Here is a 67,754-nt window from a genome sequence, read left to right on the forward strand (position 1 = left end):
AACGTCTGTTTCTCCACTCAGACTCCCACACTGACAGCTGTAACTGGTTCTCTTTTAAATGGTAAGCCCCTCCTCCTGGGCGTTGCTCTCCATCAGTCCCAAGAGAGAGGAAAAGAATTTACAAAGTTCAAAAACATAAATAAACATACAGAAATAAACAGTTTCATTCATAGAAACATTCTGTGTCATGTAAAGAGAAATAACAATAATCCTTACTAAAGAAATAAATACAAACAGTGACCGATGCGTCACATGACCCGGGGTGTCCATGACCACTTCCGTGTTACCGGGTTACTTCCGGGTAAACAAACCAACGCTAATGTTGGCGTCGTGTGTGCTTCGTGTGAATGTATGCATGAGGATGATGAGTCGGCAACCTAGTGTGCACCCAGGGCTACCTGCAGGGGGATAGGGACGTAACGAAAAGGGTAAGTTAATGTAAATGACGTGTTTTACGGGTCCGTGCGTGCGCGTCGGTGCGCATGTGTGTGCAAGCGTGTGTGCACGTGTGTGCGCCTGCAGCGGCAGCTGACGGTTCTACACCGTCACATCATCCCCCTCCTCTGAGAGATTGGCGATGTGCGGCAATCTGGATAGGAAATCCGCCACTATATTTTGTTTTCCAGGCCGGTGACGAACGGTGAATTTGTAAGGCTGAAGCGCCAAATACCAGCGTGTAAGCCGGTTGTGGTAGTCCTTCATGGTATTTATCCATGTAAGGGCTCTGTGGTCTGTCTCAAGGTCAAACTCTCGGCCAAGTAAGTAGTACTTCAAGCTGTCCAGCGCCCACTTAATGGCAAGTCCTTCCTTCTCCACAGTGGAGTACCTTGTCTCTCTCGGCTGCAGTTTCTGACTGAGGTACAGGACTGGTCGCTCTTCTCCTGGGTCTCCCCTCAGCGGCGCTGGATGGGCTTCCCATCTACACCTGGGGCTGGGATCGGCCCTTCCCTGGCTCTGGTGCGGGACGGTACAACCCTCTTGGGGCCCCCGGTCGCTCTGGGTGTCATCCGCTTCGGCTGCGGGGTCTGGGGGGGGGTGGGGTGCGGGGTCTTGTCGGCCCTGTCCTGTGGGGGGGCATTTTGGGGGAGGGGGGGGGGGCACTATTGGTACGGGGCAGGGGGGGTTGACGGGTCGGGGTCTCCGCTGAGGCTATCGGCGGTTTCCCCGGCCGGTTGGCTGCCTCGGTACCGTCAAGGCCTGACCAGAGCTCTTCTAGGGCCGGCGTTTGGGGGTGGGGGCCTGGGCTTGCTCCGGGGGGGGGCCCCGGCTTTCTGGCTCCTCCCTCTCTGTGTGGGGGGGGGTGGTGCTGGGCCTGGGGTGTCGGCGCCTCCGGGGGTGGGGCCCCTGGGCTGGGTGGGCCTGGCCCCCTTGCTGGGGGGGGGGGGGGGGGAGACAGCTGTTTGACCACCGGGGGACAGTCTATCAGCTGTCCCCAACTTACCCCCTTCCTCATATAACCTCATAATAGGGTGAGGGGGTGGGGGGCTTAGCCTGCGATGAGCCTTGGGGGGGGGGGTTTACTAGGCAGTGGCCCCCCTCCTATGGTTGCCGTATGGAGTGGGCCCCCCCTCTTTCGGTTTTATTTGCACCTTAGACATGTAGGGCCCTTGGTAGGGGGGGTGATTGGACATCACTGCCAGCAAGCAGCGGATGTCCTCCTAGCACCCTACCCGCCAATTTTAACCGCACCTTAGACATTTAGGGCCCCTTGGTGGGGAGGGTGAGGGGACGTCACTGTGAGTAATCAGGAGATGTCCCCTTAGTGCCCTACCCGCCAATTTTAACTGCATCCCCCTTAGTACACACACCCCTCCCCCCTCAATATATACATCCCAACATAAACACACACACATGCACACACACACCCTCTCAAACACACATACACGCACACACATTTTGCAAGGAAGGTGGGACCTGGGTCCATCTGTCCCCTGCCTCTTCCGTGGTGGGGGGTACGGGCCCCTTTGCAACGGCAGCCGTGTCCCCGGGGTGCCGGTTTCCTGGGCCCGGCGGTGCTCTCTCCGCGCGGTGGGGGGGTTCACATTACATCTGAGTCGGGGGTGTCTGGTCCCTGGGGGGTGGGTTCTAGTCCTTGCTCCTGAGTGCTGGGCCCCGCCAAATTTCCAACTGTGGCCGAGCCTGGTTGGGCCATATTTACAACACCCCTTGTGGGCCCTCTTTTTTCCCCCGGGGTTCCCCCCTCCTGGGCGGGGGCGGCGGGCCCCCTGCCTCGCTCCTCCCTGGACCAACCGTGGGCCGGGCGGATGGCTGCCTGGAGTGCGGAGCGGGTCTCCCTTGGGGGGTCCTGGCTCGTACCTGGGGTTGGGGCGGGGGGATGCCCGGAACTCCTGGGTGGTGGTGGGGTGCTCGTTTGGGGCTGTGGGCGTCCTTCTCCGGTGGGGCCCTGCGTTGGGTTCTCCCGGCGTGGCGGGGGGGCTGCAGTTTTAAAATTGCGGGGTCGCTTGGGTAGAATTGCGCCTGCGCTGTCATGATTTTCAAGGATTCGAGACAGAACCAGATGCTGGAACCCAGAAGGAAAATAGGAGAGCTTTTATGGTAAGAAGTTTGGTTTATTTTCTTGCAGGATGTTTTCTAAGGGTGAGGATCTTCAGCTTGAGGGAGCAGGTGAGTAGCTGGAAGACGTTGCGTGGCTGGAGGGCTTCTGTGAAGGCTGAGCGGGCATGAACAGCAGACGTGGCGAGCGTGGATAGTACGGACATGTCCGGAGGTAATCTCAGGTAACGCTTCGTGGAGAAATAATCCTGGAAGTGAGGCGTAAAATCACAATTACTTGATGAGAATAATTCATAGGCAAAAACATGAGTGACCAGACAAGCACCATGGAGGAGCAACGAACTGGCGACGAATACTGGCTGTGGATCTCCTTAAGAAGGCAGCACGGATGATGAGGTGAGTGGAACCAGCTGGGAGTCCTCCGGAGCAGAGCAGTAATAATAGGGGGGAAGCGGACGGTGGGCACAAGGGACTCTTTTGGACCGGCTTGATCTGAGAAATGTGAAAGGTAGTATGTACCTTGAGGGCCGTAGGTAGCTTGAGACGGACAAATGCTCCAGGGCAAAATGGGGTTGATTATCCCGTCAATGGTGTAGGGTCCGATAAATCGAGGAGCCAGTTTGCGGGAGGCTGCCTGAATGGGGATGTTCCTTGACGAGAGCCATACCATTTGACCAGGTTGGTAGGTGGGTCCCACACCCTTTGGCGATTGGCGATCAGGCAATTCCTCTCCTTGGTGCGGAGGAGAGCCACCCTGGTCTGGTGCCAAATCTGCTGGCACCGCTGGAGATTGAGTTGTACCGAGGGCACCGCCAGATCGAGTTCCTGCGACGGAAACAGAGTTGGTAAGTACCCAAGGGAGGCCTCAAAGGGAGACATCCCCGTGGCAGAGGAGGGATGGTTGTTGTGGGCATACTCCACCCAAATCAGGAACATGGACCAATCAGTGCTGTTCTGGGCAGTCAGGCAACGGAGTGCCGCCTCCAGTTCTTGATTGACCCTTTCCGCCTGACCGTTGGATTAAGTGTGGTAGCCGGAGGTTGGGCTGACTGTGGCACCTAGACAAACATGAGAAGTGAATTGGGGTCCACGATCTGAAACAATGTCTGCTGCAATTGGGAGAGGGGAATGAAATGGCCGGTTTAGAAAGACAATCAACAAAGGTGAATATGACTGTGACCATGAGATGGTAGTAACCCTGTAACAAAATCAACTGTCTATGTGAGACCTAGGTCGGCTAGGAGTGAGAAGTGGATGTATATGACCTGCGGGTGGTGAGTTGGACGATTTGAAACAGGCGCAGGTGGTGCAGGCAGCCACGTAATCCTGAACGTCCTTTTCCATGGCTAGCCAGGAAAAATGTCTTTTGGTTGAGGTTGAGGAGTGACCCCATGTGAGAACGTCTGCCCTGAGTGACGAGGGTACAAACAGAGTTCCAGGAGGACAAGGGGGGTGATTGGGTTCCTCACGTGGGAATGCAGGACTTTGGATTCAATGTCCCAGGTGAGGTTCCCTACAATACAGGTAGAAGGGACAATGGTGGATTGAGTGTCAAATTCCGAGTGATTGTATTTTCTGGATAGAGCATCGGGTTTTATGTTACGGCTGCCAGGATGGCAAGTGAAGTGAATTAAAGCGGTCAAAAAACAAACACCAGCGGGCTTGGCGAGAGTTGAGACGTTTGGCCGATCGTAAGTAAGGCAGACTCTTGTGGTCCGTCCACACAATAAAAGGATCTTCAGCCCCTCCAGCCAATGACGCCACTCTTCCATGGCAAGTTTTATAGCCAATAATTCACGATTGCCCACGTCGTAGTTCTCTTCAGCGGGTGTTAGTTTCCGGGAGAAGTAGGCGCATGGTTTAAGTTTCTCTGAGGAGGTTTTTCTTTGGGACAGGACAGCTCTGACAGATAAATCAGAAGCTTCCACTTCCACAATGAATTGTCTGTGGATGTCAGGTTGGATGAGTTTGGGAGTGGAAATGAAGAGTTCTTTAAGCTTCTTAAAGGTGGCATCGGCGTTGGAGTTCCAGGTATAAGGTTTGAGAACGGAAGTGTGTTGGGTGAGAGGAGCGGCAATGGAACTGTAGTTACGAATGAATCGTCTGTAAAAGTTTGCGAAACCTAAGAATTGTTGTAACCTTTTCCAAGAGTCCGGCACCGGAGTAAGCCCTGGCTGCAGCCTGCAGAACTGCTCAACTTAGTGGAATGCTGGAACGCTGAGGAATGTGAACACGCTGTGGAATGTTAACCCCGCCCACGTTGAGCCCGTGCATTTGATTCACTTTCGTCAGTGCAGTTGTGATTGCAGGAAAGTGAGAAGAATCAGTGGAGCACATTTTGTGTCATTGGTGTCATTGGTGTCAATGTGTCATACAATGACACATTGTCAGTGTCATTGTGAGGAAGAAAGAGAACAGAGGGGAGGAAAATTTGAATGGTGCAATGTTTTGTTTACTCAAAAAAATGATTCAAGCCCCTCTTTCATGTAACACAATAAAATTCTGTTTGTTTTATTTAAAAATATTTATTTTAAAAGAATGTATCTACATTTAATTGACCTAACACAAAATTGATTAATAGTTTCTCCTATAACTCCAGTAATCCAAAATAATTGAGTTCAAGTAAGGGGCATGCTGTTGAATGCTGTTTTCCTGTTTCTCTTTTTTTATTCTTTTTGCCGTCTTACAGCTACAATTTTTCACCTATTTTAACCATTCAACTATTAAAATGTTCAACTCCTTCGTCTAATGCCTGGTATGACTTTTGGTCCTTCAAATCCTTCGACTTTTCAGAAGTGAAGACTTGCGTTCATTTTTTCCACGTAAAAAACGAACTGTGGCATGAAATCGTTTCAACTCGGCTTCTCCCAATAAGACGATACACGACGAGCCTCATTTATGTAAATAATAAATCTATTTGTTTATACCGTTTGCCTCATGATGTCACTGGAGTGTTAGCTCAGTGGATTAGTCAGCGGGTTTAACACACAGAGGTTCTGAGTTCAAGACTGGCTTTAGACTATTGTTGTGTGATGTTTTTCCCTTGCCTTTCTTGATGAAATTGAGTTCGACTAACTCAATTATATTTTGTTACATGGAAGAGATTTCGTTGAGGTGGGGTTACTCATATTTATTGGATGGAAATCCTGCCCACAATTAAATTGAGTTCATCCAATGAGTTATTTTTTGAGTCCATGAGGCCAGACAAAATGTATTAACTCCCTAATACATGCACATGGAAACTTGTAAAAGGCATAAGACAGCAATCACTGTATAAATTCTCTAATTCAATTAAATTTTTTTTTTTATTCAGCGCAAATTCGAACTATAGACATTTTAATGGGCTTCATACCGATAATTGTAAGGTAAACATACAATGAAAAGGGATCATGAATACAAAGAATTCATTAGGATAATACTAAACTTTAACAAAGCAGACTAAACTAAACTGATTTGCCCTTAGACCCCCCCCCCCTTCACGGTAAAGAAAAACTCCTTAAAAAACGGTATGTGGCAATATTGCACATGGAAACATGTAAAACCAAAGAAGAAGACGGGCTCAGCATGGGCGGGGTTAACATTCCACAGCGTGTTCACATTCCTCAGCGTTTCAGCATTCCACTATGTTGAGCAGTTCTGCAGGCTGCAGCCAGGGGTAGTTGCGGCACCGCCCAATTGGTGACAGCTTCGATTTTGGCAGGATCGGGACATATACTGCCTGCTTCAATGATATAGCCCAAAAAAGGAATAGCGGGTACTTGGAACTTGCATTTTTCGGCTTTGACAAATAACTGATTTGCAAGGAGTCTTTCTAGAACGAGACGAACATGGTGTTGAGGAAAATCATGGGAATAAATGAGTTTATCATCTAAATAGACGAAAACAAAACTGTTGAGAAAAATCACGTAAGACATCGTTGACCAGCCTTTGAAATACTGCTGGGGCGTTGGTGAGTCCAAAGGGCATCACCAGATACTCGTAATGACCTAGCAGGGTGTTAAAAGCTGTTTTCCACTTGTCCCCCTCGCGGATATGGACTAAGTGGAAAGCATTTTGTAGGTCTAATTTAGAAAACACATGAGCTTCCTGGACGGAGTCACAAACAGAACTGATCAGGGGTAAAGAATACTTGTCCTTGACAGTATTTTCATTAAGTTATCGATAGTCTATGCAGGGTCGAAGGGACTTATCTTTTTTCTACACAAAGAAAAACACCGCACGACAGGAGACGAGGAGGGACGGATATGACCTAGAGAGAGAGCTTCATGAATATAATCTTCCATGGCCTTCTTTTTGGGACCAGAAAGACTAAACAGTTTGCCTTTAGGTAGCGTGATGTCATTTATCAGGTTGATAGCACAATCATAGGGTCTATGAGGAGGCAAAGCACTAGCTTTAGTTTTACTGAAAACCATTTTAAGATCATGATAACAAGAGTGTACCTTAGATAAATAAGCGGTTTCAATGATGTTAGCGGCTAAGGGTGACGTGGCAGGCATGGCGGAATGTAAACAGTTAGCTAAGCAATAAGTGCTCCAATGAGAAATGCGTAAATTTGTCCAGTCAATCTGTGGGTTGTGACGTTTCAACCAGGAAAAATCCAAAACTATGGGGGTTTGGGGGGTCTGAGTGACGAAAAAGGGTAGATACTCTCTATGATTACCTGACGTGATGAATAGGAGAGGTTTGGTACGATGTGTGATTCTGGATAGGTGTTGACCTCGTAGACCTGCAGCTTTGATGGGTGAAGCGAGAAGTTCAGTGGGAAAGGAAAACTGACGTACCAATTGCTAATCAATAAGGCTTTGTTCAGCACCAGAGTCTATGAGAGCCTTTAATTCATGAATTTTAGATTGATGACAGATCTTGACAGGGGTGAAGAAGTAATCTTCTCCATCAGATTTAGTCGAATCCCCCCCCCCCCCCCCCCCCCCCGTTAGATAGGAATCTGCATTGATTTACCAGATGACCAAAGTTACCGCAGTAAAAACAAAGACCTTCATCTCGTTCATTTTTTTCCTTTCCTCAGCAGAGAGCTTAGAGTGTCCCCCCATCAGAGGTTCCTCCGGGGGGTTGTTAGTGTCCTGATTGGGGAGAGAAGTTAGGCAAATGAAGTTGTTGAGAAAATGGTGATGAATGCTTATGATTCCAATGGTCCCGTTCAGCTTGGCGTTCTCGTAGTCGAATATCAAATCGAAGGGCAGCTCTAACAAGTTCTTCTAAACGATTAGCTTCTGGTTGAGTGCAAAGATGATCTTTAATGTGGTCGTTAAGAGGTTGGTAACAAATCCCTCAGGGGGCGGGTTCGGGCCAACCCGCCGCTACTGCCAAAATACAGAAGTCTATAACGTGATCCGAAACCGGTCAATTGTGTTGCTTGAGGCTAAGCAATCCCCTTACAGCTTCTTCCTGCTTTCGTGATTTGTCAAAAACTATATGGAATTCCCCTGTGAAACGGTCAAATGGTAGATGCGAGATGGGATGAGCGGCCAGGAATGCCTGAGCCTTCCAGTACGATGGCATAGAGGAGACACGTTAAGTCTGGAGCTCCCATATTCGGTTTAACAAAACTCCACAAATACAACTCGAACACAAAAAAAACAAATACAAGAGAAGATATGTAATAACGCAGCGGAAAAGCCGAAGAGCAAAAAAAGAAAAGTCCGAACTGACGAACCAGAAAACAGCGAGCACGAGACGGAGGAAGCGGTTAGCGAAGCTAACAAAGCTAACATGGCCAGCGAAACCCAACCCGGCGACAGCGACACGAGGCCAATGCTAGACGGGCTAGCAAAAATTAGCGGTCAGATCCTCTATCTAAACAACTGCGAGGCATAAAGGATGAATTGAAACAAGACAAAGATATGGATCGACAATTCAAGGAACACCACAATAGGTTGGAAAACCATGAAGCGGATTTGGCGGAGGCGCAGTCACGCATCGCCAGCCTGGAGTAATGCAACATGGAGGCTAATGGTGAGCTATCAACACTGAAGAAACAGATTCAACGCATGCAAGACAGAATCACAGATTCTGAAGCGAGGGCTGGAAAAAACAACATAAGAATCTTCCGGTTACCAGAAGAGGTTGAAGGGGGTTTGGTTGAAACATATCTGAACGAGATGTTTAGAAAAGAGCTGCTTATGCCTGCACACTTGGATCTGGAGCAGGCGAGCGCCCGAGGCATGTTGTGGTCAACTTTCTGAGTTTTGAAACGAAAGACGTGATTCTGAAGAAAGCCTGGCAAATGAAAACAAAAGTAAATGACGAGCTAATTCAGTTTGACCATGAATACCCAGCAAAAAAGGCGCTCATACTCATACTCAGATATTAAAAAAGTTTTGAAGGAGCGGGGAATCCGTTTTCAAACCCCATAAACCAGGCTGAGGATTCACTGGAAAGATGGCGTCCGAAGTTACAACAGTGCGATGGAAGCTGCACAGTACTTAAAAAAGAGAGGGATTGATGTCAGTCCACCAAGCAGCGACAGCACCAGGGGACCAGACCGGACCCAAGCAGCGGAGGGATGGCAGCGTGTCGGCGGGACAGTGCGGCGTGCACAAGACAGGCTTCAGGAATACCAAAGGAAATAAACACATGGAATCTGCAAATGGAGCCGATTTATTAAACCAAAATGCCGAGGCAGAGCTCACAGACTGAAGACCGAGGAACATTGGACAATTCTAGATTTATGTCTACGGGTAGACCCTCATCTGAAATGAGGTCACCCTGCCCACCCACCAACAGGGACAAGAGAGGAGAGACGGAGATCATCTTCATGTGGAAGTCACAGTTCTTTTTTAGGTTCAGGTTGTACAGTTTTTTTTTATTTGTTAATTAGTTTGTTTTTGAGTTGGTCAATAAATGTGTAGTTTGAGTATTGCCTCACTGAATGTAAATCGGCTAACCACGCCGAAAAAAAGGGGAATAATTCTACAAAAATTAAGAAAGGAAAATATACAATTAGCTCTATTGCAAGAGACCCATTTGAATGATAAAGAACATGAGAAACTTAAGAAACTAGGATTCAGACATACATATTACAGTTCATATATGAACTGTAATATGTATGTCTGAATATGTAATATGTATGTCTGTTTATATGAACTGTGTCTGTTCTCACCGCCAAATTGATGGTATAAAGCCATTCTTAAAACAGAATCTAAAGACACAATGTAAAGTATTTAACAATTTAGGACACTTAAGAACCTCGTTTGATAGTTCATCCACACCAGCAGCTTTATGAAGTTTAGTTTTCTCAATGACTTTTAGAACTTCCTCAATTGTAATATCCTGATTTATTTTGTCAAGGGAGTTCAGAGAAATCTTTATACTACTGTCTTCAAGCAGTTTTTGGGATTTGCACATATTCAGAAAAAAGTGGTCATCAAACAAGTGGGAACTACTATTACAGGTAAACAGTTCTTATTATCTGACTCTAACACTTGCTCTGTTAGAAAAACAGATTCTCCAGAGTCTGTTAGAATCTCATGCGGAACCGGTCTTCTACTTTTAGGTCCAAGTTTATTTATTCCCCTCCAAAATAGCTGTGACTTATTATTTTGCAAATGCAGTTGTAGCTGAAGAGCTTTACCCCTCCTGAAAATAATCTTAACTTCTTATCAAAATGACTGACAGTTTTTAAACACAGACAGAAGCTCTCTTGTCCGTGCCATTTCTTTGCATTTTAAATACTTTTTCTCTGATAAACACAATTTTTCCCATAGACTCAGCAATTCATTGTTCCAGTAAGGTTTTTTTCTTTTACATATTGCTTTATTGCTTTTATAGTTCTGTTTTGGTCTATTTTTATCAATTTCTTTATATAAACTTTACAAAACCAACCATAGCAATGGTTCAGATTTTCCTGTGTTTGTTTACCTTCCCTCAGCTGAAGACCAATTTCACGTAGAGACTCACAACAGACTTCTGACTCCAGAAAATTAACAGGCAGTTTTCCGATTGGCTTTTTATTTTGTAAACCAACTTGCATATTATTTGAAAAATTTGTTTCAATGGTTTTAAGACGCAAATAGAGCAATGAATGATCAGGGAGTTTCCTTCTGTCATCAATTAGGTTAATCAGATAAGACTCGTTGCTTTTTACCAGCTCCAAAGGGGGGAGGACTTTAAATTCAACACACTAATTTAAACCAATAAATTACAATATAGTCCACCACAGCTTTACCCTTAAAGAACATAGAGGTGAAGCGATGATTCTCTGGATTTACCCTCCCATTCAAAACACAACATTTAGAGTCTTTAAGAAATTCAACAAAAGTATGTCCAATATTGTTTAATTCTGTGTCTAACACAACTCTTGAGGGAATATCATCTTCATCCACAAAATCTTTTAAGAAAATAACACAGAGTTAAGCCAAAGCGTAAAGATGACAGAACATCCGAAATAAAGCTCACAAACAGATTTTTACCCCTAACACAATGTGATGTTAAAGAACAAAGTGAAATTGGACCACAGAATAGGAGTCATAATGTTGGCAACAAAGCACAAGCAGAAAGAAAATCTGTGCCAAACATCAAGGTCAGAGATACGCTGCTGCTTGGAGATGGCGCTATCAGTGGAGTCAGCCACAGAAGAATGCAAACTTTATGTTGCCCAAGTTCTACTGTTCCAGTGATTACAGGACTCTTATCTAAAGTCTTGTACCAAGGAGTTAAATGAATAATCATCCATGTAGATGCTGTCGATATCCAAAAAGAACAATCTGAACGTTTGAAAAAAGACTTCATGAAGTTATTTGAAGAGATTGACAAAGTAGAGGTTGAAGCATTCATCAGTGGACCTCTTCCTAACATCGATAGGGTGTCACTCAAGTTCAGCCGTCTGTTTCAGCTGAACAATTGGCTCTCCAGAGAGTGTGCTTCCAGAAGATTCCATTACATTGACAACTTCAATATATTCTGGAAGCGAAAGGACCTATTCATGGGAAGAGGCCCACAGCTGAACAGAGGTGGAGCAAGAGAGTTAGTGAAGAACCTCCTCCACGCACTGGGGCATAGAGGCCAAGGCCCTGAAAAGGCAGTAAGGAAGGACCGAGCCAGTGTCCCAGGAACCACAGCCCAACAGCAACAACAACTACCTCCACCACCCCCGGTCAATGACTTGGATCCAGCAGCACCAGCACCACAACCACCTCCATCTAAGGACTCAGCTGCACCAGAATCAAAACAACCACCGCCAGCTAAGGACCCAGCCGCAGAACCACAACAACAACCACCATATTTGGCCCTAGAAATATCACCATCTGACCAGCTGTGGGCGCCCCCTGCTACATCTACTCCCAGTGAAGACTCACTTTTCTTTTTCGTCCCCCCCACTTTCACTCATGGCCCTACCTAGCCATTTTGAGCCTTATTAAGTCAGGAATTAAGATGGCTCCCCTAACACCTGTGAGCCTCACACCACACAGGAGCTCTCCTACCCCTCCAGCGCCCCCTCCTTATCCTTCACCCAAAGTCCCTCCAACACGTCCTTCATCCAAACCCCCCGCCAACACGCCCCCTCCGTCGTTCACCCAAATCCCGTCCAGCTCCTGCTCCTCCTGGTCCATCACCCAAACTACCCTCAACTCGACCTCCCCTGCGCGCCTCTAGAGGTGCTATCCCCCAGAGCTAGGATGAAATGGGCCCCCAGTGTCCTAGAAAAGGTTATGTCAAACTGGGGCCCTGTGATGAACAGCTTCCTTCTGGTGCTATACCTGTAGTTGCACCAGGTAGAATGCAAAAAAGGGCAGTTAGACTGTCCAATCACAGAAATCTAGTTGATATCCCTTGCAAGAAGGTTTTGACCAGTCCTAAGGAAACTAATCTCAAACTTGCTGCACTCAATGTCAGATCTTTATGCAATAAATCATTTTTAATCAATAATCTTATCTCTTCTTTTAATCTTGATTTTATGTTATTAACTGAAACATGGCTTGACAAAAACACAGGAAACATAGTTCTAGTCGAATCAACTCCCCCCAACTACAAACATGAATCGGAAATACGAGAAAATAAAAAGGGTGGAGGCGTTTCTGCACTGTTTAGAGATAATATTGCAACCCGCAGACTATCATTTGGTGTGTTTTCATCATTTGAGTATGTGTCCTTTAAGATTGAGTTAAACAAACTCCTCCCTTACTCTGCATAGTCATGTACAAACCTCCTCAGCACAGCCAAAGTTTCATTGATGATTTCACTGAAATGCTCTCAGTTGTGTGCACAGACTTTGATGGTCCAGTCCAGGGGTCGGCAACCCATGGCTCCGGAGCCACATGTGGCTCTTTCATCCATCTGTTGTGGCTCCCTGTGACTTTGGAAAATAATGAGTATTTTATAATAATTAAATTTTATTTTAGTTTTTTCATTTTTCATGTTATTTCAAAGGCGCTGCTAGCTCCGCACGAAGCACGAGCCACGTAAAAAAACAGCTTAGTAATGAGCTCGTATTTATCGGGCGAGACCTGCAGAGCTGATAGCAGGAGGAGACACGCGGGGCGGCTTCAATAAACACTCCGATCTTCTGCCGGGAACTTGACGTACCGCGGGGCAGAGACCAACTCGCTGATGACAGACTGAGAGTTCGCGCCAGCGTTGCCAGATAGAGTCAAAGGTTTCTAGCCGAAAAGTCATCTGAAAACCGCCCAACACAGCTTTAGCTTTTTTTTTTTGTTTTTTTTGTTTTTTTTTTTCATACTGGACTGATAAAATAAAAGATTTTTCTAAATAAAAGATAGTTCAGACTAAAAATAAAATGTGTACAATATTGAATATTTCTTCAGCAGGCCGCCTTCTTCCATTCATTTGCTTAACCCGCTCTATCCCCGCTATAACCTGCGTCCGGCTCTTTGATCCTTGTGCTGCGCTGGAGCGCCCCGACTTCCGTATTTTGCGCTCTCTGTGTAGGACACACTGAGGAGCGCGGGGGAAACAAATCTCAGCTGCAGAGGATGTGAACAGGTGAACAGGTAGAGAGGAGAAGCAGGTGGAGAGGCGGGGGAGGGGGTTTGGCTTCAAACTCTGTCAGAGATGCAAACACGGGCGTCAGATTCAGACGCAGCTTTCCCTGCGGAAGTTGAAGCAGAGACTTTCCCTGGGATTATTTATGAACTCACACATGGAAACATGATTACCAAGTAGAACTCTTCAAAATAATAAACCTGATCTCTCCACATTCTCAGTGTCTACCATGCATTGATAAACACATGCAGCGATCAGACCAGAACCAGTAGCTCCTCCCAACGCGGCCGCGGTATCTTGATCCTTTAAAGAACATAATGTGCATTTGCAGCGATGTATGCTTCAGACGATGTCTGATTGGCCAATCTCCATGTCAATCAAGTCCCGTACTTCTCAGTGAGGATTTTGATTGGCTGGTGGATTTTAAAGAAGTACTTTTTTTTAAATCTTTTCTGGCCCGCGATCTACACTCATGTCATTGAAGATCGACCGGTAGATCGCGATCGACGTAATGAGTACCTTTGAATAATATATACATGCATAATATATGTAATGATGTCAAAACGGGTTGTGGCTCCGGGAGCTTTCTTTTTTATTAGGGTCGGTCCCAAATGGCTCTTTGAGTAAAAAAGGTTGCCGACCCCTGGTCTAGTCATTACAGGTGATTTTAATGTTCATGTTGATAATGTCAATGACGGAACAGAAATGCAAAAGAGCACAATGCTGTCCTTGAAACCTTTGATCTAATTCAGCATGTGAGTTGCCCCACCCACAGCAGAGGGTACACTCTGGACCTGATCATCACAAAGGGGGTTAAAATTTACAATGTCATTGTGGTTGATGTCGCCCTCTCTGATCATTTCTGTGTATTTTTTGACCTGTCTGTTGCTCCCAAACCACCGCCTGGCCCTGCAGTTGTCCAAAGGAGACAAATAAATGAGAGCACTAGGGCACAGTTTGTAGAAATGATAAACCCTGAAAACGCCTCTGGTGCCAATGTTGATGAAATGCTGAATTCTGTTACTTCTAGCATCTTGAATGTTCTGGATGCCATTGCCCCTATGAAGGTTAAATAAACATAGACAGAAAGCTCCCTGGAGGAACGATGATCTAGTCAGGGCACAGAAACAACAGTGCCGCAGAGCTGAGCGAAAGTGGCGCAAGTCAAAACTCCGGGTTCATTATGGAATGTATAAGGGGGAGTTGTACGCTTACAACCAGATCTTATGCAGAACAAGGGAAAGGTACTTCTCTGAAATCATTATGTCCTGTTCACAACAGTAAACAGATTAACTAACCCTCCAACCCAGCTACCAATAGAACTGGTTTGCACACCTAAATGTAATGAGTTTGCTGTATTTTTAATGACAAGGTTCAGGGCATTAAAAAAGCCATCAACTCCACAACACATATAACTATCCAATGGCCACCTACTCACACTTTGTCCCTGTCACTGACCAAACTGTCCAAGAGACCATCACCCATCTGAGCTCGTCTACATGCTTTGTGTTACCCACTAGATTTCTAAAGTCTGTCCTGAACAGTGTGTTGCCATCAATTACTCAAATAGTTAACAGGTTTCTTCAATCTGGAATATTTCCCGAGGCCTTAAAAACTGCAGTCATTAAACGTCTTCTGAAGAAGAGCAGTCTTGATCCCACTTTACTGAATAATTACAGACCTATCTCTAATGTGCCATTTTTAGGAAAAGTCCTTGAAAAAGTTGGTTACCAACAGTTCACTGACTTTCTCTTATTAAACAATTCATTTGATGTTTTCCAGTCAGGTTTTAGACCCCATCATAGCACAGAAACTGCTCTTATCAAGGTAACCAACGACATCCCCCTGAACACTGATGATGGCAAAGTCTCTGTCTTAATCCTGCTAGACCTGAGTGCTGCCTTTGATACTGTTGATCATGGGATCGTTTTGCACAGACTCCAAGACTGGGTTGGCATCTCTGGATCTGCCCTAAGTTGGCTCAAGTCTCATCTAGAAGACAGGAAATATTTTGTTGAAATTGAGAGTTGTGTCTCAGACTACATGGCCTTGACTTGTGGTGTGCCCCAGGGATCGATCCTGGGACCCCTTCTGTTCAACCTTTACATGCTACCACTAGGGCAGTTAATACGCAGTAATAACATATCTTATCACAACTGTGCAGATGATACTCAGATCTACGTGTCACTGACAACAGGTGAATATGGGCCGGTGGATTCACTCAGCCACTGCCTCCAACAGATCAGTGCGTGGATGCAGAACAACTTTCTTCAGCTAAACTCAGACAAGACTGAACAAATTATTTTTGGCCCACAGAAACAAAGAGAAAGTGTCAACAGCTACCTTCATTCTCTGTCTCTTAAACCCTCAAATCAAGTCAGAAATCTAGGGGTAATCATGGACTCTGACCTAAACTTTAACAGCCATATCAAGTCAGTAACATCAGCGGCATTTTACCATCTGAAAAACATTGCCAAAATCAAAAACATAATGTCAAAGCCAGAGCTGGAGATACTTATTCATGCATTTGTCTCCAGTAGGTTAGACTACTGTAACGGCCTGCTCACGGCCTCTCCAAACGAGCTGTAAAACAGCTTCAGTACATCCAGAATGCTGCTGCTCGAGTCCTGACCAGAACCAGGAAGTATGATCACATTAGTCCTGTGCTCAGGTCTCTGCACTGGCTCCCTGTACCTCAAAGAATAGACTTCAAAGCAGCTCTGCTTGTGTATAAGTCTCTCCATGGCCGAGCACCAAAGTACATCTCTGACATGTTAGTGCCATATGAACCATCTCGTAATCTGAGGACCTCAGGGGCCGGCCTCCTGTTGATTCCCAGAGTCAGAACTAAACAAGGGGAATCAGCGTTTCAATATTCTGCTGCTAAAATCTGGAACAGCCTCCCTGAAGTCGTAAGACAGGCCTCTTCTGTGTTCATGTTCAAATCTAGACTTAAAACATTTCTGTTTAGCCGTGTATATGACTGAAAGGTCCTATCTGCACTTTTCTTTCCTTTCCTTCCTTTATTTTTAAACCAATTTTCAATTTTTTTCTTTTCTTTTAAAGTAAATTTTACGTTGATTATTTCTATGATGTATTGTGATTTTAATGCATTTTTCTGTTTTATGAAGCACCTTGAATTACTTTGTGTACGAATTGTGCTATACAAATAAACTCGCCTTGCCTTGCCTTACCACCATACCACCACTGGATCACGGACATGGAGAGAGTTCGCCTGGAAGAACCTTATAAGATTTTTTATAACACCGAAACCGAAGAACAAACAGTTAAAAACAAATCAGAGCTGTTGGCGTGAATGTGGAGAAGTAAATGTAGACCATTCTTATGTACTTTTTTTTTAAGTGTTCGAATGTAACAGGCATGACTCAATGGCACACACATGGATCACTGAATGCTTGGAGCTGTACAACATCAACAGGACTCTAAGAGCCTTCATAGTAAACTCAATGAAGCTGTAGAAAACCACCCTTGAAGCCAATGGGAAGCCACTTGTACAAGTGTCCATCAAATGTGGGATATATCAAGGTGTTGCTCTGTCCCCACTGCTGTTCAGCATAGGTCTAAACCCCTTCAGCCAAATAATCAACAAGACTGGCTATGGATACCGACTCAGAAATGGGGCCAATATCAGTCACCTCGTCTACATGGCTGACATCAAGCTATATGCTAAGAGGGAGCGTGATATTGACTCCCTGATCCAGACCACCAGGATCTACAGTACTGACATTGGGATGTCATTCGGGCTCGAGAAATGCAACAGGATGGTTGACAAAGAGAGGCAAGGTAGTCCACACAGGAGGGGTCTCACTCCCAGAAGGAACAATAGCAGACATGGAGGACAGTTACAAGTACTTTGGAATTACGCAGGCAAATGGCAACCTGGAGCAGGCAACAAGGAAAGCTGCAACAGCTAAATACCTCCAACGAGTAAGGCAAGCCCTGAGAAGCCAGCTCAATGGCAAAAATAAGACCCGGGCAATAAACAGCTACGCACTGCTAGTTATCAGATACCCTGCAGGGATTATAAAATGGCCAAAGTAAGAGATACAGATGTTAAGACACAAAAGCTCCTCACCATGCATGGAGGGTTCCATCCCAAATCCAGCACCCTGAGACTGTATGCTAGCTGCAAGGAAGGAGGCAGAGGACTAGTGAGCGTAGAAGCCACTATCCAGGATGAAACATCCAAGATGCATGAATACATCAAGCTCAAGGCCCCAACTGACAGTGTGCTCAGTGAATGTCTCCGGCAATGGAGAGCAGAGGATACAGTGCTGGAGGACAGATCCTCATGGGAGGACAAACCCCTACATGGGATGTACCACCGGACCATAACTGAAGTGGCTGATATCAAGAAGTCCTACCAATGGCTAGAAAGGGCTGGCCTACAGGACAGCACTGAAGCACTCATCCTGGCAGCTCAGGAACAAGCCCTGAGCACCAGAGCAATAGAGGCTCAGATCTATCACACCAGACAACACCCAAGGTGTAGCTCTACCACACCAGAGAAGACCCAAGGTGTAGATCTACCACACCAGACAAGACCCAAGGTGAAGGCTGTGCAAAGAGGCGCCTGAAACAATCCAGCACTTAACTGCAGGGTGTAAGATGCTGGCAGGGAAAGCATACATGGAGCGCCACAACAAGTGGCTGGAATAATATACAGGAACATGTGTGCAGAATATGGACTGGAAACCCCAAGGTCAAAATGGGAAACACCTCCGAAGGTAGTGGAAAATGAGAGGGCAAAGATCCTGTGGGACTTCCAGATCCAGACTGATTGGATGGTAATGGCGAACCAACCAGACATTGTAGTGGTGGATAAAGAACAGAGGAAAGCCATTGTGGTGGATGTGGCAGTGCCAAGTGATGGGAACATCAGGAAGAAAGAACATGAGAAACTGGAGAAATACCAGGGACTCAGAGAAGAACTGGAGAAATCATGGAAAGTGAAGGTGACAGTGGTGCCTGTGGTAATTGGAGCACTCGGGACAGTAACCCACAAGCTGGAAGAGTGGCTACAACAGATACCTGGAAAGACCTCAGACCTCTCAGTCCAGAAGAGTGCAGTGCTAGGAACAGCTAAGATACTGCAGGACCCTCAAGCTCCCAGGCCTCTGGTAGAGGACCTGAGCTTGGAGGAGAAACCTCCAAGCTCATAAAACTTCGAGGGATCCTTCTGGATCAGGATCGTTCGTCCTTCCGATAGCCATTCGGGGTGAGTCCCATCTCTTAGCAGCTGGCTCATTTGTGCTGCCAGGCGCTCGTGGAGTGCGGTAAGCTTCTTTAGCCAGTAGGCATGTATCATGTCAGGGCCCGGTGCTTTCCAGATCTTCATACCTGAGACTCTTTCTTGGATGTCTGCCACTGTGATGGTTACTGGATTCTGTTCAGGGAGGTTGCTATGTTCTTTTCTCAGAGAGACCAGCCACCGGGCATTACTCTTATGGGCTGTCTCTTTCTCCCATATACTTTTCCCGTACTGTTCAGTTTCCAGCCTTGGTGGGTCTGCTCGGCTGTTTTGACCCTGCCACTGAGCGTACACTTTTGCAGGTTGAGTTGCGAACAGCCTTTTTATTCGTCTGGCTTCATTGTCTCTTGTGTACCTCTTTAGGCGGCTGCTCAAGGCTAGGAGCCTTTGTTTGGCAGTTTCCAGTGCTTCAGGTATGGGAATCTGGCTGTATCTCTTAGGTTCTTGCTTTCTCATTATACCTCTTTGAGCCTCTGTCAGCTTACTCACATCCTTCCGAGTTGCCTTGATTTTCCCTCTAACCGTTGCTTCCATGGTGGGTATTGTTTTCTTCCATGGTTGCTCTTGTAGCCAAGCATCTCAAGGATCACTGCTGCTGAAGTGTAAACCAGTTCATTGGTTTCTGTGATAGTTGTGGTAGGAATTGCCCTCAATGCTTCATTCACAGTTTCCAGTAGACTTTCAGGCAGTACATCACTTAACCGTTGCAGCTGGTGACGGGGTTCCCTAGTGATTCATTGTAGACATGATCTTGTCTTTCAGGTCAGTTGCTGCCTCGCTCAGCGTAATTGTGGTTGTTGGGGCTGTGTACCCAATCTCAGGGTGGGAGTGTGGTATAATCTCCTCTCTGACCTTTTGTTCTGGCTCTCCCGTGTAATTGTATTGTATCGCTTCAATCTCCTACCACACCAGACAAGTTGTGATAGGTTGTGATAGGAGTTGCCGTTTGTGGATGTTGGAGCACTGGGCTGCCAGGGTGTGGGTTTCGAAGCATCCATTAATTCCACATTGTCTGCATGTAACCCTTCTGGGTGGGATTACTTGAGTAGTAGCATTCTAACAGAACCTTGTTCTCACATTTAGTCCAATCCAGTAGCCCACCTCATCAGGGTGCTCTGACGCAGACCTTGTTTGGCCGGTTGACGTCTGAGCCGGCATGACATGTGGTTCATTGTCTCTCTGAGGTAGGCATTAGCGTTAAGGGACTTGATGGTATTTTCATTTTTTCCATTACCGTTAATTGTTGATTCCACTCTGGGATTCGAACCCGGGTTTCCTGCATGACAGTCCTGCACCTTACCAACCGAGCTACATATATATACATACATATACATTATAAATATATGTATATATATATACGTATGTATATATCCACGTATGTATATATATATATATATATATATATATATATATATATATATATATATATATATATATATATATATATATATATATATATATATATATACACGTATGTATGTATGTATGTAGGGCGGCCGTGGTGCAGCGGTAGGGCGGTCGACCCATGATTGTAAGACTGCAGCTTTGATTCCAGCCTTGCACGCCAATGAGTGGAAGTGTCCTTGGGCAAGACACTGGTGGGAGGTTGGTGCCAGTGTTCGGCAGCGGAGCCGCCATCAGTGTTTGAATGTGTGTGTGCATGGGTGAATGGGAGTCTGACTGTAAAGCACTTTGGGCGTTTGAAAGAAGGTAGAAAGCGCTAAACAGTGATCCCCCGCCCATTCGCGGTTTAATATTCACGCCCCGCCCATTCGCGGGTGGCCGCAGATGACGTGACGTCACAAGCGTGAGACGCAGAACAGCGCTCATTCCGCGAATTTTTAAAATGATTTACTCTGTACTTTACTGTAAAGTATTGCTTACCCGTTTAAGATGCCATCCAAACGCCCTGCATGATCTCCAGCTTCTGGAAATGAACCCAAACGTCAGAAAAAGGTTCTGACTCTGACTCTGTATTAAAAGATAGAACTGTTAGATAAATTAAAGGATGGGAACAATTACGCTGCGGTTGGGCGCCATTATGGACTGAATGAGAGCACTGTGCGTTACATTAAAAAAAATGAGAAGGAAATCAGATCCAGTGTAGCTTCGGCTTTTTGTGGAAGTGCTAAGATGGTGAATGTTGTAAGAGAAAAGACAATTGTCAGGATGGAGTCTGCCTTAGCGTTCTGGATCCAGGACTTACAGAAAAAAAAATCCCATAGGACACGAAGATGATTTGTACAAAGGCACGGAATTTATATTCTCAATTCAGTGGAGACAACAAAAAAGAACCACAACCAGGACCATCAACAGCAACAAATGCAGACGAATTTCGAGCCAGCAAGGGTTGGTTTGATCGTTTCGTGAGACGTTACCAAATACGAAGTGCAAATTTCTACGGAGAAGCTGCATCCGCGGACACAGACGCTGCAGCAAATTATCCAGAGACGTTTAAGCAACTCATCACGGAGAACGGATACAAGCCAGAGCAGGTGTTTAACATGGATGAAACAGCGTTGTTCTGGAAAAAATTGCCATCCAGAACCTTCCTCATGAAGGACGAAAAGAAAGCTCCAGGATTCAAAGCACAAAAGGACAGATTCACACTTATGTGCGGCAACGCTGTTGGTTGGATTATGAAACCTGGTCTCATTTATAAATCCGCAAATCCGAGGGCTCTCAAAAACAGAAATGAAAACACTTTACCTGTGTTCTGGATGCACAATTCAAAGGCCTGGATTACGAAGGTCCTGACATCCAACTGATTTCATCAGAGCTTTATCCCCCAAGTGCGAGAATACCTCCGTGAAAAAGGAATGGCTTTTCAGGAGTTGCTGCTCATGGATAACGCTGGCGGTCACGCTGTGGATTTGCGTCATGAGAGTGATCAAGTTTCTCCCTCCCAACACCACATCGCTAGTCCAGCCCATGGATCAAGGGGTGATTCGTGCCTTTTAAGCACTTTACACCGGCAACTGTCTACAACAGCTAGTTGATGCAATTGACAGGGACGAAAACTTCCAGTTGAAGGTCTACTGGCGCAACTTCACAATTGTGTCATCCCTGACGGTCATACACAAGGCACTTCAAGATATGAAAGAAGAAACGCTAGATGCATGTTGGAAAAAGCTCTGGCCAGAATGTGTGCGTGACTACAAAGGCTTCTCACCCGACGAAGTTCAACGTGACGCTGTCAAGTCAGTGAAACTGGCACAGCTGATTGGCGGTGACGGCTTCGATGACGTCACCCACGAAGAGATCAATGAACTGGTTGACGCCCACTCGCAGCCTCTGACTGATCAAGATTTGGCGGAGCTGACGCAGTCCGCCAGTGAAAACGGAATAGAGGACCAGGAAGACCCATCACAAGAGGATGTGGAGGATGAAGGTCTAACTCTTGAACGGTTGGCTGTGTTGAGAGATCTTTTATTTATGTACTCAAGTTGTGAATTTATTTTATGTACCTTTATGGAGCAGTATTTCATCCCCGCCGCTAGGAGGCGCATGTTTCTTTTTTGTTTGTTTTCTCTGAAAAGAAGGTGAGACAACTTGTTGTTGTACGGATATACAATTCCTGTGAGCAGTTTAAAATAAAAGCTCAAGTGAAAAGTTGAAGTGCCTCCGTAAACTTCTTCCCTTCGAGTTCAACGCAGTGGTGCTGCAATACTCCAACAGGTTATGGGCCCAGGAGCAACTCGAAGAAGTTTGATGTTTTATTGCCGATAGAAAGTCGCGACGGACAGCGTGCTATTACGGCAAACTAGCATCATGGATCAAAGAGGAGCAAGTAGGTTGCCTCGACTTATGTTTGACGGAGATGAAAGCAAGTATGAACTTTGGGAAACTAAAGTGCTCGGACATTTGCACCTATTAGGGTTGAAAGAGACTGTTTTGAATGAACCGAGGACTGAGGCCGCTGTTGCAGCCGACGCTAAGAAAAATGCAGACGCATATGCAGAAATGATTCAACTGTTGGACGATAAAAGTCTGTCATTAATTATGAGGGATGCGTCCGATAATGGAAGAGCTGCACTGAAAATTTTGAGAGGCTACTACGCTGGAAGAGGAAAACCCCGCATTATCAGCCTGTATACCACGCTGACTTCGCTTCAGAAACGGCGTGAGGAGACGGTTACTGATTACGTCATCAGAGCCGAGGCCGCCATTACGGCACTACGCAACGCGGGAGAGACATTAGCAGATGGCTTGCTGATTGCTATGGTTCTAAAAGGACTACCTGAAAGTTTTAAACCATTTGCAATACATGTGACTCATAATAAGAATGATATGACATTTCCTGAGTTCAAAACAGAGTTGCGCAGTTACGAAGACACGGAGAAGTTAACTGTAGCAGAGTCAAATGACAATGTGATGAAGACAATGGCAAGAACAGGTCAAAAGCACATCAAGTCGAACGCACAGAGCAGAGACTACAGCGATGTAGATATTAAATGTTTTAAGTGCGGACTGAAGGGCCACCGGGCAAAAGCATGCAGGAGGAAAACGTGGTGCAACCATTGCAGGACCAGCACACACAATGATACCACCTGTAGACACAAAGACAAACAGGATGGAGCAAGGAAAGTCGCAGATGAGAGCGGCAATGAATCTGGAGCTACAGCTGCGGATTACGCTTTCCGGATTACTAATACAGACGTCAAAGGCCAGCAGCAACCTGCACGTCACATTAAGGAGAAGGGCCTGATGGTCGACACCGGAGCTACGTCACACATCATTAATGATATTGCCAAGTTCAAAAGCTTTGATGAAACCTTCAAACCGGAGACGCATGTTGTGGAATTAGCAGATGTAACGATGTGCAAAGGAGTCGCTCAACGAAGAGGAAATGCGGAAGTGTTCCTGATAGACAGTACAGGTCAACAACACAAAGCAACCCTGAGAGGAGCATTGTATATTCCATCATATCCTCAAGACATTTTCTCAGTGAAGATGGCTACAGCATCAGGAGCGACAGTCACCTTTAAACAAGGGCAGGATGTGTTAACCCACAAAGACGGTACCAACTTTGATATTCATGTGCATGACAAGTTGTATTATTTGCAAACTGAAGTTGAAGACCATGATAAATGTAACACCTGTCACGATATGCAGACATGGCACGAGATCTTAGGCCACTGCAACTATGAGGATATTCTAAGGTTGCAAAATGTAGTGGATGGGATGACTATTAAGGGCAGAGCAGACAAGCCTGACCACGATTGTGAGGTGTGTATTCAGGGAAAATTTACCCAAACACGAAATAGGAATCCTGATGAAAGAGCAACAGCCCCCCTGCAGATGGTACACACAGACTTAGCAGGACCAATAGCAAATGAATCTATTGATGGGTACAAATATGCACAGTCATTCACTGATGACTACTCCGGCACAATATTTGTATATTTTTTAAAAGCAAAAAGTGATGCACTAAACGCAACAGAGAAATTTTTGGCCGACATTGCCCCGTTTGGAAAGGTAAAATGCATTCGATCTGATAACGGCACAGAGTTCACATGCAGAGACTTTCAAACTTTGTTGAGGAAGAATGGTATAAAACACGAGACATCAGCACCATATTCACCTCATCAGAACGGCACTGCCGAGAGAGGCTGGCGTACTCTTTTCGAGATGGGTAGATGTATGCTAATTAAAAGTCATTTACCTAAAAGTCATTTACCTAAAAGTCTATGGAACTATGCTGTTCAAACAGCAGCCGTAGTGCGAAACAGATGCTTTAATAAGCGAACAGGGAAGACCCCTTTCCAAATGCTAACAGGGAGGAAGCCAGGCCTGTCAAAAGTGCAAAAATTTGGATCTGTATGTTATACATACAAACAGGACAGAGGAAAGCTTGATTCAAAGTGTGAGAAAGGATTTTTCGTTGGTTATGACAAAAACAGCCCCGCCTATTTGGTCTATAATCCTGAGACAGAAAAAGTCCAGAAACATCGCCTTGTCAAGTTTTTGAGCAAGATGAGCGCAGAGAGACAAACACAGACAGGTGAAGTTGAAGTAAATGATTATGGTAGAGTAAATCTACCTATTCCTGACAGTAACACATACAACACCGACAGAGACATTAAGGAAGTTCAGGAGCAAGCGCTGAAAGACAAAGAATCACAAAGTGACACATCTGATGAGCATGAACAAAGAGAGCCAGAACAAGAAAACAGTGGGGGGTAAATGGGTCTACTGTGTAAAAAGTGACAATGATGGTAATGACAAGTACAAAGCCAGATTTGTGGCTAAGGGCTACAGCCAGGAGAAAGGAATAGATTACGGTGAAATTTTTTCACCAACAGCTAACTTGACAAGCATAAGGGTTTTGCTACAAAAAGCAGCTCAAGAGAACTTGTTACTTCATCAGATGGACGTAACAACAGCTTACTTACATGCTCCCATTGATTATGAGATCTACACTGACCAGCCAGAAGGTTATGAAGAGGGGAAAAATTTGGTTTGTAAGCTACAAAAATCTCTTTACGGCTTGAAACAGTCTGGTCGAAACTGGAACAGAATTCTGCATGACTATTTGACTGAAAAGGATTTTGCACAAAACCCAGCCGACTACTGTGTTTACACGAAAGAAACAGCGAGTGGTAAGACAATAATAATAATATGGGTTGATGATGTCATAATTGCAGCAAGCAATGAAAATCTCATGAAAAATGTGAAAGAGATGCTTTCAGCAAAGTTCAGGATGAAGGATTTGGGCAAACTTAAACATTTTCTCGGAATTGATTTTGTTCAGTCTGATGGATGTGTGAAAATGTCACAAGAGAAATATGTCAACAAGATACTGACACGGTTCAATATGCAAAACTGCAAAGCCAGGGAAACTCCCTGTGACCAGAAACTATGCTACACAGAAGATGCTGTTAAGATGAAGGATGTGAAAATGTACAGAGAGGCTGTGGGTAGCCTAATATATCTTACAACATGTACACGTCCACATCTATGTTTCGTGGTGAGCAAGTTATCTCAATATTTGCATGAACCAACAGAGGAACAATGGGTTACAGTGAAACATGTTTTCAGATATCTCAAGGGAACTACAAACAAGGAGCTATGTTTCAGGAGAAACCACACTGAAGGGTTGGGCATAGTAGCTTATAGTGATGCTGACTGGGCAGGTGACACTGCAGACAGGCGGAGCACTACAGGTTACTGTGTAAGTTTGAGTAAAAACAGTTCTTTAGTTTCATGGAAAACTAAGAAACAGCCTACAGTAGCGCTTTCTACTTGTGAGGCAGAATACATGGCTCTAGCGTCTACGATGCAGGAATGCAGATATCTAGAGCAGTTATTAAAAGGTATTGATGACTACAAATACACACAGACAGTAGTGTATGAAGACAACCAGGGAACAATCGCTTTAGCTAAAAACCCAATGAACCGGCAGCGATGCAAACATGTGGACATCAAGTATCATTTTGTGAGATCGATTGTAAATGAAGGGAAAATGTGTCTATTATACTGCACTACTGACGAGATGGCTGCTGATATTATGACCAAACCTGCTTCTAAGCTAAAACTGAGGAAGTTTACAAACAGTATGTTTGGTGTCTAAAGGAATGGGGAGATACATAACTGTACCTTAGTTTACGGTATTTGTATTTTTGTTTAAATGTATGCAACCTGAGTACAAGTGGGGGTGTTGAGAGATCTTTTATTTATGTACTCAAGTTGTGAATTTATTTTATGTACCTTTATGGAGCAGTATTTCATCCCCGCCGCTAGGAGGCGCATGTTTCTTTTTTTGTTAAGTTTTCTCTGAAAAGAAGGTGAGACAACTTGTTGTTGTACGGATATACAATTCCTGTGAGCAGTTTAAAATAAAAGCTCAAGTGAAAAGTTGAAGTGCCTCCGTAAACTTCTTCCCTTCGAGTTCAACGCAGTGGTGCTGCAATACTCCAACAGGCTTCTCTCATGCAAGCAGCAATACAACTGCAGGAGAACGTTAAATCGTGGGACCCTTACATGGTTTGTGCGCTACAGTTCTCAAATGCAATTGATTCTGCTATGTTAACGTACAAAAGCCTCTTCACCAGTATGAAAAAACAACGGGGCTAGCTGCCGATAAATATATGCATAACGAACATAAATAAAACGTCTAACATGCCTGGAGAAGATACGACACCATCTCCTGACTCCTGAAGTGCGAAGAGTGGAGGTATGGCCTCCATCATTTCCATATTACTATATTGCACAGAATTTTTCTTATTACTGTTAATAAACATTACTATGTAAAAAATGAAAATGTACTTTGTCATTACTATACATTACTGTATTAATGAGTAAGGCTCACATAAGGCTCTGGGAGTTTTAAAACAGCGTCAATTATTTGCGGATTTTCGTTATTCGCTGGGAGGTGAGGAACGTAACCCCCGCGAATACGGGGGGAATACTGTACAAGTATACGCCATTTACCACGTATGTATGTATGTTTTTGAATGAGAAGGTGTGTCCAAACCTTTGGTCTATACTGTATATGTGGAATATGTATGTGTGGAATTATATACACAACCAAAAAGTGTGAAACAACTGAAAATATGTCATATTGTAGGTTCTTCGTGGTAGCCACCTTTTTATCAAATGTACAAGTGTGTTGTTTTTGGAACTATAATACCTTCATACTTTTTGCCTTGATTACTGCTTTGCACTGTTACAGTCTGTCAGTTTCCTTTTGTTTTTGCGTATATAGATTGGCTGCGGCTCTTGGAGGACTCCTACTCCTCTCCTGTCATTCCTGAAGTGCGCACAGCTGCCTGCATTTAGTTAATTGCTTTCTTGTATTATTTTAGCTCACCTGTTTCAGCAGTCTGTGTCGCAGTGTAGTTTCTGTTTGTTCACTATGTTCCTGGTTTGCTTGGCTTGTTCCATTGGAGAGGATTCCTGAGTTATATTAAATAATTCTCCTCACTTCACTTGCTTCTTTGTTTCTGATTTTGGGTCCCTAGATTCCACGTTACATGCACATTCTTGGCATTCTCTTGATGAGCTTCAAGAGGTAGTCACCTGAAATGTTTTTCACTTCACAGGTGTGTCCTGTCAGGTTTAATAAGTGTGATTTCTTGCCTTATAAATGGGGTTGGGACCATCAGTTGTGTTGTGCAGAAGTCAGGTGGATACACAGCTGATAGTCCTACTGAATAGACTGTTAGAATTTGTATTATGGCAAGAAAAAAGCAGCTAAGTACAGAAAAGTGATTAGCAATCATTACTTTAAGAAATAAAGGTCAGTCAGTCCAAAAAATTGTGAAAACTTTGAAAGTGTCCCCAAGTACGGTCACCAAAACCATCAAGAAACTGGCTCACATGCAGACCGCCCCAGGAAAGGAAGACCAAGAGTCAAGTTCATCCGAGTCAGCAGCCTCAGAAATGGCAGGTTAACAGCAGCTCAGATTAGAGAGCAGGTCAATGGCACACAGAGTTCTAGCAGCAGACACATCTCTACAACAACTGTTCAAAGGAGACTGTGTGAATCAGGCCTTCATAGTAGAATATCTATCTATCTATCTATCTATCTATCTATCTATCTATCTATCTATCTATCTATCTATCTATCTATCTATCTATCTATCTATCTATCTATCTATCTATCTATCTATCTATCTATCTATCTATCTATCTATCTATCTATCTATCTATCTATCTATCTATCTATCTATCTATCTATCTATCTATCTATCTATCTATCTATCTATCTATCTATCTATCTATCTATCTATCTATCTATCTATCTATCTATCTATCTATCTATCCCGATGAAGGGTGAGTATTATGGGCATACTCAATCCACACCAGAAAATTGTACCAGACTTTGGCATAAACGGGGGATCAAATTATAGAATAAAACAAACAAACAAATAAACAAACAAGGTGACGATATAGTCACTGAGAAGAAAGTGACTGTAAATATACATATATATATATATATATATATATATATATATATATATATGTGTGTGTGTGTGTGTGTGTGTGTGTGTGTGTGTGTGTGTGCCCGTGTTTATAATAATATTTTTCTATGTCTCCATTCAACAGTGGTGAGCTGCGCGTGCGCAAACATCCCTTTCATGTTGACGCAGCCCCCCCTTCTCTCTCTCTCACACACACACACACACACACACACACACACACGGACACTCCATCTCTTGTCTGCACGACGGCATGATGGATGTCGTAAATCAGGTAAAGCCAGCATCCTTCATAAATTCGTGAATTCCTGTGTGTGTCTGCGAGACGGTTCTACCGACGCTTTGTGTACCGGCGAAGCTCGGGCCGCAACTCGAATAGGTTTGTCAGTTGGCTTCGTGCGCGCACAGGGATGGGAGTGTGCCCGTTCTCAAACAGACGTGCGTGCTGTGCGCAATCTTTTATGTTATTAATGATGTTCTGGATATTGACACATGACGAGATGAAACCACGTTTGTTTCCATGTTGGTAAAATGGCAGCCGGACTTGGCCGGATCCGATCTGTTGTTTTTATTTTATCTTTATTTTTCATGTGTACGGGGGGTTGGAGAGGGGGGGGGGGGGGGGGGGGGGGGGGCTCAATACCTCACAGCCGTTAACACGCAGATGCGTCTGGTTTCATGGCCATCATCAGTGGCGGTTCTACAATAACTTACTCCCCGGGCCTGTAACCCCCCCCCCCCCATTTGGACACATTCAATTTGATGACATCCTTTTGTGTTCCTTATTTTTATTTGCCCATTTTACACAAGTAACGCATTCATTTAATATACTTTTATTACAGGGGGTCAAACTCAGTTGCATGGGGGCCTAAATCTAAAACACGCTTTAGGTTGCGGGCCGAAGAAGATAATCATTTATTGAGCACACTAAAGCTAAACTTTAAAACCTTTTAAACCTTTAAAACTGAACCTTTTGAACATAAAAATAAATAAAAACAGGAACATAATCCAGAATAAGTAAATTAAACCTTAAATAACATAATATTTTGGCCTCCATAAAATATATATTCTCTCAAAATTATACAAATATAAACATGCTGCAGAACAAAACAAACAAAGCCTGGAAATATTAATAATAAGAAATAACAAATCATTCCGTTTTCTTTGCGGTTTTGTCAATTTTTTTTTAGAGTTTGACTCCTGGTATAATTTCTGCTTGGTATGTGACGTCCTGTGTGTGTATCTTTGTGAAACGTATCAGAGGGATTAGATTTTTAAAAAACCTGTTATTGTAAATATACTTTTTGGGTCTTATAAAACATTAATTACAAACTCATATAACTCATCACTGGGATTACTCCAAAATATTTTGCATTTTCCTATTTTTGTGTAACACCAATAGTAAAAATTCCTCCAAAAACTTCAATTCATTCATAAACAAATGATCTATTGTTTATTTATAATCTCATAAAGTGCAGATGTTTTACTGCCTGCATGACCTGCTGTCTTGATGTCAAATACTAACACCAACTAAACAACAGGCAGACATAAAAAATACATTTTAGATGGAAAATAAAGATGTCTGTAAACATTTTTAAATAATGACATTATTAGCATGAGCTGAGTTATCTAAAGGCACGCCATTATCTTGGTGTTGCACATTCGAGGCTACGATCCTCGCTGCATGCGCCCTCCACCCCTCCCCTTTTCTGTCACACACATTTGCAGCACCTTCACAAAGAAAGGATCGCGTGCAGCTGCGGGGGCGCAAACTCTGTGATATCACAGAAAGTACAAAAGCAATAGTGGCACAGATTTCATTTTTTTTACAAACACTGAGCCGCTGCCCCCTTTAAATTTGCGCCCCGGGCAATTGCCTATATGGCCTGTGCCTAAAACCACCAGTAATTGGACAATTGACTTTCAAGCTATTGCTATGAGTGAAGCAGATAAAATGCCTGGAGTTGATTAGAGGACTCGTGCTGCATTTTGAAGATTTTGCTGTGAACAGACAACATTCGGTCAAAGGAGCTCTCCATGCAGGTGAAAGGAGCCATCATTAAGCTGAGAAAACAGAAAAAAAACATGCCAGAAACTGCTACAGTATTAGGAGTGGCATAATCAACAGTGTGGTACATCCTGAGAAAGAAAGAAAGCACTGGTGAACTCAGCAACGCACAAAGACCTGGACGTCCACGGAAGACAACAGTGGTGGATGATGGCAGAATCATTTCCATGGTGAAGAGGAACCCGTTCACAACAGCCAACCAAGTGGACAACACTCTCCAGGAGGTAGGCGTATCAATATCCAAGTCTACCATCAAAAGAAGACTGCATGAAAGTAGATCCAGAGGGTACAATGCAAGATGCAAGCCACTCATAAGCCTCAAGAATAGGAAGGCTAGATTGGACTTTGCTAAAAAGAATCTAAAAAAGCCAGCACAGTTCTGGATGGACAACGACCCAAAACATACAGCCGAAGCAACTCAGGAGTTTATTAAAGCAAAGAGGTGGAATATTCTTAAATGGCCAAGTCAGTCACCTGATCTTAACGCAATTGAGCAGCATTTCACTTGTTGAAGACTAAACTTCAGACAGAAAGGCCACAAACAAAGTATTGTTTACTGCAGCGGCTTTCAGCACCTTGGTGGTCCCTGGCCTAGGTGGCGGATGTGATCGCCCCGGGGGGCGGTTGTTCTTTATCTGCTGCCCATGCGGGTGTTGGGGGGGTTCCGGCTGCCGCTGCTGCTGCGGCGGGGGTCTTGGTGTGGGGATGGCTGGGCACTCCCCCTCCTTCTTTTCACATTCCTTCATCCATTTTAGAAGAACATAAACACGCAACTGAGCACAGGTGTTAGCTCACCTTTGCACTAACAGTTTGCATGATTGAATGAAATATTTCACACAAGTTGGTTTGAAGGCATAAGTATGCGTGTGTGAACACTATCTGTATTGTGTACATGTTGACATATGAACATTTTTTGGAGCTAGCAGGTGTGTTATAACATCTGAGAGTGTGTGTGGACAGGCCCCGCCCTTATAGACTTAAATTACATCTGAACCTCACTGTAATGAGTATAACCATCCAGAAATTTGTTGTTTTATTCTGCTTCATGGTTTAACCCCCCCCCCCCTTTTCTCTAATAACCCTCCTATCCCCCCCTCTCTAATATCCTCTTCTTCCCTTCTTTCCTTTTCTGTCCGGTCCAACACAAAAGATTTTCAAATATGATTTAAATGAATAAAGTTTGGCCTCGATTACAAAAGGGGTTTATTCAGACATACCTCTGGTTTGTCTGAAGATTCATAACCCCTCTTGTTAAAGTAAAATCTGTCCAACACAAGAGGCCGTCATCTCTCATCTGTTTGCCCAGCTGTTGGACAGGACAAGTAAGAAAAAAATTCATTGGTTGCTGTTATTTTATAAAATGGTTGACCTCTGATTGGAAGATTGTAGGTTAGAATACTTTTTTTTTCTTTCTTTTTTTTTTTTAACTTGTTGGACATTTTTTACTGTTACAACATGGGGTTATGAATCTTCTGACACAAAACATGTGAATTTGAATAAACCCCTTCTGTAATTAAGACTAAACTTTATGTATATTAATTATATTTCTTAACAGTTTTTTGTTGGAACGGATGGAAAAGATGAGAAGGGTAGAAGAGAGAGGGATGTTGGGGGGGTAGGAGGGTGATTATAAAAGGGGTAAAGTCATAAAGCATCATAAAGCAAAAAGCTGCTAATATATTCATCACTGTCAGGTTTAGATGTATTATAAATCTAAAAGGGGTGGGGCCTGTCCACACACACACTCAGATGTTACAAACAAACCTGTTGGCTTCAAAGATGTTCATATACAAACATGTCAACATGTACAAAAGAGAACTACCATTCACGCACACATACTTATGGATTCAGACTAACACATGTGAAACACTTCATTCAGTCATGTGAACTATTTGTGCACCTGTGCTTGAGTGAGTGTTTATGTTCTACTGAGGTAGATGATGGAATGATAAAAGAAAGAGGGAGAGTGCCCAGTCATCCCCACTCCAGACTTCTTCATATAATACCACAGTTCCTCTCTGGGCACCCTGTCGTTTGTTTTCTCCTCATCTACAGAAGCACAGTGTAGCTCTCTGCACTCATCTGTCGACACACTCAGGGCAAAACTGCATCTTTTGTGCTCTTGTATTTCACAATTGTCAGTCATTTATTTAAAGTTCAGTTCTGACAACTGAATTGCACTGTAGAGACAAAAGCTGAGGCAAACATGAAAACCAGAATCAGAATCTTTTATTGTCATTATGCAGTGCACAATGAAATTTTTCCAGCAGCTCTTTTCCAACAATATTGAAAAATTCTATATAAAAAATATAATACATAAATACTGTACAGTATAATGGGATGAATATTGCACATATGAGTGGGTATTCCACATATAGAATGAATATTGCACACAAGACCTTAATATTGCAGACTTGATTTAAAGTGCAGCCAGAGCATTGTCAGATGTGTAGTGACAGGTATTAGTGGGCTATGTTAAGGCTGGGGGGAGGGGGAGTGTTGTTGACACAATTGTGTGTGTGTGCGTGTGTGTGTGTAGGGGGGGGTGGATGGACTTCACAGCTCTGGGGAAGAAGCTGTTTCTCTGTTTGATCGTGTAGGTTCTGATGCTCCTGTACAGAGAAGAGATACAAACAGTTGATGTCCTTCCTGGGTGGGTGGGGTCTGCAGCTATACGACCAGCCTTACGTTTGGCCCGGCTGTCGTACACTGAGTCGAGTTATGGGAGAGGTCCTCCCACAATCTCCTGTGCGGTTTTCACCACCCGGGCCAAGTCCTTCCTGTCTTGAGCGGTGCAGCTCCCGTAGCACACCGTAGCACTCAGACAGAGGATACTCTCTATGGTGGCTCTGTAGAAGTTCCCCAGAAGTTGTTTTGAGAGTCCAGTCCTTTTCAGTTTCCTGAGGAAGAAGAGTCTCTGTTGAGGTGTGCAGTGACCAGATGAGGTCAGATGAGGTCAGGCCAGGTGAGGCCACGGTGCTTTTTGATATTAACGAAGACGGCTGGGTAGCTCGGTTGGTAAGGTGGGAAGCTACCATGCAGGAAACCAGGGTTCGATTCCCGGAGGGGAATGAGCAATGGTACTGGGGGCAATTACCATATCAATGGCGAGCAGTTAACATCACCCAGTGAGGGTCCTTAGGCAAGACCCTTAACGCTACTGCCTCCCGAGCGCGGTTTCGGCTGCAGCTCACCGCTCCCCAAGGGGATGGGTCAAATGCGGAGAAAGAATTTCCCTTCGTGGGATAAAATACAGTGTATAAAAAAAAAAAAAAAAAAAGAGACAATACATCACTTGTTTTTACAAATGCATAATAGTACAGTAGGAGCATTTTTATTGTTGGTGTTGCACCAAATTTCATTAAAAAATTAGAAAAACCCTTTTTGGATTAATCTTGTTTAATAAGTTATTTATATTGTTATTAATGCTTATCAATATGTAGAAAAGGTTGTATTTACAAGAACAAGTTTTTAAAAATGAAACCACTCTTTATTACGTTTCACAAGGGAATTTAATTATGTTTTACCTCAATTAATATAAAATAAAAGTAAAAATGCAAGAACAATTTCCACTTCTTATCATGATAATAGATCATACTAGAACTCATAGTATTTAATAGTTTGTGCAACTTGAAAAGAGACGAAGGATGCAAATTGGTGGAGAAGAGCATTCGTTGGCGTTGATGAAAGCAAATTTTAAAGTCAAAAGAAAGGTAACCAGTTTTAAAGGAAGTGTTTAAATGGTAAAATAAAAGATATCTAAACTTTACAATGCATGTATTTTTCTCATGTGCTCAGTCTATTACATCAGAAAGTTCAAGCCTAACACTTGCAGAGCAGTGTGTATTTTTAGGCTTGACTTTGCTTTATACTTACTCTGCATCTTCAATACTTTTTCATGGTTAGATTCTTAAGACAAAGCCTGAGGAGGAAAGAGAATATGGATAAAATATCTTGTAATATTAACATCCTCAGATTAAATTAAGTACATAAAATAGCTAGGTGGTCATTTGTGATTTGTTTATTTATAGCATGGACAGGGACAGCAAGGACCAACATAGCAAAGACATTCTTTAGTATTTGGACTGTCGGACATTAAAGGGTCTTGTGGAAGCCCCATCTTCATAGTTGTTTCAAATAACTCCAAAAGAAAGCTCTTTCCATTTTTTTTTTAAATATATAAAAGTTGAGTACAAGGTTAGAAGTGACTGTTGGGTTGCCTACAGACAATTATCCTTTGATGGCTACGTTCACTACCAGGTGAATCATGACAGACATTTCGTCCATCCTGGGACTGGAGCACACACTCAGCATATTGAACAGGCATGGTGATGTTAGTTGGTTTTTTTAACCTGATTTTAATAATAATTATAACAAAGAAAACTATGCCACTTCTTCCAGTTAAAGCGAATTAGTAATTGTTCAAAATGTCTCCTTGTTAGTTTTGTTGATGGTGGAAAATGTTCTTTTTTTGTGTTTGGCTGCACTAAAGTCTTTTCCAACACCCCAGAAAGTAGCCAAGAGTCTAGCTTTTATGCTTGCTATTAATCATGTCGAGGTCTCTTGCAACGAAGAAATGTGATGTTTTTGCCCAAACTCACATATCAACCGCTCAAAGCTCGAAGAAATGCTCACAATCTGAACACGCAGAAGCAAGTAAGACGGCGGATGTAGCACAGTGCTTACAGAGTTAAAGTTGCTCCGTTCTGAGGTTGGATTGAAACTAGATGGTATCAATAATCGTCTCGGAGAAGTGACTAAGGCAATCACAGCGTTGGAGGGAAAAGTGGCTGAAATTAACAGGACGTGTCCGACCGTTACAAGGACTTTAAAGCAGCTGAGGAGCTGGTTTTCCGGAGCCGAGAAAGAATTTGAGAAAGTTCAAATTGACTGGCCTGAACTGATGTATTAAGTTGCTGTATGCAAACCCTACTGCTGAAATACAGACATATAATAATAATATTTCTGAACCATTTACTCTCCAGCAATCAACTAGACTGGGATGCCCATTCTCACCTCTACTTTTTGTATTGGCTGTTGAACCTTTGGCTATGGACATTAGAGCCACAGCCAAAGGTTATAACCGTGATAAAGGTATCAAGGGGATAACTTTTAGTGGCAAAGCGCATCATTTAAAGGTATGCAGATGACATTATTCTTTTTTTTTTGACAAACTTAAAAGATAACGTTCGGCTTTTGAATCTAATAGATGTATTTGGGGTTATACCATGGTGAGTACTCGATTCTGATTGGCTGCTGGGTGTGCATTAAAAAGTGATATACCAAAGGATAACCGCGCTGTGAAAAATGAAGTTCCGGTCACCTAGCTTAAATGTTTTGAATCACTGCTTCTTAAAACAACCTTTTGCTTCATCATTTGGACAAAAACAAGCGGTAAGAGGTGAACTTTCTCTCTGAACTGATGCTTTATTCAACCCATGTGAAAGATCAGCATAGATATATCGCCGAGTCTTGACTGCAGCGGTGATGTGGCGCGACGCAGACTATTTATTGCATTGTGAGATAAGCGATCCAAATTGGAAAAAAACAAGAATTAAGGACTAAAAACTGGTAAATATTTATTTCTTTTGTAAGTGGGCATGGTATAAAACGGGTTAATGGCCTTCGAAATATGCATTATCACTTTTTAACGCACTTCGCGTCGGACGGTTTAAGCTTCCAAGGCGTGCGTTAAAAAGTGATAATGGATACTTGGTCGGCTGTTAACCCTTACATATATTGGGATATAAAATAAATCATTCTAAATTAGCACTACTGTTTTTGAATGAGAGTGAGAGATTGCAGCCTGCTGTAAACACACCATTTGTAACTACAAATGGTGTGTTTACATATCTCCGTATTAGAATTAGCCCTGATGTGAAACAAATAGTCTCATTGAACTATGACCCCTTGATGCGTGAAATGCTAAATCGATGGATCCAAATGCCTTTATCCTCAACCCTTGTGTTATCTTAGATGACCCCCCCTTACATTGACGTGTTCTTCCTACCATGACAAAGGTGGATAAAGGTGGAAAGATTTCATGGAATCCATGGACACCAGTGAAGATCATAAATCATTGAAGAAAAAAGGTTCAGAGCACTGTCTAGTGGGTCTAGATGACCCAACTCCCAACGTTAAAGTGCCTAAAATAGAACAAGGGTTAATACTTAATAAAGGTCTTCTTTCTTCCACTTTCGGCTTCTCCCATCAGGGGTCGCCACAGCGAACAAGTCGCATGGTAAATTTGGCAATGTTTTACGCCGGATGCCCTTCCTGACGCAACCTTCTCTAACCGGGCTTGGAACCGGCAGAGGTAGAGAGGGGAACAGGGAGCAGCCTGGAGTCGAACCCGGGTTTCACGGACGGAAGGCGCCGCAAACCAGCACGAGCTAAACTGGCTCCCAGTTAATACTTAATAAGGGTGCAATACTTAATATAATATACTGTGCAATTTGAAACATACTTTCTGTGCAATACTCACCAGGAACCACACCGTAACATATTGATATCACATTGATATTATATTATTTATTTATGTCTGAATGTTAATGGCTGGCCCGGGACCAGAGAGCCTAATTTCGTTTTATCATGTGATAAAATGACAATAAAGATTTCCTGATTCCTGATTCCTGAATAGGTTCCATCAACACAATCAAAATGCTTGTTTTACCCAAATTCCTATATTTTTTCTAGTTGATTCCTTTTCCAATAACAGATGCATTTTTCCATAATATAAACATTCTCGTAAATCAATTCATTTGGAACAATAAAAAAGCCAGATTACAACTAGGGTTACTGTATTTACCATATGAAAGATTTTCAACTCCCCAATTTAAAATTGTAGTATTGGGCGGCCCAGCTGCAGTTAACCATGTATTATTTTTCAGTGTCTCTCCTTCCAGCAAGGGTAACAATCGAGCAGACAACATTAAAGCTTCCTTTCCAACTTTACCTATATTGAACAAGTCCTAAGAAGTCGATTAAGCAAAAAAAAAAAAACGCCTTCCTCCGAAATTCTATCTCAGTGTGGTTTTCTGCACATCAATATGTGCAAGACACACCAGAGTTATCACAGTTCTCCCCTACATGGGGCAATAACTGTTTTACATTAGGCAGAGCAGACGGCAGATACAAAATATTGTTTAACAAAGGTGTTGAGAAAATTCTGATTAGTGTACAGAAAATAATTGATGACATATTAACAGCTTTGTGGAAAATACAATATTTCAAAGAAACATTTCTTTAAATGCGTACCTGCAATTAAAAAATTTTATTTTATCGACATGGAAACGGCTGACATTACCTCCATTATCTAAAATTTAAGTTTTAACAATATCTCATATGAATGGCAAGAGGAAGGTGTCAATATTTTATAATCTATTGTTCGCATATTCAAAAGAGTCTTCCTTAAAGAAGTCAGAGGCATGAAAGATTGATGCGTATGTATCTTACTCCCAGCAGGTTGAATCACATACTCCCTAATGTCCCAGATATTGGTGTAAAATGCAGAGAGGAAAAAGGTACATTAATTCATTATGGGATTGTACTAAGTTACAACTGTTCTGGAAACATGTAATGGCATGGATAGGTCACATACTTGGTCTGAGAATTCCTCTGCAAACCAGCATATGGGAATATACCCGGAAAATTTTGATATGACTTAAAAGCAATTACTGATTATTGATTTTGGGCCTTATTATGGAAGAACATGGATGCGCCCTCTATACACGTGGACAAATGAACTGATGACCAGTTTAGCTCTGGAAAGACGGACATGCATTGTAAAAAAGAAAGAAAGGGAGTTTGAGCACCTGAGAACCCCTAATTTACTCTTGTGACCAACTTTAAGCTTCCAGAAAGTGTTAAAACTGTTGTAAATTTGTATTTTTTTATTTTTATTTTTAATTTATATTTTATTTAGTTATTAATTTATTTTGTTAGTATCATTACTACTATTTTTATTTATTCCTTGTATTTATCTATTTATTATAAGACTTTGCCAGATGGGGGGATTTTGTATTCAGTGTGTTTTACTGAATTGTTAAAAGTAAAAAACATGCTAAAAAACATGTTGACTGTTCATTGTGAAATTATTATTAGCTGGATCTGGCCTGTGGGCCTTGGGTTTGGCAATTGGAGCTGCAGGATTTTCAGAGTGTACAGGGTGTTTTGGGGACATTACAGGGTATTGTGCCTGCTTAGTAACACTCAGGCTGATTTATCACAAAACTCTTTTTCTGAATAAATGTTTTGTGTCTGTTTGCAGCTGGTGGCCCAGGGTCAGTTCAGAGTGCTGAAGGTCCCACTAGGCTTCATCAAGGTCTTACAATGGGTGAGTTGATCAGCATCACATCCATGTCACAACAGAATATCCACTACCCTTAATGATGACATTTCAAGGACAATTTCACTTCACACAACTCTCATTTGAAGTAAACAATAATAATAAAAGTAACAACAAATGAACAACCCTGGGAGGATTTCAGGCAGGCAGCTCAGCAGTGTGTTTACACCTCCCCTCGGGCGGTTCAGCCCAATTAACTCACCTGTTCAGCATCCTACTTAAGAACCAGGTGTGCGTTCTACGCCCTGTTCATCCATTTCCGCGAGCGCTGCGTTCGTCGCCCCATCCTCCTCCGTAGCTTCCACCTGTGAGCTCCGTTAGGGGTAGTTAATGCCCGAAGTTCACTTAAGTGTGAATTCAGACAGAATTTACAAGGACGAAGACATTAAATGACATAAGCATCCAGCAAATACCAAATGCTCAGAAAAAATGTAAGACTTAGTTTTATTAGTTCTATTGAAAACAATCTGCAAGTAGCACAAAGGAAAACTCTTCTGTTTTATTGATATGTTGTGTTATTATAGTCTGGAATAATGCACAATGAGTTAGTTGTCTTAAAAATCAAATTTAGGGCAACGACTTAACTGAATGAACTAGTTTCTAAAGGCCTCTTTCTTTTATTATCTTCCTTCGGTCTTCCTTTTGGGTGCCTTTGTTCCTTTTCGGTATCTAGCTGGGCTGGTCGGTAACATCCAAAGTCTATCAGCGAAATTTTTGCTCTTGGAGCATGTGGTTCTTTGAGTTGCATCCAAGTTGACATGTTTTTGCAAAACTGCAGTGGAAACATGTCATATAATAACCCTTGTGCACAAGGGTTACAATGACTGAGACTCACAATTACAACACGCCAAACTTTGTCAAAATTCTAGAAATGTCAAAAAATCCCAATTACAATGGTTTCATTCATTCACTCATCCTTCATCTTCTAAACTGAAGGATTTTGGGGAGCAAACAAGGTTTTCTTTAAATTATAATTATGCGAATAAGCACAAACAAACTCACTGCACTGCCACTAGTGTAGTCTCCATCTATCAAAGGAGATGTTGACGTCTTTATCAAACCATGGAGCGGAAAGCTCTTTACCGATTTGAGGAGCTACGGATGAAGCAGTTTTGGGAAATGGTGGATGTTGACTTTAAATGAGTCAGATAGTGATGGCAATGCCCTTCTTGGTAGATACTGGCTGCTTTGGGAACTGCACAGTGGGCACCACAAGAGTTCCCACAGTATCTAACAGCTCATCAAATGCAGAATTGTTGGATCCACAGCGACTCTTTAACCCTTGTTCTATCTTAGATGACCCCACCCTTACATTGAGGTGTTCTCCCTACCATGACAAAGGTGGATAAAGGTGGAAAGATTTCATGTAATCATGGACACCAGTGAAGATCACAAATCATTGAAGAAAAAAGGTTTAGAGCACTGTCTAGTGGGTCTAGATGACCCAACTCCCAATGTTAAAGTGCCCAGGATAGCACAAGGGTTAAAGTCACTATCGGTACGGGACCTTGGACCTTGGAGGTTTGGCGGGTTGGGGTCTCCGCTAGGGTTCTGCCGATGGACGATACCATCGTCCATCGTGATGGTTGACTGACATCCCGATGGAGAGACACCATCGTGATGCCACGCCCCCGCCACGCTGCGAGTCGACCCCATAAGCCGCGGTTACATATGCAAAATATCTTGATGGGATCAATGGTCGGATTAGAATCCCACCGTGTAGATGGGCCCAGAAAAACTTTTTCGGATAATAAAAAACATTCACATGGGTCACACTTTCGGTCGGAAGAAATCATTCCCACATGCGCAGTAGTGTTTTTAAAAACCGGAAGCGAAACTTGGTTCCGCCGAGTGGCTACATACATAGATACATCAGCTCGGTATTATACAAGATGATCTCCTAAACATTCTTTTATTAATGTTACGGTTATTATGAAGCGCCTGTTCGCGCATCATTTTAATTTTAATCCGTGTGGTCAGTGCTTTTTCTGTTGAAAAACGGAGCCGGAAGCCAGGATTAGCAGTATGCTAACACGGGCTAACAACATTAGCATGAACATAAATCCATGCGTGAAACGCTGCAATCTGCATCTTGGCTGCACGTAAATATGTGGGAATAACATCAGCCTTTATTTTGTCGGGACACGACTGGAAACACAAATCCACGTGATTGTTTGAACGATTTCTAAGGACTGAGCGGCCTTTCTGCTCGAAGTTTACACACTGCGTTAGCTAGCGCTCCGAGCTCTGCCCCGACACACACTTTTACCGGGAGACCCGGTTCTCCTAAATTCCGGTTGCTCGCTCACGTAGAGCTGCGGGACGCATCACAGTCCTAAGTCTCCCACACGTTACAAAGCATCCTTACTTCCCCGAAAACACAAAACTGTAAGTCCGTCTGCTCTGCTAGAGACACGGTCGCTCGCTCCACCGGTCTAATCAAACGCAGGAGCGGACCACTTCTTTTCTATTTTGTTTATTTTTTTAAAGTCACTTCCCTCAGTTTAGACTGGATCATCGCGGATGAGTCATTATTTGGGAAATAAAATAAATAAAGTAATAAAGTAAAATGACAAATAGCAATTTTTTTTTTTTTTTTTTTTTTTTTTTTTAACTTGTCCTGTCCAACAGCTAGGCAGGCAGATGAGAGCTGAGGGCCTCTTGTGTTGGACATATTTTACTTTAACAAGAGGGGTTATTAATCTTCAGACAAACCAAAGGTGTGACTGAACAAACCCCTTTTGTAATTGAGGCCAAACTTTATTCATTTCAACCATGATTGAAAATCTTTGGTGTTGGACCGGACGGAAAAGGAAAGAAGGGAAGAAGAGGGAGGGATGTCAGAGGGGGGGGGGGGTGATAGTGAGAGGGGGGGGGTAAGACCATGAAGCAGCATGGAGCAGACAGGTTTACTGGTTGTTTATCGTTACGGTACAGTTCAAATGTAGTACAAAAAGGGCGGGGCCTGTTCACACACACTCAAATATTATCAACACTCCTGCTAGCTGCAAGAAATGTTCACATGTCAACATGTACACAAAACAGATAGTGTTCACACACGCATACTTATGCCTTTAAACCAACTAGTGTGAAATCTTTCATTCATTCAATCATGCAAAATATAAGTGCAAAGGTGAGCTAACACCTGTGCTCAGGTGAGTGTTTATGTTCTTCTAAAATGGATGGTGGAATGTGAAAAGAAGGAGGAGGAGCGCCCAGCCACCCCCACACCCAGACCCCCGCCGCAGCAGCAGCGGCAGCCGGAATTCCCCCAACGCCACACGGGAACAGGCAGGGAACAACCGACCCCGGGCGACCAAGACCGCCACCCAGTCCAGGGCCAGCAGGACCGCCGCAAGGCCCCCAGAGCCAGATAGTAGGGAGGCGCGGAGGGAAAGAGAGCGCCGCCCCAGCCCAGCCAGGAAAGCAGCCCCCCCGCCGCGCCAGAAGAGCCCAACGCAGGGCCCCACCGGAGAAGGACGCCCACAGCCCCAGACGAGCACCCCACCACCACCCAGGAGTTCCGGGCATCCCCCCGCCCCAACCCCAGGTACGAGCCAGGACCCCCCAAGGGAGACCCGCTCCGCACTCCAGGCAGCCACCCACCCGGCCCACGGTTGGTCCAGGGAGGAGCAAGGCAGGGGCCCGCCGCCCCCGCCCAGGAGGGGGGAACCCCGGGGAAAAAAGGGTGGCCCACAAGGGGTGTTATAAATATGGCCCGACCAGGCTCGGCCATGTTGGAAGTTTGGCGGGGCCCAGGCTTTAATGGTGCAAGGACCAGGACCCACCCCCCAGGGACACTAACACCCCCGGCTCAGGTGTAATATGAACCCCCCAACCGTGCGGAGAGAGCACCGCCGGGCCCAGGGAGCCGGCACCCAAGGGACACGGCCGCCATCGCCAAGGGGCCCGCACCCCCCACCAGGGAAGGGGTAGGGGACAGATGGACCCAGGTCCCCCCCTTCCTTGCAAAATGTGTGTGCGTGTATGTGTGTTTGAGAGGGTGTGTGCATGTGTGTGTGTTTATGTTGGAATGTATATATTGAAGGGGGAAGGGTGTGTGTACTAAGGGGGGTGCAGTTAAAATTGGCGAGTAGGGCACTAAGGGGACATCTCCTGATTACTCACAGTGATGTCCCCCCACCCTCCCCACCAAGGGGCCCTAAATGTCTAAGGTGCGGTTAAAATTGGCGGGTAGGGTGCTAGGAGGACATCTGCTGCTTGCTGGCAGTGATGTCCAAGCACCCCCCTACCAAGGACCCTACATGTCTAAGGTGCAAATAAATCCGATTGTATCAAGATTCTTAAATTATGTAAAGTCAGGACCATAAATATTTGGACAGAGACACATTCTTTCTAATTTAATTTCTGTACATTACCACAGTGATTTTTATATAAAACAACTCAGATGCCATTGAAGTGCAGACTTTCAGCTTTTATTCCATGGGTTGAACAAAAAGATTGCATAAAAATGTGAAAAACTAAAGCATTTTTTAACACAATCCCTTCATTTCAGGGGCTGGTAAGTAATTGGACAACCTGAAAACCAAATGGTTTTCAGGTTTTCATAGGAGGGGGGCCACTGCTAAGTAACCCCCCCCAAGGCGCATCGCAGGCTAGACCCCCCACCCCCTCACCCTGATATGAGGTTACATGAGGAAGGGGGTAAGTTGGGGACAGCTGGTCGACTGTGCCTCGGTGGTCAAAAAGCTGTCCCCCAGCCCCCCCCCCCCCCCCCCCCAGCAAAGGAGCCAGGGCCACCCAGCCCAGGGGTCCCACCCCCGGAGGCGCCGACACCCCAAGCCCTGCACCACCCACCCCACACAGAGAGAGAGGAGCCAGAAAGTGTCGCCCCCCCCCCCCCGGAGCAAGCCCAGGCCCCCACCCCCAGACGCCGGCCCTAGAGGAGCTCTGGTCAGGCCTTGACGGGACCGAGGAGGCCATCCGGCCGAGGCAACCACTGATTGCCTCAGCGGAGACCCCGACCCGTTAGCCCCCCCGACCCGTACCAATAATGGGCCCCCCTCCCCCCCAGAACGCCCCCCCACAGGACAAGCTCCCCACCCCACACCACCCCAGACCCCGCAGCCAAAGCGGATGACACCCAGAGCGACCGGGGCCCCCGAGAGGGTTGTCCCGTCCCGTCCCAGAGCCAGGGAAGGGCCGATCCCAGTCCCAGCCGCTGGACCCCCCCCGAGCAGGGCCCCCGCCAAACCCCCCCAGCGCAGGGAAAGGGACCACCCCCCCAAGCCAAGCCAGACCACCACCCCACCCCCCCCACCACGCACCCCCACACCCAAGCCCAGAGGACCATGCAGCGCCCCAGCCCGCCCCACCCAGGCGACAAATAGCAATTATATAAGAACGAAAAATTAAAAATAGCCCCCCCGACGATATCATCGTCCATCCTGATGGTTGACTGCAAACATCGTCAACTGCCAATTTAGGGGACATCGCCCAACCCTAGTCTCCGCTGAGGCAATCGGGGATTGTCCCGGCTATAGTTGGCTGCCTCTGTCCTATCGAGGCTTGACGAGAGTTCTTACCTGGTAGCGGGGGCCTGGGATTGCTCTTTGGGGGCGCCGCTTTCCTGGCTCCTCTCTCTTTGTGTGGGGTGGGGGTAACTAAGACCTTGGCCCAATGCTGGGGGGGGTGGGGGGTTGGCTGTTTCACCACCGGGGGACAGTTTACCAGCTGTCCCCGACTTACCCTCTTCCTCATATAATCACATGGAGGGGTTAGCGTACAATGCACCTTGGGGGGAGGAGCTACTTGGCAGTGGTCCCCCTCCCTTGGTTGCCGTATGAAAATGGGCCACTCCCATCTTGGTTTTAATTGCACCTTATCCATGTATGACCCTTGGTACGGGGGGTGGTTGGACATCCCCAGCAAGCAGGAGATATCATCTCAGCGCCCTACCCACCAATTTTAACTGCACCCCTTAGTACACACACCCTTTACCCCTCAAAAACATACACTCCAACAAACACACACATACATGCACAAATACACGCTCACAAAAACACACACATACATTTCACAAGGAAGGTGGGACCTCGGACCATGTATACCCTACCCCATCCTTGGCAGGGGGGTACCACGCCCTCAGCAACGGCAGCTGTGTCCCTCAGGCGGGGGTCCGTTTCTCCCTTGGGGGGCCCTGACTCGTGCCTGGGGTTGGCGTGGGGGGATGCTCAAAACTCCTGGGTGGTGATGAGGTGCTTGTCTGGGGCTGGGGGTGCTCTCCTGGGGCGGGGCCCCGTGTTGTGCCCTCCCGACGTGGTGGGGGGGCTGCTCTTGTGGTTGGGCTGGAGCTGCACTCTCTGTCCCCCCATGCCCCCTCGTTTCCTGGCTTTCGGGGCCCCTGTGGCAGTCCTGCTGGCCCTGGCCTGGGTGGTGGTTGTTCTCTATCCGCCACCGTGCGGGTGTTGGGGTCCTAGCTGCCGCTGCTTCTGCGGGGGGGGTCTTGGTGTGGGGATGACTGGACACTCTCCCTCTTTCTTTTTACTTTCCATCATCCACCTCAGAAAAACAGAGAGACTTACTCCAGCACAGGTGCTGTCTCACCTTTGCACAAATAGTTTACGTGACTGAATGAAATGTTTCACATGGGTTGGTTTGAAGGCATAAGTATGCATGTGTGAATATTATTTGTATTGTGTACATGTTGACGTGGACATTTTTGGAGCCAACAGGTATGTTTATAACATTTGAGTGTGTGTGTGGACAGGCCCCGCCCTTATAGATTGTATTACATTTAAACCTCACCGTAATGATTATAAACATCCAGAAACTTGTTGCTTTATGCTGCTCCATGGTTTTAAGGGGGAACAAGGCCGGGGCTACTCAGCTCACCACCAACATGCTGGAGACTTTTTAAAGAACTTTTAGGGGCACACTGATAACAAAGAGTGGATGCAGGATGGTCCAGGCAAGTAGAATCCACACAGAGTTAATCCACATTGTTCTAGACATGGCGAGAAGCCAGCAGGCAGGCTAGCTCACACACACGGCTGAATGTTGATGTGAACCTGACGTGAACAGATCGCGGTGACAGGCCACAGGTAGGTGGATTAAAAGTGGCATTGACAAATATCCACGATTTGGGAGCTAAAAACAAGGTCCACAGGCTGAGAAAGGCTTAAAATGTGGCCCAGGAGCAGCGGCAGCCAAAAGCTCACCAGCGTTCACTCGTCCCAGAGAAAAAAAAGTTTAGGATTTTTACCATTTTTACCATTTTTTGTGTTCAGCTTTTTCAAAGTATTTTCTGTTTTGTATGAAATGTAACGATGTGCATGTGAAATGAATTATGTTCAACGTTCACAAGTGTCACATTAAATCACTTTTCTGTTTTAAATAGAGCTTCTGTCTTATCTGGAAGAACTGTTCAAGCAAAGAATAAGCCAGAGAAGGCCACAAACTGATGTGTATGGTGTGTCTTATGATAACAGAATTTCATTTAGCTTCTTTCATAGATCATATTGGAGTTTTCAGAGTACCACAATTCTACAACATGCATGCTATTTCTTTAAATCTAAAAATATGTCCACAAATACCTGGAAGAGTTCTCTGAGATTTGTCTGAGGAGTCTCTTCCTCTGCCTTTATGTTCCTCCAGTTCTTTGCAGTCTTTGCCTTTTCCACCTGTGGCAGTTACTCTGGGTTGTTGCGAGTTGCAGTTGACTGTAAGAACCGGACAGAGAGCGACCTGAAGATTGAGGTGGAGTTTGAGTACCCATTCAGGTCAGAACACACAGTTGCTGCTCACACAAAGGCTGCCTGTGCGCCATTTGGTTGTTCATTTGGTCATGATGCTGACAGGGGGTCCTGTTGTGGGATGATGGGACTGATCAAAATCTGACTCTTCCCATGTTAGACTTCATCAGGAGTACTTTGACGCCCCAACCTGCAAAGATGGAGAAAAAGAGCAGGTTTTCCTCATCGGGGACCATTCTTCATCAGCTGAATTCTTCGTCACCATTGCTGTCTTCGCTTTCCTATACTCCACAGCGACTCTCAGCATATATATTTTTTTCTTTGAAAAGTACAAGGAGAACAACAAAGGTCCTCTGATTGTAAGTTCAGCATGTGAGCGCACAGGTGCATCCTGGGAGGAGTTCTCCTTCATCCATGTTGCTGTCTTGCTGTCAGTTCATGCACTTTAAAATGGTTGTTGTTTGAATGAGAGCAGGATTTTCGTTGGAGATGGCTGTCAAAAAGAAGATGTGAATTTTCAGGACTTGGCGGTGACGGCGGTGTTCGCCTTTATGTGGCTAGTGAGTTCTGCTGCCTGGGCCAAAGGCCTTTCTGATGTGAAAACAGCAACCGATCCGGACAAAGTCATCATGATGATTCCTGCCTGTAAAAAGGAAGAGAACCGCTGCCGGGAAGTCCACGACCCGGTTATGTCTGGATTAAACACCTCTGTGGTAAGACTCTCAGTGTGAGAACGTTTAGCCTCATTACAGGATAGAGATTCAAATCCTGCAACCCATTAAAGGTGGGGTCTTTCTCCAACCCCACCTCGATACCAACACACACAGGGAGGAGGGTGTACCTAACCAAGGTTATCTTACATTAAACTAAGGAAAATGATATATGGTTTTTATTGCCATTTTGTCTTGCTATAAATCCAAACCTGGGCTGCATGGTGGCACAGTGGTTAGCGCTCTTACCTCACAGCAAAAAGGCTTTCGGTTCAAGCCTGACCTGAAACAGAACAACAATGGGGGACCTTTCTGTGTGGAGTTTGCATGTTCTCCCCGTGCATGCGTGGGTTCTCTATGGGGTCTCCGGCTTCCTCCCACTGTCCAAAAACATGCTTCATTGGTTAATTGGTTAATCTAAATTGTCCCTAGGTGTCAATGTGAATGTACATGGGTGCATGTTGTGGCCCTGCGACAGACTGGCGACCTGTCCAGGGTGTCCCCTGCCTTCGCCTGAAAGTGGCCAGGATAGGCTCCAGCAGCCCTGTGACCCCGAAAGGGAATGAATGAATAAATCCAAACCATTGGGTGCAGCGGCAGGGCGGTCAACCCATGATCGTAACATTGCAGGTTCGATTCCCGCCTTGCACGCCTATGAGTCGAAGTGTCCTTGGGCAAGACACTGAACCCCACCTTGCCTCTGTTGGTGGGCAGGCACCTGTGTTTGGCAGCGGAGCGGCCACCAGTGTGTGAATGTGTGTGTGACGGGGTGAATGGGTCTGTGACTGTAGAGCGCTTTGTGCTTGTAGGTAGAAAAGCGCTATATTAGTATACGCCATTTACCATTTACGCCATTTGTTCCCCAAAAGAGTTCACACCAACTAAATGGCCGCTGGGCTCTGAGAGGACAGGAAAGAGACATACTCTGGAAACATTGGAACATTTGTATAAAGACAAAAGAAATACAACTAGATGTGGGACCAAATCTTTCTTTTGCAAGTTAGTTTTAAATCTCAAGTTTTAGTCTTTAAGTCTTGAGCGAAATCCAGAGTCAATACCAACAAGTCTTACGTCAAGTCCAAGTCCTACCATTGACTGTTTTAAGTCATTTCAAGTCCTTTCCATGACAGAGTAGTAATACTTATATAGTATTTTTTAAGACCTTAATACATCAAAACTTTGTAATAATATTCTTCTTTGTGCTCATGTGTGTGAATGAGAAAGAGAGGCCTAACAATACTCTGTTAAAAACACCCCTGAACTCATGCAATTCTGCTCTGGTGGTTATAGGTTGACGCCAGTATTTGGCAGTGTGTGAATGTGTGTGTGGGACTTTGAAAAGCATTTACAATATTCCAGCTATTTCTCTAAGTCAATACCCGTGTTTGCAAAGTAACATTACTTTAAAAGAGTTTACAATCTCATTAATTTAACTGTGCAGCTAGCAGCTACATAGCCAATAAGCCAACCTTCTTTTTTTGTGTGCAACCTCAAGTTTTACACAAAGTCGGAGGTTGTTGAGTCTCTGTCCATTATCTTCGCACTACACATTCTGCTAACTGTAAAACAATTTTTGTTAACAACCTCATAATTCATATACCAGAAACAATAATGGGATTTGAATAATTGGTATAATTTCTGTGAACAGAAACAGGCACCTTGTTTGACATATTCCCTTCATTAGTTTTCCTGCAGTGGGACTGGTTAGATGGTATCAAATCAAAATATTGTGGACCTTAATACACCTGCAGCGCTCACAGATGCACATACTGTACATATACACAAAGAGACAGAACATTCTATATCAACATAGATTTTTGTGCTTCTAAGGGTCAAGTTCAAGTGAAGTCACAAATTATTGCCATTGAAGTCCAAGTGGAGTTGCAAATGTTAATATATTATCAAATCGCGTCCAAGTTATATGACTAAAAAAAGAAATAAAAGTCCATATCTCTGGATACAAGCCACTGCAAAGCAAGGTGAGCAAAATCGCTTAGTTCATCCTAGAACGAGCGTCAACAGTCCAGGCCTACAGCAGAATCACAAAGGTCACTTAGGTTAACCTTAACACACACATACACATTCCTCTCTACTGTTGCTTGGTTTATTAGTTCAGTTCTCAAATTAGTAAAAGTTTTTTAAAGTGTGTCTACTTTTAAAATATTGTTTAAAAAATGACATGGAGTCTGTAATCTTCACTTTTAGGCTATAGGCTTCCTTGGCACTCAATTTTGAGCTGTGTCTGTTGTAGCTGACCAGAATAGTGAGCTCATGAAGTGTGGAGAGGCTCTTTGCCTGAGTTTTTACTCCTGAGTTGAGCTGAAGAACAGATCTGACCTTCACTGTCACTTTCTACAGGCATTTGGATTCATTAATCTGGTTCTATGGGTGGGAAACCTGTGGTTTGTCTTTAAAGAGACAGGCATCATTGCCCCCTTCATGCGTGCCCCACCTCCTCAGCAGAAACCTGCTCCTGATGCCTACGGTCAGCAGGGGGTATATGAACAAGACCCCTATGCCAGCAACCAAGGAAGCTACCAACCTGAGTTCAGCCAGCAGGGATACAACCAGGTAAGGCTAGCAGCTACCACAATATTTTTCTTATTAATTGTGTTTGCAGCTTTTCTGATACAGAAATATTTTTCTTTGAATAAATAGAATTACACTGAAATCTGCTCCTTGTACTTTGACACATCCTTACTAATTGTCCTATCACATCTCACCTTCACACTTTATTACTATGAAACTGACTGCAATATTTGATTTTCAGTTTTGACATATTTTTAGGATAGCTCCCAAAAATCAAATTTTTGGATTACATCTTTGTCTTATAATTGGACTTCCTCTACAGTTGCCATTGTTTCAATTTCATGGGGTGGAGTCTCACTGGGCACACTGGTCCTGGGTAAAAGCTCTACTGTGTAAATACTTATGTAAGACAATCTGGCCTGGTACTTTGAAAATTTGGAACAGTTTCAGGAATTCAAGCAAAGTAATCCAGACTACCAAATCCCCTGATCTGACTCCAGGGACATTCCAAGATTTTTACTTTGATATGTCTGGAAACCTTTTCTGAAAACTGTGACAAAATCCTATTACCGTAAATTCCGGACTACAAAGCGCACCCGATTACAAGCCGCACCCACCCATTTTCACGTGTTTAATTAGTTTTATACATACACAAGCCGCGTCAGAGTACAAGCCGCGCAAATGTTAGGCGATATTGTCGTCCTGACAGATCACGGCCAGCATCCCAGAGTGAGAGCAATTCAATAGCACATTGTGGGTGGTGCCAGCTTTGCCTCTGGCTCATGTATTTGAGTGTATCGACATCTGTCAAACAGCATGGACATCTATTCTGTTCAGTTCCTCAGTTATGGTGTTTTTATTTCATTTTTTTTTTACTTATTGACAATCTAGGTATCATACATAAAATTACTAACAGTAACCATATAATCAACATTACATCCCTCAGTTATGATGAGGAAATTTACATCCGCGATTCCACATTTCCCATGAGTCTTAGGGGCTAAAGGCGGGGCCAATGCCCGGCTCGCCATTCTGTTGTACGTGTTTAAGAATGAGCAAGTATCAGCAGTGCATGGAGGGGTGAACGGGAAAAGCTCTCCTTCCGCTTGTGTCGCGGCAGCGTTATGGGAGTAACAGGGCTGGTTAAAAAACACACCGGTAAAATACAGCAGCGGCGACTGAAAAGCGCCTCAGCGTGATACGCGCGCCTCAGTGCGGCGCGTGCGTCAGAATTCAGAAGCCTCTGCACTCCGCGGACGCCTCTGCGCTCCGCTCCCGCCCCGCGCGCTCCTTGTCTCCCCTTCCCATCTACTCCGACACCTCTGGCCAGGGCAGCTTCAAGGAGGAGCACTTCGTCCCCGTTGCGCCGGTGGATGGAGCAAATCGTTTCTGTGCAAAGCAATCGGACTTAATACTGTACGTTTTGTGTATGAGGGGCGGGTGCGTTGTTACGTGTGGGAGCCATCAGACTGCCATCGGCCCCGCAGCTCAATCAGCAGGAGAAGATGTCTCCAGCTCACACGGAGGCTGTGAGTTTTTCAAAGCAAAATTCCGCTTTTACGGTTTCCTTAGAAACCGTAAATGGAGTGTACATTCACTCCATGCGCTGTTCTCTCCGTCACGCAGCAAACCGGCTTTTCCAAACCCGTTGGTGACGGTGGACTTTTTTACGCTGCTTTTAACGATTGCTTTTAACTTGAAAGCTTCATCATATTGTAGCGGCGATCTGGTGCACGTTGGGTCTAATGGCACCAAAGGATTCTGGGATGCGGCCGGGCATGCGTGTTTCATTTTGTTGAACCATGACTGAAGTGTCTAAGACCTGAAGTCAAGTCCATGCTGTTTGGCTGCTTAGAGGTGTGTTGAATATAAATGCCTTGTGCTTGGTGTTAGATAAAGAATTCAAACTATTCATTGAGTTCGAAAGTACGTACATGGCGGCCGCTAATTAATTCTATAAATTAGCCGAGTCACTGAATAAGCCGCAGGGCTGTAAGCGCAGGAAAAAAGTAGCGGCTTGTAGTCCGGAAATTACGGTAGTTAGTCTCCCGGTTTTCCAGACATACAAAAAGATTCAGTAAGACTCGAGTCCTAAACTTTTCTTTTGATGTTTTACCTGCAAGAAAGGAGTGAACAGACAATGGTAACATTCAGTCTGCACACTGAAGGTGCATTCGAAAACCACAATCAGTTATACTGATTATACCACATGAGAAGCTGTGAAAAGGGGTTAAACTCTTCTCACAGCTGCATGTCTGTAGCCTTTGGTTCCCAAGGAGGTAATGTCAGAGCTGAGATTGTTACTATTTAATTAGGGGCATAAGAAAGAAATCGATTCTGCAAAATATCGCGATAGTTCATTTGGCGATACTCGTATCGATTCAAAATGCTGTCAGGATGATATTTATTTAATTATTTCTGAGCGTCTCTTAGTGTCTGACTCTTGTTTTCCACTTCACCTTCCGACCGCTAGTTGGCAGCAGAGTGCATGGAGGCTCTTTAAGCAGGTGTGCACCACGTAAAACAACAGGAAGAAACTGCAGCCAGAAGCAGCTTGTTCTGTTGTAATGAGACATGAACTACTTAGGTTTTACTTAGGATGGGTACAGAACAGAAAGTCTGAGCCATCTTGCTGCCAGTAACATGTAAAAGCGCGGATTGCTGTGCTTTTTAGCGGCTCAGATAAATACGAGTGAATCAGTGCAGCGGCTAATAGGCTAATGCACTTAGCATCGGCTAAAATGCTATCGGCAAAGCGGGCCAAAGTTCTGCAGAACCTCACAGTATTAGATTCTAGTTTAGTGACCTGATAGATCAGAGGGATGTGAACAACGCTCTGAAAAAAAGGCAGACATCGTGGCGATCAGCATTAGTTTACCTCCGCGTGTGAGAAAGCGTGGCTGCAAAGGTGCAGCAGACCAGATATGTGTAAACAAAGCACCTTCTTTGTCACATTAAAGCAACTTTCCTTCATTCTGTCCTGCTGCCTCATCATCACACTTTATTGTTTCTGTTGAGAGTTCCTTCTATATAATTTTAGTTGCCAAAATAAAAGCACCATGAGTTTGCTTTGGTAAAAGCAACTTATTAATTAGATCAGTTGCAGTCCTTAACATTGTGAACATTAAATAAACTGAATTTGACTATTTTTTTTACAATGGAAGACATATTGAAATTCAGGTAGAGTTTTTTTCAGTCATATCAGAATCAGAATCCTTTATTGTCATATGCACAGCTTTTACACCGACATACGAAATTACTTCCAGTGCAACCCGAACAAACAGTTTGAGTTTTACTGAGGCAGCTGCAGCAAATGCGCACCTTAAGGAAAAAAGAAAGAAAATATTTAAATATATAAATATCGGGATATGTATCGTATCACCAGACTCTTGCCAATACACACCCCCACATTAAATGAAGTCTGCACCAGCTTGTAGCAGCTTCAAAACAGAGGATAAAGGACTAGAAAAAATGACAATACCTGTAAAAAAAACATCAAAAGCAATCAGTGTTTCTACAAACTATGATTTAGTATCGTAATAGAAATTAAAGGTAGAAAACTTAAAGACTTCAAAAAAATTAATACAAAATATTTAGCATGGAAATATGTTTTCCTAACACAGTATAACCTTGCTGGACTAGATCAAATTCAGGCGTATCTGTTCAGATAGCGATTTCCAGATTCCCCCCCAATAAGTATGAAAAAGTGGTTAAATCGCTGAAACAGATACATTGCTGTTTTTCTGTCTGAATAGGATGCAGAATACGGTCAGCAGGGAGCCCCAACCTCCTTCTCCAATCAGATGTGAGCCGACATGCAGTAGGTGAGTGGGGGGGAGGTTTATGGTAGAGATGTGACGATAACGAACAAATTGAATCTTTTGAACAGCTCATTAATGTGAACAATAGGAAAGAAGTCACGGTTCCTCAAGGACTGTTCTTTTTTCTCACATATACACACTGTATATGCTGGCAGAGGAGTATTTAATGAATCCGTATCAGACTTTAACATATCATCCACTCATTTCAAATGAAGATATACAGTGCTCAGCATAAATGAGTTCATCCCATTTAAAAAGTACTAATTTAATCAGTCGCTCAATAAACATAGGAAAATCTTGTGGAAAGTTCAGAATTTTTGAGTTTTATTGAAAACTTCTTTAACTCCATAACATGAAATTAAGGTTAATGATCTCACTTAGATCACATTATCTTCAGCTTTACTTCAATTGGTTGAAGCAAAAATGGATACAACCTGCAGCAAAAACTACTACATCTAGTATTTTGTATGAGGACAGTGATTTTTAAGGTCAGCAAGTCTTCTAGGCATGGAATGAACATGTTGCAACAACTACCTTTTTCCATTCTCCTAAGACTATGACTGGGATCTATGACTGGGGTCTACTCATTTTTCCAACATAGGCTTGAATACATGTTAAGAAACTTTTTTGTGGAAGCAAATTAATATATCCTATTTGCAATCAATGGCTCACCTAAGTAGGTGTATTTTGTAGTAGAGAAAATGTTGATGCTGAAAGGAAACTAAAGGTTTTCTGACAAATGTAGTGGGGTGTACTCATTTATGCTGAGCATTGTAATTGCTATTTCCAAAATAATTCAAACTCAATTATTGTTGGTAAATCTGAATTTGAATTATTCTAAAATCCAAATATTTTGCTCTCTATAATTATTTCCAGGTTTAAATGATTATAATAATGAATTGGTGGAAAGTAATTAAAGTAATAAACTCCAGGCTGGCTTCTCAGAAGTGAATGAATATAAAAAGAGTCAAATGAGCCCATCTTTGAACGGCTCCTTGAAATGACCTGTCCTGAAAGATATGGCTCCCTAAAAAGAGTCATTAATCCCATCTGTAGTTTGGGGGGGGGGGGGGTTGTTGGTTATGAAGCTACATGCATAGCAGCAGCTCTGTGTTGTTAAAAAAGAGAAAGGTTTTTTTAATCTTTATTTTTTCTCTTCAGGAAGCGCTGGGAGTGAACGAGCAGTGGGTCGCCAACAGTTTTCCCATTTTGCATTTCCTGAAGAGTTGGCTTTGGTGTTAGGAGGATGATTGGAGAAAATTTATGTACATTTTAATTAATGAATATGCAAATAATTAAATTAAACATTAACAAATTCAGCCATTTAAACAACAATGGTGATGAGTAAAATGCTCCTGTTGTTGAGATTTCATATTCAAGTTTGTAATTTGAGGCAAAATGTTTGAACTGTCACTTTGAACTGTGTGTGAAAATATTCAAAAGTTTCTATTTGTTTCCAACTAAAACCTAGGATCTGTTTCTTGTTAAGTCCCACACCAAAAGCCGGTTCTCAACTGATGCTGAGTTGTTTCGATTGAACTTTAGATTGAGCTTTGAATCAGATCCAGACCTAAACAGAACCAGAACCAACAAGTAGTTTTTTCTCTAGCTTTACCTCTGTGTTTCCCTCATAAAAAACTCTTAAGGGAGAGCGGACGCTCAACTTCCCTGTCATGCAGGCCTCTGTAGATGCTGGAGTTAACATGACACCCACTCGCCATGTTGGACGGTCTGATTTGAATCTGTTACCTTTCTACTGCATAGACATCAATCTGAAGGATTTTTATGGATCATAACCCCAACACACATCATAACCCGGAGTATTCATTCTTATTTGAAGTTTCTACCTCCCAAACTTAAGAAACATAGTAAATAGTGCATGAAAGGGACATTCAAATTGATCAAACCTCTCTGGTGGTTGTTCATAAGATTTACTTTAAAAAAGTGGTTTAATGCTCCAATTTGCTCCTGTCTCCACAAACATCTTGATTTCTTAGTGCACAATTATAACTTTGTACATAGTTGTCATATCAAACTGCAGGGTCATTTAGATGTTCATTTGTATTCCTTGTTTGCAGCCTGCATCTTAAAACAATGCGCCTGGGAGCCAGGCTTAAACCATCCCTTGGACATTCACCTGCCCTCTCACAGAAGCTTCTGAAGGACCTAAGTGTCCTCCTCTTCCTCTTTTCCGCCATTTGTTTCCTTGGAAGGTGAAGCTGTTTTTACTATCAGTGTTGTCCTGCGCATGGTGATAGGTTTTCTGCTTATGTTACTTAGTTACTGATGATTAATAAGTTGCACTTCCTGTTTCCTATACAGGTTGATAAGAGTGTGATTATTACTTGTCTATTACGTTGTTCATTTCTTCCCATCATCACTCCTAATTTTTCACTCTGCCTTTGTGACGTATCTTCCTGTAAGCTGACATGTGACCCAGCATCAGCAGCCATAGTAATGGTCTTGACGGTAATGATAATGATGATGTGTACGTGTTGGTATGGCAAATACCCTTCCCTCCAAGCTGTTTATTTGATGGAAAGTTTCAATAAAGTACAAATCTGTCAAACTGTCATTATTGCATTGTTACATAATATGGGCAAAAAGGTCAGTTCCTGATTATTTATTTATATTGTTGGAAATGGATGGATTGATAAGTGAAAACCGTCCTTTGTGTGTGTTAGTGTCCCTAAATGTTTGTGTTAGTTAAAGTTAAAGTTATTGGATGAATAATTTCATTTTAGATGCCTTAATAAATTTTAAAAAATAAATAAAGGTTGTCGAATAAAATGGATAAGTGAATTGACATAGATTAATAAAAAACAAATTGTGTCATTCCAGTCAGTGCTGTCCAAAACGGTAAACATATTCAAGGGGTTGATCAGACTGAAAGAAGACAATCAGCAACTTCAAAGAGGCTTGATTAATCTCTCAATGGGTGTGGGCTCAAAACACAATTGTGTTAGTTGATGGATCGGCTGATAAAAATAGTCTTCAAAAAGAGCCGAGGTGAAGGGATAGGGGTTTGGGCATGTCTGAAGTCTCTGCTGAAGTCACACCTGTGGAGATAAAGTAGAAATACAGCTGAAAAAGCCAGAGAAAAGCATTCTAGCAGCAGAAACCAGGAAAGGGATGCAGAGGTGTAACCCTTGTTCTATCCTAGGCACTTTAACGTTGGGAGTTGGGTCATCTAGACCCACTAGACCAGGAGTCGGCAATCTTTTTTACTCAAAGAGCCATTTGGGACCGCCCCTAATAAAAAAGAAAGCTCCCGGAGCCACAACCTGTTTTGACATCATTATATATATTATGCATGTATATATTATTCAAAGGTACTCATTACGTCGATCGCGATCTACCGTTTGATCTTCAATGACATGAGTGTAGATCCCGGGCCAGAAAAGATTTAAAAAAAGTACTTCTTTAAAATCCACCAGCCAATCAAAATCCTCACTGAGAAGTACGGGACTTGATTGACATGGAGATTGGCCAATCGGACATCGTCTGAAGCATACATCGCTGCAAATGCACATTATGTTCTTTAAAGGATCAAGATACCGCGGCCGCGTTGGGAGGAGCTACTGGTTCTGGTCTGATCTCTGCATGTGTTTATCAATGCATGGTAGACACTGAGAATGTGGAGAGATCAGGTTTATTATTTTGAAGAGTTCTACTGGGTAATCATGTTTCCATGTGTGAGTTCATAAATAATCCCAGGGAAAGTCTCTGCTTCAACTTCCGCAGGGAAAGCTGCGTCTCAATCTGACGCCCGTGTTTGCATCCCTGACAGAGTTTGAAGCCAAACCCCCTCCCCCGCCTCTCCACCTGCTTCTCCTCTCTACCTGTTCACCTGTTCACATCCTCTGCAGCTGAGATTTGTTTCCCCCGCGCTCCTCAGTGTGTCCTACACAGAGAGCGCAAAATACGGAAGTCGGGTCGCTCCAGCGCAGCACAAGGATGAAAGAGCCAGACGCAGGTTATAGCGGGGATAGAGCGGGTTAAGAAAATGAATGGAAGAAGGAGGCCTGCTGAAGAAATATTCAATATTGTACACATTTTATTTTTAGTCTGAACTACCTTTTATTTAGAAAAATCTTTTATTTTATCAGTCCAGTATGAAAAAAAAACATCAACAAAAGCTAAAGCTGTGTTTGGCGGTCTTTGGCTGGGTCTGGCGGTTTTCAGATGACTTTTCGGCTAGAAACCTTTGACTCTATCTGGCAACGCTGGCGCGAACTCTCAGTCTGTCATCAGCGAGTTGGTCTCTGCCCCGCGGCACGTCAAGTTCCCGGCAGAAGATCGGAGTGTTTATTGAAGCCGCCCCGCGTGTCTCCTCCTGCTATCAGCTCTGCAGGTCCGATAAATACGAGCTCATTACTAAGCTGTTTTTTTACGTGGCTCGCGCTTCGTGCGGAGCTAGCAGTGCCTTTGAAATGCCATGAAAAATGAAAAAACTAAAATAAAATTTAATTATTATAAAATACTCATTATTTTCCAAAGTCACAGGGAGCCACAACAGATGGATGAAAGAGCCACATGTGGCTCCGGAGCCATGGGTTGCCGACCCCTGGGCTAGACAGTGCACTGAACCTTTTTTCTTCAATGATTTGTGATCTTCACTGTTGTCCATATATAACATGGAATCTTTCCACCTTTATCCATCACAAAGGTCTACAGTGTCTAAGTGAGGAAGGTAATGGATTTGCCTTTCTTCCGTAATTCAGTGTTTTCCAACCAGTGTACCGTAAGGGATGATCAAGTGTGCTGTGGGAAAACATTCATTATCACCAGTCTAAAAAACATTTTCCATGCCAGGATATCAGCTCTGTGTTCATCTAAACAGGACCAGGTTTCACACTTTTTAGAAAAGTCTCCGACCCCTAGACCACATGTGTCAAACTCAAGGCTTGCGAGCCAAATGTGGCCCCCGAGAGCATAAAAGTTTTTAACTTCTTTAAATAAAACATAAAAATTGGTGTGTTTTTATTCATACCTAGGGGGAATCAGGCTTGAAATATCTGATTCGGCAACAATACAATAGGACTTAAACACTGTCCATATAAAAAAATTAAATTTAAAAGGATTTATGCTAGAGTGACAAGCAAACATATGTTTTCTATGTTTTTCTGTAATTGTCACTTTAAAAAGTTATAATAAACAAATAATGAGTTATTTAACATTAACTAGTAACATTTATTTTTCATTACATTTAGTTACATGTATAAGTTAAATCTGGCCCTTTGAGGATGACCACTATGCTGATGTGGCTCTCGGTGAAAATGAGTTTGACACCCCTGCCTTAAACTGTCTGACAATCATTCTTGGAGGTTATTTCAATATGTTATCAATCTAACCAATCAGACGTGGTGAGCGTCTTCACTTTCTGATATCAATCGTGTAGCTTCACACAGGATCAAGTGTCAGAACATGTATAAAAGTGCGTAACCCTTGTGCTATCCTAGGCACTTTAACGTTGGGAGTTGGGTCATCTAGACCCACTAGACAGTGCTCTGAACCTTTTTTCTTCAATGATTTGTGATCTTCACTGGTGTCCATGGATTCCATGAAATCTTTCCACCTTTATCCACCTTTATCATGGTAGGGAGAACACGTCAATGGAAGGGGGGGGTCACCTAAGATAGCAGAAGGGTTAAATGAATGAAGCTCTGAGACGTGAGTCTGCCGGCATCAGCCCCACAGTTTTTCACCAGATCTCCCATGATTCTCCCATGACATCTCTGTCACATTATTGTTAACTGAGGGAGTAGAAAAAAAGTGGAAAATTAGAGTCAGAAACTGAAGGACGCTCACAAATAATTAAATAAATATCGTCTTGATATTGATGAAATCGCGATATATCACAGAATCAATTTTTCCATACACCCCTAAGAATTTTCATCGGATCACAGATCAAACCCCGAGCAAAGGCTAATGCAGCAACGGCTAACTGGGATAGCAGTGCTTCTGATCCTGGTAAGAGCGTTGATGTTAAATATTAGGTGTAATTATTTTTCAAGTCTACAGGGATTTTCCTGGATTTAAATACCATTGAGACCTGCCATTCACTTCCCAGGAGAACGGAGTCAGATAAACCACCTATCATTGTCAGGTTTGTGGATCAAAACACAAACTGCTGTTTATCTAAGTGACCATCTGATCAGAAAGAATGGTGAAATTGCAAAAAAAAAGCTCAGATATAAAAGCATTGGCAAAAAATTCAAAATACCTGGATGAGAAACTGTAAAATATTTGTTAAGCTACACTGACCGGTCCAAGGTTCTGTTTGTCAACAACATGCAAGTCTTTGAAAAGTGATTGATCAAGAACGCCTGGGCAAAAAATATATTAAGAAATAGAAAAGTGAAATACAATTTTAAGAAAGTCATGGCTTACTGGGATCTGCAATATCTCTAAATTTCAACAGTGACCCTGATTTTCAACAGTTCTTACCTGCAGACAACCTGACCGCAACTCAATTCAGCTGCATCGATTTCAGCTTACAAAATGACAAAAGCCATGATAAAAACTGTCTCAAGGCTTAACTGTCAGAAGTCAGAACTCTGTCTCCCCTTCTGGTCACCAGCGGCAACCATCTCCAGAGTTCTAACCACATTCCCTGGATGCTGCACACCTGACTCTCATCAAACAACCACAGCTCTAAGCCTGACTCAGTTCGTTTGCTGCCTGCCCCGACCCTGGCCTGGATTTTGACCATCCAGTCTTTCCTCTAATAAACTTACGCCTCTTATCTACCCCTATCTGCCTGACCCTGATTTAGCTTTGTGGACTGAGCTAATAAACCTTACATAACCCCTATTTGGATCCGGGCATCTGCCTGTTCTTGTGACAGCGCCCTTGCTTAAGGGGTCCTTAATTGCACATTCTGGGAAGCAAACACAGGTTTCATGCGTGACAGAAAACCATCCACTTAGAAAAAAAATAGTGTTACAAGTAGAAATTATAGTCAGGACCAGAAATATTTGGACAGAGACACATTCTTTCTAATTTAGTTTCTGTACATTACCACAGTGATTTTTATATAAAACAACTCAGATGCCATTGAAGTGCAGACTTTCAGCTTTTATTCAATGTGTTGAACAAAAAGGTTGCATAAAAATGTGAAAAACTAAAGCATTTTTTAAACCCAATCCCTTCATTTCATGGGCTGGTAAGTAATTGGACAATTGATTTCCATGCTATTGCATGGGCAGTTGTGGGCAATTCCCTTGTTATATCATCATGAGTGAAGCAGATAAAAGGCCTGGAGTTGATTAGAGGACTCGTGCTGCATTTGGAAGATTTTGCTGTGAACAGACAACATTCGGTCAAAGGAGCTCTCCATGCAGGTGAAAGGAGCCATCATTAAGCTGAGAAAACAGAAAAAATCCATGCCAGAAATTGCTACAGTATTAGGAGTGGCATAATCAACAGTGTGGTACATCCTGAGAAAGAAAGAAAGCACTGGTGAACTCAGCAACGCAATAAGACCTGGACGTCCACGGAAGAGAACAGTGGTGGATGATGGCAGAATCATTTCCATGGTGAAGAGGAACCCGTTCACAACAGCCAACCAAGTGAACAACACTCTCCAGGAGGTAGGTGTTACACGGTTCAGAATGATGGGCCAACTCACTCTCTGTGCAACATATTTAATTTTGAAAAAAAACGGCAAAATATACAAAATCACAGTCAAAAAGAGCGCACTTCGTCATGTATTCTGCTGACTCATTCATCCAGTCCTGACTTGGCTTCTTCTGCTGGTCAGCTACTGACGTATAGAGCACCGAGCGCCCTCTGCTGGCGAAATTAGGTATTGGCCAAAACCGTTTTTAAACACAAACTGACAATTTAAGTGGTTCTAACAGTGATGTTACTGATTATTTCCGAGATCAAAATGAAATTAAATGGGGGGCAACTGTTTTAATGAATTTTTAAATCACACAGTGCCACATAGGCGTCTCAATATCCAAGTCTACCATAAAAAGAAGACTGCATGAAAGTAGATCCAGAGGGTAAACTGCAAGATGCAAGCCACTCATAAGCCTCAAGAATAGGAAGGCTAGATTGGACTTTGCTAAAATGCATCTAAAAAAATCAGCACAGTTCTGGAAAAACATTTTTGGGACAGATGAAACTAAAATCAACTTCTACCAGAATGATGGCAAGAGAAAAGTATGGAGAAGGCGTGGAGAAGCTCCTGATCCAAAGCACACTACATCATCAGTAAAACACGGTGGAGGCAGTGTGATGGTCTGGGCCTGCATGGCTGCTAGTGGCACTGGGACACTAGTGTTTATTGATGACGTGACACGGGACAGAAGCAGCCCAATGAATTCTGAGGTGTTCAGAGACAGACTGTCTGCACAGATCCAGGTGAATGCAGCCAAACTGATTGGACGGCGTTTCATAATACAGATGGACAACGACCCAAAACATACAGCCAAAGCAGCTCAGGAGTTTATTAAAGCAAAGAAGTGGAATATTCTTGAATGGCCAAGTCAGTCACCTGATCTTAACCCAATTGAGCAGCATTTCACTTGTTGAAGACTAAACTTCAGACAGAAAGGCCCACAAACAAACAGCAACTGTTTGCCGCTGCAGTAAAGGCCTGGCAGAGCATTCAGAAGGAGAAAACCCAGCATCTGCTGATGTCCATGAGTTCAAGACTTCAGGCTGTCATTGCCAACAAAGGCTTTTCCACCAAATATTAGGAATGACCATTTGGTTTTCAGGTTGTCCAATTACTTACCAGCCCCTGAAATGAAGGGATTGTGTTAAAAAATGCTTTAGTTTTTCACATTTTTATGCAATCTTTTTGTTCAACCCATGGAATAAAAGCTGAAAGTCTGCACTTCAATGGCATCTGAGTTGTTTTATATAAAAATCACTGTGGTAATGTACAGAAATTAAATTAGAAAGAATGTGTCTCTGTCCAAATATTTATGGTCCTGACTTTACATAATTTAAGAATCTTGATACAATCGGATTTATTTGCACCTTAGACATGTAGGGTCCTTGGTAGGGGGGTGCTTGGACATCACTGCCAGCAAGCAGCAGATGTCCTCCTAGCACCCTACCCGCCAATTTTAACCGCACCTTAGACATTTAGGGCCCCTTGGTGGGGAGGGTGAGGGGACGTCACTGTGAGTAATCAGGAGATGTCCCCTTAGTGCCCTACCGGCCAATTTTAACTGCACCCCCCTTAGTACACACACCCCTCCCCCCTCAATATATACATCCCAACATAAACACACACACATGCACACACACACCCTCTTAAACACACATACACGCACACACATTGTGCAAGGAAGGTGGGACCTAGGACCATCTGTCCCCTACCTCTTCCCTGGTGGGGGGTACGGGCCCCTTTGCAACGGCGGCCGTGTCCCCGGGGTGCCGGCTTCCTGGGCCCGGCGGTGCTCTCTCCGCGCGGTGGGGGGGTTCACATTACATCTGAGCCGGGGGTGTTCGTGTCCCTGGGGGGTGGGTTCTGGTCCTTGCTCCTGAGCGCTGGGCCCCGCCAAATTTCCAACTGTGGCCGAGCCTGGTCGGGCCATATTTACAACACCCCTTGTGGGCCCTCTTTTTTTCCCCGGGGTTCCCCCCTCCTGGGCGGGGGCGGCGGGCCCCCTGCCTCGCTCCTCCCTGGACCAACCGTGGGCCGGGCGGATGGCTGCCTGGAGTGCGGAGCGGGTCTCCCTTGGGGGGTCCTGGCTCGTACCTGGGGTTGGGGCGGGGGGATGCCCGGAACTCCTGGGTGGTGGTGGGGTGCTCGTTTGGGGCTGTGGGCGTCCTTCTCCGGTGGGGCTCTGCGTTGGGCTCTCCCGGCGCGGCGGGGGGGCTGCTCTCCTGGTTGGGCTGGGGCGGCGCTCTCTTTCCCTCTGTGCTTCCCTGGCCTCTGGCTCTGGGGGCCTTGCGACGGCCCTGCTGGCCCTGGCCTGGGTGGCGGGCTTGGTCGCCCGGGCGGCGGTTGTTCCCTGCCGGTTCCCGTGTGGCGTTGGGGGGATTCCGGCTGCCGCTGCTGCTGCGGTGGGGGTCTTGGGGTGGGGATGGCTGGGCACTCTCCCTCCTTCTTTTCACGTTCCACCATCCATTTTAGAAGAACATAAACACTCACCTGAGCACTGGTGTTAGCTCACCTTTGCACTAACAGTTTGCATGACTGAATGACTGAAATATTTCACACTAGTTTATTTATTTAAGCTTTATTTAATAGGGACAGTGCACATTAATGAACATCTACCAAACAATGATAGGCGTAAACATGCTGGATTATAGCAATGATGCTAATTTGCATCCATAGTCCCTAGGCAGGAAACATAAAACAGGACAAAACAAAAGACAGAATCACAGATACAATAAGAACACAAGAAGGTGGTACATTATGAGAGTTAAAAGTCAGTGGCTACAGGACTGGTTTGCTTTCAGCCACTGCTTGAGCTGTGTTTTGAAGGTCTGTAATGTTTGACACTCCCTGATGTACAGTGGAAGACTGTTCCAGAGTTTACTGGCCTTTACAGAGAGAGCGTTTTGTCCAAACGCTGTTTTTCTGTATGGAACCTCACAGTCCCCCCGAGACGAGGCCCTAGTCCTGAGAGCGCTGTGAGCCCTTTTTTTAAAAAAGTCAGACATGGGAGGCGGAGCAAGTCCATGTAACACCTTGTACATCAAACAAGCAAATTTAAAATTTTTAAAATTCTCAAAGCTTAACAACTTGTACTTTTTCAAGGTATTACAGACATGGAATGACATTGGTTTTCTATATAAGACCTTAAGGGATTTTTTATAAAGTGATTCTATGGTTTTGCTCGTATTTACACCCGCCAAGGACCAGCATGTAATACAGTATTCAATATGTGATAGTTGGTTTTAAGGCATAAGTATGCGTGTGTGAACACTATCTGTTTTGTGTACATGTCGACAGGTGGACATTTTTGCAGCTAGCAGGTGTGTTTATAACATTTGAGTGTGTGTGTGGACAGGCCCCGCCCTTTTTGTACTGCATTTGAACCTTACCATAATGATTAACAACCAGTAAACTTGTTGCTGTATGCTGCTTCATGGTCTTATCCCCCTTCCCCTCCTATTATCACCCCCCTACCCCCCCCCCCTCTCTCTAGCGTCCCTCTCTCTTCTTCCCCTCTCTCCTTTTCCGTCCGGTCCAACACCAAAGATTTTCAGACATGATTGAAATTAATAAAGTTTGGCCTCGATTCCAAAAGGGGTTTATTCAGTCATGCCTTTGGTTTGTCTGAAGATTAATAACCCCTCTTGTTAAAGCAAAATATGTCCAACACAAGAGGCCCTCAGCTCTCATCTGTCTGCCCAGCTGTTGGACAGGACAAGTTAAAAAAAAAAAATGAAATTCCTTGGCACTACCAGTTGGTCAATGTTGTCCAAGTCACTTGAATGTTGAGTCCAACGTCTCCATTTTCCATGCCATTTTCCATAAAATATGTTACATTTGGCATCTTTACCCCTCCGTTATCTACAACAGAAGAAAAACAAGCAGCGAGTGTAGGATCATTTTGTTGTGCTGTTATCAACATGTCTCTAGTAACTTTCAAAGTCATATTGTCATTCTGACAACCCGACTCAGTCTCACTTTTAATCGTCGACTCACGCTTCTGGGGTGGCTGAAGAGTCTCACTTTCATCAAGAGTGGCCACAAAAGACTCAGACAAATCTATTGTTTCACCCATCTTACGAGCCTGTGCGCGTGTAATTGCACATACAGGAAACACATTTGGCACGGAGGATGCAAAAGCACTAGATGCAACAGAAGGTTTTTCAACAACTTCTGGTAATGGAAAAACCTGCCCACCCGCCAAGTCATTTCCAAGAATGAATGAAACACCACTGATTGGTAACCGTGAGGGAATGGCTACTTTAACACGTCCTGTAACCAGTGGGGAATGTAAATGTACTTCATGTAAGGGTACTCGAAGAACGCTCATTTTTATACCCCAAACTAATAAGTCAGAACCACATGAAGTTTCTTCTGACAATGGCAAGACTGACTCCAACATAAATGACTGATAAGCACCGGTGTCTCTCAAAATAGTGACTGGTACTTTATCTTTGTCCTCCCCAGTTAAAGATACATAACCATGAGAAATAAATGGTACACAATTGGGTTCCACGTCAGTCACAGGATTTTGTTCAATAGAGCTTTTCTCAACCAAAACAGAATTAACAAAACCCACACCAGTAGGAGTCACAGAGTTTCTTGTCAGTTTCTTTCTGAGAACATGGCATGTTGCAACCAGGGGGGTATTCAAGGAAGCAGGTTATGCTAGCTCTCACGGTAAGTTTGAGGCTAAGGAAGTTGATAACCTCAGTTTTCGGTTCCAAAAACAGAGGTATGTTCCAGGATATGCTCAGTTCCCCTGGCAACTCATGCTCTGAACATAACCTGGTCTGGAGCAGGTTTAGTTCAAGATTAGTTTATGAGAGAGGTGAAGCAGCATGGCGTGTCCATTTGAAGAGCACATAGTTGAAGAAGCCAGGATCATATGGGGCTTTTTCCGCCGTGAGAGGGTGTTAAGACCACGTATCGATGTATTTTCATTTCCAAATGATTATTTACTGGAGCGTTATCGTTTTTCTAGAGACTCCTTAATTTATTTAACAAATCTTTTGAAGCCGTTCATATCGAACGTGACACATTGGGGAGCAGCGCTGAGCACCGAGAACATTTTATGCATCGCCCTTCGTTTTTTTGCGACAGGGAGTTTCTTATACAGCATGGGTGATGCAGAACATGTGGGAAAGGCAACTGTGTGTCGGGCAGTTCGGACAGCATGTCTGGCACTCAAACGCCTCCTGGGATATTTTGTGCAGTTTCCTGGCCATAAACCACTGAGGGTCATTAAAGAGGAATTCCACAGAATAGCAGGTTTGTCCCTTAATATTAACATTTACACACTGCTTTATCGATAGATCTATACAATTTTCAGTCACAATCATACTAAATTACATATCCTCCTATTTCAGGGTTCCCAAATGTGATTGGGTGCATGGATGGAACACACGTTCCTATTAAATCTCCTTCAGTCAATGAAGGAGATTATGTTAATAGGAAGTCCATGCATAGCATCAATGTGCAGGTAACAATATATGGCAGTTGTATCATAATTCCTATCATCCTTTCGTCATACTGATTACTGTTCCCACCATATAGGTAATGTGATGCCACCCACCTCGTCACAAACATAGAAGCCAAATGGCCCGGTTCTGTTCATGATGCCAGGATATTTAGAGAGTCATCATTGTGTCCCAAATTCCACCAAGGTATAAATCGCTTTACGTTCCTTATAACAATGTCATGCATTTAATGTGATGTGAATTATACAATTTTACTGCCATTATAGGACATTTCAATGGCTACTTACTGGGGGACAGGGTGTATCCTTGCCTGCCATTCCTGATGAGCCCCTACCCTGAACCTCAGCCTGGACCACAGGCGCATTTTAACCTGGCACACAGCAGAACACGGGCCAGGGTGGAGATGACCATAAGAATCCTGAAAGCTCAATTTCAGTGCCTACGTGGGCTCAGGGTCACACCAGAGAGGGCATGTGACATCATAGCTGCATGTGCCGTACTGCACAACATAGCCACCATGAGAGGTGACAGGGCCCCCCCACCTCTGGAAGAAGACGGCCCAGAGGATGCCCCATTGGACCATGCTGACCAAAGAGATGGCAGAGTGGTACGGGACATGATCAGCTTACATTACATCCAATAAAAATAAGAAAGCATGACTCAAAGGCTTATATCTTTTATTTCTTTATTTGCTGTAATGGAATAAAGTGACTTTATTGCTTAATTGTCTATTAAACAATTAACAGATGAAATATTCATATATGTGTCTCACCTTCAGCTGAT

The 67,754-nt window shown here is 43.9% G+C and overlaps 1 protein-coding gene across 1 annotated transcript; it reads left to right on the top strand.

Moving 5' to 3' along the window:
• The first annotated feature begins 28,802 nt into the window (after positions 1-28,802).
• Positions 28,803-56,436, top strand: LOC101160211 (synaptophysin). Its single transcript, XM_023957111.1, has 8 exons — positions 28,803-28,945; positions 39,009-39,074; positions 46,704-46,828; positions 46,962-47,160; positions 47,323-47,514; positions 49,870-50,082; positions 53,796-53,864; positions 55,023-56,436. Exons 1-7 carry the CDS (start codon positions 28,925-28,927, stop codon positions 53,847-53,849), a joined length of 870 nt encoding a protein of 289 aa, XP_023812879.1. The 5' UTR covers positions 28,803-28,924; the 3' UTR covers positions 53,850-53,864; positions 55,023-56,436.
• The last annotated feature ends 11,318 nt before the right edge of the window (positions 56,437-67,754 follow it).

Source organism: Oryzias latipes, chromosome 7, assembly GCF_002234675.1.
Source record: "Oryzias latipes chromosome 7, ASM223467v1".
In the NCBI taxonomy this organism is placed as follows: Eukaryota; Metazoa; Chordata; class Actinopteri; order Beloniformes; family Adrianichthyidae; genus Oryzias; species Oryzias latipes.

Bases quoted from the DNA above. Each gene is read 5' to 3' on its own strand.
- LOC101160211 (XM_023957111.1), top strand. From the start codon at position 28,925: ATGATGGATGTCGTAAATCAG. The intron at 46,829-46,961 runs GTCAGAACACAC...TTCCCATGTTAG, and splicing joins GAGTTTGAGTACCCATTCAG to ACTTCATCAGGAGTACTTTG. The intron at 47,515-49,869 runs GTAAGACTCTCA...CACTTTCTACAG, and splicing joins CTGGATTAAACACCTCTGTG to GCATTTGGATTCATTAATCT.